The sequence below is a fragment of the Lithobates pipiens genome, unplaced genomic scaffold (assembly GCF_037356315.1).
Source record: "Lithobates pipiens isolate NorthernLeopardFrog02 unplaced genomic scaffold, aLitPip1_a1.2 Scaffold_28, whole genome shotgun sequence".
In the NCBI taxonomy this organism is placed as follows: domain Eukaryota; kingdom Metazoa; phylum Chordata; class Amphibia; order Anura; family Ranidae; genus Lithobates; species Lithobates pipiens.
In genome coordinates this window covers 204920922-204993010 of record NW_027507789.1, presented here as the reverse complement: position 1 = coordinate 204993010, position 72089 = coordinate 204920922, and the positions used below count along the sequence as shown (strand labels likewise).

The window sequence follows — 72089 nt, the reverse complement described above, 5'->3', positions numbered from 1 at the left end:
AGGGCCCTGGCATATATCAATCAGATCAGCAACAGAGCACCATCATACAGAAACCAGGAGAACATCAGAGGGCACCATCACACAACGGGGTCACCAGCATCATTCGAAAAAAGTTCATACTAAGAGCATAACCATACACCAACCCAAGAATCAGAGGACACCATCATACACCATCAAGACAGGGGGTCAGCAATATACTCCAATCTAATGACATCATCATACAGAAACTCAGAGTACCACCATACTCCAACCCAATCATCAGACACCAGCATCATACATCCTACATCAACAGAGGCTACCACCATACACCAACCCGATCAACAAGGGTCACCATCACACCCCTGAATATTCCTAAGGATGGACATGAGAACAGAATCCACACAGTACCTTGACTCCAGCAGCAGCAGCTGGTCCTGTAGGATCGACTGCCTGGATGTGACATGGACCTGTTCCACGAACTATAAAACCCCAGCCAACAGCATCACCGTTGATCTAGGGTGGTGGGAAAAAAAAAAAAAAAAAAAAAAATCTATAAAAAATACCCCCACCCATATTTAAAATTATTAAGATATATACCCGTCTATCTTGATACTTCATATAGATTAAGGAGCGAATCCATCAGCAACGTCACAGGTCTACATAAATGCCTGACAATATACAATATCCCCACCAGCTACTTACACTCAGCGTCTTCTTAATATATGGTGCTCCTGGTGCCAACAGCTCCTCCAGTGTCACTGGTTTCTTCAGCACTAAGACAGAGAACATTTACTTAAGTATATCATACAAGCATTTCATTCTGGCCAATTAGAACTGAACACATGGGTTGTCCCATTTGTTAAATTTTAATCCCGTTTGACCAGTCTTGAGCAATTAACCCCTGTCAGGCACCATACCCTCACTTTGTCGCATTGCGTTTTAAGCAGCTGGGTTACAGTGTCACCTGCCAATTGGTTATTAAAAGGGCTGTTAACATTTTTTAAGGTCATCAAGCTTCACGGGTCAAGTTTTTAGAATATGAATGGGCCATCTATAGACAAAACTCAATAAATCACATACAAAGCCGACAAGGCCTCTAGCGCAGTGATGGTGAACCTCGGCACCCCAGATGTTTTGGAATTACATTTCCCATGATGCTCATGCACTCTGTTGTGTAGATGAGCATCATGGGAAATGTAGTTCCAAAACATCTGGGGTGCCAAGGTTAGCCATCACTGCTCTAGGGTGTACCCGGGGATGCAAAGATGTTCTTCAAAAGATGACTAAAGGCACAGATCAGAGGGCAAAGCGTTGTCACCCCACAACTTGAAGGGAATAGCCTCAGCACTAGCAGGAGCGACAGTATATGTAAAGTAATATATCTGGATCGGACTCCAGTCCACTTTAAAAATCTAGTGTTGTCTTCTACCTCGCCAAAGCCTCCTTAGATAAGCCACAATTTTAAACCCATCTAATGGAGAGCTCTTCTGTTTTATATTAGGTACCCAGTGAGTGGCAAATAAATAAAAAAAATTATACACAAAACACACTATAAAACTTCAGTTCTCACCTGAAGGGAGTGACGCAACAGGTTTGGGGGGCGAATAAAGACTGTAACCGAACTCCGACCCCATAGTGCTGGGTCTTTTTGGCAGAGGTGGAGGCTCAGGCTTTGGATCACCCGCTGAGATAAAAAAAAAAAAAAAAAGTTAGCTCTATATAGCTACATAAACTGATCAGCCATAACTTTATGACCAATGGCAGGTAAAAGCGAGAGACATTGATAATCTTCTTGTTTCAATGGCATCTGAAAATTGGTGGGATATTCAGGGCTGTCTTTAATATTGATTGGACCCTGAGCAAAACTTTTCTTGGGGCCTCCCCCCCCCATGCAGTTTTGCTCTCCACCTGCTTGAGACATACAATAAATAGCAGCTAGACTCAAAATCAGTTAGCCATTGCGATTAGTTGCCAGAGGTTACAGTGTATCCTTACCACTCACTGCCTGGTTGCTAGAGTTTACGGCTCACTAATTAGTTGCTAGAGGTTACAGTACATGATTTCTGCTTGTTGATTGGTTAACAGAGATAACTGTGGATATGACCTCAGGGGGGCCTGATATACATATCAATGCCGCCGAATGCCCCTATTTACATATGAATGCCCGTAATTCACATGTAACACAGGGTCTGCAGGTGAGTCATCTTTACACAACAATAGGGCAGAGCTGGGCAGCATTAGCAGCAGCACTTCACACTGAGATATTGGGACACAGCACAGGACTAAAAAGGGATGAGTAAATTTAAACCAGGATAGTTGCAAGTATGAGGCAGCTGCTTTGGGCCCCACAACAATGACCTGGGCCCAGAGCAGCTGCCCCTTTTGCCCTGCTTTAAAAACGGCCCTGGGGATAATAGGCAACAAGGGAACATCCCTGTAGTCATGTTTGGAAGAGGAAAAAATAAATAAAAAATAAAATAAAAAGGCATTGTGGTTTGTTGTTGTGTATGGGGCTATGTAGCCACAGACTGGTCAGGATGCCCATGCTGACCCATGTCCATGGCCAAAAGTGCCTACAATGGGGATGTGAGCATCAAGACTGAACCATGGAGTAATGGAAGAAGGTGGCCTGGTCTGAGAAATCACATTTTCTTTTACATCATGTGGATGGTGGGTATGCAAGTCACTTACCAGGGGAAGAGAGGGCACCAGGATGGAGTATGGGAAGGAAGCAAGCCGGATGCAGCAGTGTGATGTTTTCGGTAATATTCTGCTGGGAAACCTTGGCTCCTGCCATTTATGTGGATGGTATTTTGACATGTACCGCCTACCTAAAAACATTGGTGACCAAGTACACCCCTTCATGGAAACAGCATTTCCTGATGGCAGTGGCCTCAGCAGGATAATGCACCTGGTCACACTGCAAGAATGGTTTGAAGAACACTGCAAGCTTGAGGTGTTGACTTTGCCTCCAAATTCTCCAGATCTCAATCCAAGTGACCATCTGAGGAATGTACTGGAAAGACAAAGTCCAACCCATGGAGACTCCACCTCACAACTTATGGCAGGTTCACACCCATGTGTGGCTGCAGGAATCACAGCAATTCCCACACCAAGAGTTAAAAACACATTGCTCCTACCCAGTTTCCCCTAAAATAAGACCTAGCGTGATTGTCGGTGTTGGCTGCAATGCAAGCCCTACCACCCAAATAAGCCCTACTCTTTCCTCAAAAATAAGCCCTACCCTGAAAAGAAGACCTACAAGGACTTTAAACTAGGGCTTATTTGGGGGGTAGGGCTTTTATTGCAGCTATCACCGACAATCACACTAGGTCTTATTTTAGGGGAAACAGGGTAAGAGACGCATTGGGGCCCTACACATCCCAGCTTGCTTGTAGGTGCGGGAACCGCAGTGAAATCGCATGGAAAATAAATATAAAATTTCCCTGCAGCCGAGTTTTAGAAAAGGTGCATGCACCTTTTTGGGGAAACGCAGGCACAGCAGCCCTGATGGGCTATAAAAATGCCAAGGTGTAAACCGAGCGTTAAAGAATATGCTACCGATGGCATGGTGCCAGATACAGCATACCTTCAGAGGTCTAGCAAGAGTCCATGCCTGGGCTGGTCAGGGCCGTTTATGGAGCAAAGAGGGCACCTACTCAATATTAGGAGGGGTGATCAAAGTTATGTTGATCAATATAACAGGTCAAAACATTAGTTTTGTTTAGGGTAGGGCTAGAACCCCAGAGGAGTTCCCCCCCCCCCCCCCCCCCCGTTGCTGTCCACCTTCTGGCTCATGACAATGGTCACCAGGAAACAAAGTCAAGTACAGTAAAACCTTTGGTTTGAGTGCGTTTTGCAAGACAAGCAAAATGTAATAAAGTTTGACTTGATAAACAAGCGATGTCTTGATATACAAGTAGCGTCATGTCACAACTGAGTGTAGCAAAGTCTTTAGCCTTGAAGGTTCTCAGACTGGAAGAGGTTAAAAAGATAGCTGACATCCTTCAATATGTGGTGCATTGTGAGGCATCGTGGGTGCAAAGGTGGTGAAAGTCATTGGGCGCCAGACTTGCTGGATGTAAAAGGGGTTTTATTTCTTTTAACAGTCCTTTTTATATTTTGAAGGGAAAGAGGGTTAGGGCCAGGACACCCATGAGTAGTTGCAAATTCATTTGGCAGACTCTGAGACTTCAATATGAGGACAGCCATACAGGGAGAAGCCCCAGCAAGGTGCTACTTCAGCATGTCCAGGATTGCCGTCTCTTATGGTAACTGTATTTAACAGTTCCTAACAAAGATCAACAGTTCTCTCAGCTTCACGATAATATCTACTTGTAGTTCTTCAGCCCCTAGTCTCACTCTGAATCCCATGAGCTCCTCAAGGCTTTTGCAGTGGCATCTCCCTCAAGCGTCCCCCACGCTTCCATGCTGGGTCCCTAGCTTGGCACTCCAGATACTCCTCAAGCTTCACCCCTGCTAACCGGCTCGGTCCCTGGCTTAACTCACAAGGCTGCTCTGCAAGCATCTCCTCCGCTGGTTGGGTCCCTGACTTGATCACCACCTGAAGTCTCCAGATTCTCCACCATGCCCAGCGAGAATACTGCTCCGGTACTTGCTTCAGTTACTCACTGTGGTCCCTGGTAAAGGCGATTGATCCCATCGTGGCGACAGCTTCCCTTCTACCTCCGACCACGACAGGCGCTCCGGCTGACAGAACCGTCACTTTTGGTTGGACTGCAAGCTGTAAACCCAACCCTGCACTGCCCTCTTAATTCTGGATAGGCCCTCACCACCAGCATCATCCCTGCCACGCTGCACTCTACGAGTGCGTCAATCGCTCTACTGCAGGGTAGTCACGATTGCAGACAGTGGCGAGAGCCGGCGGTGCAGAAGATTTATGCGGACAGCTTCACCCCAGATGCCTCCATACTTAGATGTGCCTGTATTAACCATGTGAGTTGCTAAGTGTTGTACCTTCATTAAATGTAACCATATTGCTACACTTAGAGGCGCCTCTCTTCTCTTTTTTATACTCTGTAGCTCCTGCTGGATTTTACTTCTAATCCCCTTGTGGAGTGAAAAGACACTTTATGGTTACACAACCTACCACATTGCTATAATCTTTTTACATGGACTATAAACTGAAAGACCCAATAATAAATAGCTGTGGAACGAATCTCTTGCTCATTATTTCTTATCCACTTCAATACCAGACCTATTCTGGCACTGGTATTGCACTCTCCTAAAAATCATCTTTTTTTGCTAGAAAAATTACTCAGAACCAAAACACACTTTTTTAGCAGACATCCTAGGGAATAAAGTGGCAGTCACTTCCACTTTTTATCTTGCATGATATTTGCGCAATAATTTTTCAATTGCCTTTTTTTGGGGGGGGGGGGGGGGGGAGGAATACGGTTTAATGAATTAAAAACAGTAAAGTTAGCCCATTTTTTTTTTGTAGAACATGAAAGATGTTACGCCAAGTAAATAGATACCCAACATGTCACACTTTAAAGTTGCGCACACTCATGGCGCCAGTACTTAAAAACCTCCATAAGCATCGATTTGAAAAACGTTTACAGGAGGTCTAGTGCTAGAATTGTTACACACACTAACGCATGTGGCGATACCTCACATGTGTGGTTTGAATGGCGTTTACATATGTGCGTTCGCTTCTGAAAGCGAGCTACCCTGGACAGGGGCATTTTACATTAAATTTTCTTATATTTTTACACTTTTATTCCTATTACAAGGAATGCAAACATCCCTTGTAATAGGAATCTATTGCGACAGGTCCTCTTTATGGAGAGATGCAGGGTCAATAAGACCACACCTCTCCTCCAGGCTGGAAAGCATGAGATCGTGGGGGGGAATCCACTGATCTCATGCCGACAGCCACAATTGTGGCTTTGTTTACTTCCGGGAACCCGGGCGCGACGTCACAACGTCGCGCCCAGGCCTCTGACGGTCATAGAGATAACTGGTGACTATGTGGTCAACAGAAATCACCATCGTCATCATCCTGCCCAGGCCGATTCTTTCTCCGGGCCCCCGATGGCACAGGAGAGTCCGGAGAAGCCCCTGATGGGACCGGGGAGGTCGCCTATAACGATCAAGCGGCGGAACTGCCACCATGATCGTTCTTATCATGCACAGACTCGCCGGCTGGAAAGAATGATATCTGAATGATGCCTGTAGCCACAGGCATCATTCAGATATCCCCTCACAAAGTCAAGGACGTCATGACGCCCTCTAAGGTATTGAAGGGGAAATTTGCTTTGATATACAAGTGCTTTGGATTAGAAGCAGTTTCCTGAAAGAATTATGCTCGCAATCCAAGGTTTTACTGTATAATAAAAGGTTAAATTGAGTCACCAGTACTAGTAGTAAGGGGGGGGGAAATCATCCAATGTAACATTTGTTTGGCGATTTTTGATGGGAATTTGCCCACCTTAAATGTTTTCTTCCTGTGAAGACTTGTGGACTGACATGTAGGGGTATCTCCCCTGCAGGTAACAAGCAAAAAAGTAAAATAAAATAAGGCAAGCAAGTGTAAGGAAAAAAGTAAACAAACATTTTAAAAATTAAAAATGATGGGTTTTAACCCTTCCCGACATTATACAAAGCAGCCCTAAGAGGCAGATTTGCTTTCATCATCCTCGCCTTGGTGATGGAGGTCCCATGAGATGCTGCTGGGATGGAAAGTGGAAACACTCGAGTAGGCCAACATGATCGCTTAGAGCAGCAATCAGCAACGTGTGATGGCCGAGGCCAGCTTTTTCACTCCTGAACCCTTTTTAACTTTAAGGGAGACAGGTAGATTAAAAAGAGAGTCAGCGTCTTTCTAAGCAAGGCCATTTTTAAAGCATTTAAATTCCATTGACTGTAGACTTGCCAACATCGAGATACTGAGAATAGCTAGTAGAAGCATGAAGAAACTATATGAAAAATTAAATTGGCCTCCCTAAGCCCCATGCTGCTCCATGGTCTGCAGGTGTGGGACTCAGTTTGCTATTCCAGTAATCTGATGTCCCCCTTTCTACCCCTACTTCCCATCACTCATAACCCTCTCTTCCCCCCGGGTCTGGAGGAGCCCCAGGCATTCTCCTGGTGGTCCTCACATGGCTTCCCACGAGTCCAAAATTTTCTTTCCTCACGCTTATTCCCCTCCTGGGAAAGTATCCGGGAAACGCATGAGGCGCCGGCTAATGAGCATTATCACTTTACCCAATTAAAGCACTGGATTGCAACGTTGCGCCGCATGTCCACCTGCCCCTTCCAAAAAACTTTTTTTGAACATTCATGCCAGCACGCCCCAGGGTCCCCAGGTCTTATTTCGGCCATTTATGCCTCTCTGAATGGTCGCCCGCCATCAGCACCCCTCTCTTATATGACTCAATAGGAAAAGGACCTTCAGGCCCCAGTAGACCCAGAGGACTGGAGCAGGGCCTGGAAAACGGTCGCCAAATGCTCGTTCAACACAAATACCCTAGAGGCTGCATATAAAGTAATGTTCCGATGGTATTGGGTACCTGCCCGCACAGCCCGGGCTTTCCCTGGGAGTACTGACAGATGCTTCCGCAACTGTGGACAGCGAGGTGATGTTCTGCACACATGGTGGGCTTGCCCAAGGCTGGTGGGATTCTAGTCTAGGATTTTCGGTTTGCTGCAGACACTCTTCCACCTTACGATCCGAAGGGACGCTAAGCTAGCTCTTCTACATTGCCCGGTACCTGGTTTGCGAGGCCCTCAACAAAAGCTGGCTACTTATTTATAGCGGCCAAGCAGACCATTGCCCAATCTCTCTCATTGCTAACAAATACTGCTGCCCCCCGTAGGAGGGAGTAGTGGGAGAAGGGCTTGCCCTCCGGAAACGATAAGGAACGAGTTGCTTGGTACTGGAGCCAGTCTCGATACCATTCCCTACACTTTTTCCTTCCCTTCTTGTGTTTTGATAAGTATACTGTGATGGTTTGCACTTCGGTTTCATATTCACGTTTTGTAGCCCCTGCGAGGGCGCACAAGGAGCAGATTGTAGTCTTGTTTATTCTTGTTTATTAGAAATTTTCAATAAACATATTGAAACAGAAAAATTAAATTGGGTTATGCCATACATACATACTCCAGTGGAAAAGAAAATAAAAGTTGGTACTTTGCTGCCACCTGCTGACAGAAATGAAGTACAACCAGAAGGCAGCGATTGCGTGTAGGGTACAATTCTTGTGTTCCTAATAAAAGATCGCAGGGAGAAGAGAACTGTTCTGTCCTTACCACATACAAAGCTGCCTTGAGGGAGTTCGGCCCCAAGTTTGCGCAGACAGAAGGGGCTGTCCGGGGATTCCTGCATCGGCTCCAGCCACGGATTGGACTCATTTAGGACCTCGATCAGTTTCCTGCGGCGGCGGAAATTAATACAGAACTGGTACACCCGATTGGAGTCCGAGAAGTGATAGTGACCATTCACTGAAATAATAAAGTAATAGTCAGACATTTTCTAAACAAGCAGATAAAAGCGTGGTCTTGTATTTTCAAATGTGGTCACCTTTCATTGTCTGCCCTATACCAGTGAATTATTATTATATTTTTATTTTCCACCCCCCCCCCCCCCCACAGCAACAAAAAGGTGCTCTAATGTTTGCCTGGAAGTCACCTCCTGCAGTTTATTTTAGCGGGAACCATGCGACTAACGCCTTGTCACCGATCACAAGACCAGCCACCAGAAGCAGCCCATTGCCCCCAAATGGGTACATTATACAGGATTCTTACCAATTCCATTCTAGTCTTCGCTGAAACAGTTAAAGCGATACTAAAATCTTTGCTTTAAAAATAAATATGTTAAACTCACCTGCTCTGTGTAGTGGTTTTGCAGAGGGCAGCCTAGATCCTTCTCTTCTCGGGTCCCTCTTCTGTGCTCCTGGGCCCTCCCTCTTATTGAGCACCCCCACAGCAAACAGCATGCTATGGGGGCACCGTAGCAGAGCCATTCCGACACAGCTGTGTGGCCCGGCTCCACACACTCTCTACCGATTGGCCAACTGACTGACAGCAGCGGGAGCCAATGGTGGTGCTGCTGCGTCTCAGCTAAGGGGCTACTGCACACAGGGTCCCCCCCCCCCCTTTCTTCTTCATGCACAGAATGTAGCAAGATTTAAAAATCAAACAAAAAAAAAAAAAATTAAAAAACACACAAAACACTACAAAAAACAAAACACTACAAAAAACAAAACACTACAAAAAACAAAACACTACAAAAAACAAAACACTACAAAAAACAAAACACTACAAAAAACAAAAAACACTACAAAAAACAAAACACTACAAAAAACAAAACACTACAAAAAACAAAACACTACAAAAAACAAAACACTACAAAAAACAAAACACTACAAAAAACAAAACACTACAAAAAACAAAACACTACAAAAAACAAAACACTACAGTCTGCCTTTACAATCACTTTAATCAGGCAGTACCATGCACTCGAGTGGGCAGGAAATCTAAGAGAACGTACAATTAGATTGCACCATGTATGCCCAGGTTAGAGAGCAGAAATACATTCTGGGAACGCACCAGGCTGAATAATCCCTTGTTCCAACATGCCACGGCACAGCGTTTCTCCTTCAAGTCTCCCGGTCACCAAAGCATGTTTAATTAACCAGTCCAACATCTGGGAGCCAAGAAACGTTCTCCTGTACCGCTTTGAGCCCTCCTCCCGCACCTTCAGAATGGAATCTTCCTGGCTCGTCATCCTGGGGAAAGCAGGGCAACAGTATGACAAGAGCAGGTGGTGGGGCAACCATTGTCCTACCAGTGTGGGAGCCTCAATTGCTCCCCCTAAGCACCCCCCCGGCATCCTTCCTCCCCACTGCCCCCCATAGGCACCCTTCTTACTCTCCATTGCCCTCCCCCCTACCCTTTCTCCCCATTACTCCCACCAGGCACCTTTCTGCCTCCCCATCACCCCCACATACTCTCCCTCATTCCTAGCCCCAACCCCCCAGCACCCTTCCTCCCCCATTACCCCAACCAGGCACCCTTTCCCCATCACTCCCCCCCTCATGGTGACATTTTCAATCTCAAACTTTATTTTAATGACATTGCCTGGTAGAACACAGAGGTTGAATCTCCCCTGTGAGCGCAGAACAGACAGCAATGACCCTAACAGGGGCTCTAACCCTTCCTTTCTCCAATATCAAAAGCCCAACTCTGGATTCAAGCTTCCCTTCGGAGGTTGAGAATCTTCCAACTTGAAAAACAGAGGACATCTTGTGGTAGAGGATAGGTACTGCAAGGAACAGTTCAAGAACAGCTAGGGACCCTTTTAATACTCAAAAATGGACACAAACTATAGGCAAGAAACTCTACACCAAAGGGCTTCAGCGCCTGGAGGTGATTCAGTTCGCATTGTGCGCTATACAAGTATTTCATTCATTCATTGCCTCAAGGAGCGCCGTCAATGAAGGTTGATGCATTTATTTTGGGGGGAGGGGGGGGGCACAGACACTGCTGAACCCACCAGTGAACCCAACTCCCCTCTCCCCCAGAAATTCAGTATATGAAAATAGATATCCCAGTCTTGGTTGGGTACTCACATCTCGTAGATCCGCTTGCTTCGGGTCATAAGCCGCGTCTCTGTGGTGGGCGATAAAGTGCCATCATCATTTCGGAAGCGGTACAGCAATTTGGAATCTTTAAAGGTGGAGTGCTGGTCACATACTGCAGTCAGGAAAAAGCGAAAGCGTGACATAAACCAGAAGACGACAGAGCAAAGTACAATGGCAACCAATTGGAAATTTAGATCTGATCACCAGCCAGGAAGCTCAAGCTGACTTTACACCATGCCACCTTGTTGTATCATCACATAAGCACCTGCCTTATTGGCTAGTTGGGTAGGTTCTTGTGCAACATGGATGTGGTAAATCTAAAGTTCATTTTACAAATCAAGGAAGTTTTGGTAAATCTCTCCCAACAGACACCTTTCTAGTAAAGGGAGGCATGGTCTGCACTTTCATGTCCCAGCAAAACCCACTCTACTCATTTCTTCTATGGGTGACGAGGGTGAGCTCCCCAACGGGGGCCACAAGCAGATATAAATACCAAGAAAAATATTAACCCATCTGCAATCTGTTGCAGATTAAAAAATGTACTTTGGCTGGAAGTAGGATACATGTAGCATAGACATAAAACCTTTAGTCTGACCTGGTCAACTTCTCCAGGAAGAGCTACCGTTCCATAAAGGAGTAAAAGAATCTGCTTCTCCTGAGACTAGACTGACTCCTGAATGCTGCATGGAGGGGTTAGCTAAGGATACAGCCTGTTCTGCGCTAAATATCTGAGCGCTTGCAATCAATTTCAGATTTTGCCTTCACAAACCAAAGCAGAAGACTCACCGTGATGAATGATGTTGTGTTCCATGAACTTCTGCATTATATTCACGGCAGTCTCTCTGTCTGGAGCCTCCTTGTAGTCGATCAGCCAAGTAACAACATCCTTTGCCGTAAAGGAGCTTGGGTAGGTGAACATGTTGTTGATTCGGTTTCGTATCTGCTTTGCATTGTGCAGACGCAGCCTAAAATACACAAGAGCGCCATTTATAACGTCTAGATTCCCACAAATGCATGGCCAGCGTTATGGAACTTCCACACGTCATCACCACCTAGATAGCCATATAGATCCTCCACAGACCACCACATGGGCAGCGATCTAGGACCACCACAGACCACCACATGGACAGCGATCTAGGACCTCCACATGGCCAGCGACCTAGGACCTCCACAGACCACCACATGGCCAGCGACCTAGGTCTTCCACAGACCACCACATGGCCAGCGACCTAGGACCTCCACATGGCCAGCGATCTAGGACCTCCACATGGCCAGCGATCTAGGACCTCCACAGACCACCACATGGCCAGCGACCTAGGTCTTCCACAGACCACCACATGGCCAGCGACCTAGGACCTCCACATGGCCAGCGACCTAGGACCTCCACATGGCCAGCGATCTAGGACCTCCACAGACCACCACATGGCCAGCGACCTAGGTCTTCCACAGACCACCACATGGCCAGCGATCTAGGACCTCCACATGGCCAGCGATCTAGGACCTCCACAGACCACCACATGGCCAGCGACCTAGGTCTTCCACAGACCACCACATGGCCAGCGACCTAGGACCTCCACATGGCCAGCGACCTAGGACCTCCACATGGCCAGCGACCTAGGACCTCCACATGGCCAGCGACCTAGGACCTCCACATGGCCAGCGACCTAGGACCTCCACATGGCCACCACATGGCCAGCGATCTAGGACCTCCACAGACCACCACATGGCCAGCGATCTAGGACCTCCACAGACCACCACATGGCCAGCGACCTAGGACCTCCACAGACCACCACATGGCCAGCGACCTAGGACCTCCACATGGCCAGCGATCTAGGACCTCCACATGGCCAGCGATCTAGGACCTCCACATGGACAGCGATCTAGAATCACCACCACAGCCACATGGATAGTAATATAGAACCCGTTGGCCTCCAAATCCCCACCAATACATGGACCCGGGTGTTAGAACCTCTAAAGCCCCAAATACATGGACAGTGTTAGACCCAACACCCCCCCCCCCAAATCCCCACCAGCACATGGACAGCATTATAGGACCTCCAGGTTACCCAAAGCATGGGCAGCACTATAATGATCTGCAAGCCCCCAGATCCCCACCACCGCATGGACAGTGTTACAATACCGCCACAGACCCCATCAAAGTACGTACAGTTTACCCCCCCCAACACATTATGCTTAACCCCAGTCAATCAATGCTGAACAATGGATGACCAGGCTGGATACACCAAATGACCACCAACACATCAGCCGGATCAGAATGACAAAGAATAAAAAGTTTTGATTTTAGACTTAACGGATGTGCGCTTTCACCTTACAAAGCCCACAGAGCCTTCTATAGGGTAGCCAGGATCTGATAAGGGAGGAGACCACTTGTGGAATAATGAGTCAAATCCACAATATCAGTAAATATTTAGGACATTCAGCCCATGTTCCTGCCCTCACCTGAGCTGCTCTCCAGCCAGGCTGACCTCAATCTCTTTCTGGAATTTCTCGGCTTTCTTCTCCAGACTAGCGCTAAGCAATTCCATTCTGACCCTACCTCTCACATGGGGGGCACCAGCACTCCACCTTCTTCTAGGTGCTCCTTTCACTCGTCATCCAGTCTACACCCCTCCCTAAATTAACTCACCTTCCCAGAGACCTGTGTGCACCAGGTGAGGCCGAGATCCAAACTAATCCGAATCAAGAAAATTATCTTTAACACGTTCATGTCACTTTCAGATCTGCAGCTTTCACTAAAATAATCCCTGGTGGTCCCACCATGGGGATCTTTGTTCAGGCACTTCCTGTTATAGGGTGACAACGCTCTGTCCCTGTCTTGCAATTGTGCACCTGTGTTGTCACCCCATCACATGGACTTCCCATGGAGGCTAGAGGTGGCCTTTCCATTTGTGAAAGCTTCTCACCCGGAGATCCTGCCAGTAACAGCGCTTTCTGTTTCATGCTCACAACATTTAATCAATGTCTCATAATAAGTGGAAACGTTGTCAGCCGCCCATGCCTGCTTATCAAATAGACCCATCTGATGGTATGTGCAGTGTGGCGCATTGGCCTTTATTGTGCACTGGCATGGGCAGCAGGCTCTACCGCCCTCTGAAAAGTGATCTGCAGTAGATTGCTTTTTTTTTAGAGGGGGTTTGGAGCCAATTTACAGTTTTTTTTTTTTAATCCCAACGGGGGGACTTTATATTAAAGTTCTGCAACTACATGACCAGTGTTTGCAGCAGTCGTATTGACTTCAATGGGCAGGGTTGGCAAGCCAAACACCTGATATGTCAAGTTAGAATTGCAAAGTAATGCAGCCATGTCAAATTGTAGGTGAAAAGTGTGTGTGTGTGTAAAAAGCAGGTGGTTGATTTGTGTTTTTACCGCCCATGTGAACATAAGCTGGTCATACACTGTACAAATTTAATTTGGTTTCTAAAAAAAAAAAAAAAAAAACTGATCGAAATTCACTCACTGGGTGTGATTGGGCCACTTGGGATCTCTCATAGGTTAGAAAAATATACCCTCACTTCCTGTTCTGGTGCCAGAAGGACAGGAAGTGATAGGATAGCGGGAATGTGGGGACCCAGAAGTCAGAGGTCACTGGACTTGAGAAGTCCACGTGTAGTTAAGCCAGAAGACCCATGCATCTCAAAAATACAAAGAGTTTGATTCATTCCACAAATGACAATAAGGAAATAGATCCCAACACGTTTTGGAGGACAGAAGGTCCCCCTTCATCAGGGCTGTATGTCAGGGCTGGGCTCAGCTGTCAGCTAATTGCCAGCTCCTATCTCTCCACAATTACTCAGCTGTTGATGATATCCTGCTCGTCAGTCCTGCCTACTTAAGCCACCCAGTCCAGAGGAGATCTGCCTTCGCATTGGTCAACATCACAGAGACTATCTGCTGCGATTCTGGTCAAGACTTGCTTTGCTGACATCCCTTCTGGCTCCAGATCCTGCTTGCTGTTCCACTACATTTACCCCTGACTTCTGGCTTGGCTGACTATCTGTTCCGGTTACTGAAGTTTAGCTATGTTTTGACTACGTTTGTTCTTTTTACTTTTATTATTAAACAAGTGTGATTTACCTGTACTTCTGTCTCTGTCTGATTTCATGGTTCCTGACACTGTAACAGTGCATCAAATGGACTCAGGAAGACAGTTGCTGGGAAGAGCAATCTAAGTCAGGTGTTAATTCTGTGAGTGGTCATGCCTGTGTCCATGGAAGAGTAGTTATTACTCCGAGTACATTTGACCCACAGGGGTTGATTGATGAAAACTGGAGAGTGCAAACTATGGTGCAGCTCTGCGCAGGAACCAATCAGCTTCCAGGTTTTATTGTCAAAGCTTCATTGAACAAGCTGAAGTTAGAAGCTGATTGGCTACCATGCACCAGATGTTGCACTCTCTGGTTTTAGCAAAGATCTCCCTTTATCACTGTTACAACCCTGATAAAGCGAGATCTTCTGGTGCCCGAAATGCGTTGGAATGTTATCCTATTGTCAATTTTGGAATTAATAAAATTCCTTTGAAATCCTGAGATGTTTGTTTGGAGCTCTTTCTGCGTCAAACACAAAAGCAATAAAAATCTAGACAGAGATTCTAACCCTTCAAGGCTGTGTGCAAAGCTTAGGACAGTGTTTAGCATGAAGGGATCAGTCCACCCAAATCCATGAAACCCATCATTGTAAATGTTGTGGGTCTTCTTTTCATTCTAGGCAACTGAATGGAGCAAAAGGAAGATGAGAGAGGCAACCTATAAACAGAACCTGTTGTATTGCTGTGTGGTCAAAGATTAGGCTCACTTTAAAGTAGACCTGTACAGAACTAAAACATTTGTTTAGTTTCAGATCGATTTGTTAAGTTACTCATTTTGTTTTGTTTATTCGTTTTTGACTGGATTCAATGTGAAGAATAGCTGGTTCTATTTTAAATTCAAATTTCAAAAGATGGCTAAATTCTATTTTGTTCTATTCTATTTTTTTTCAAAAATTTCCATTCTATTCCTTTATTTTATATTCTATTCCTTTTCAAATTTGAATTTCATAAGATGGCGTTAGACTTTCTATTTTATTCTACTATTTTATTATATTCTAACCTATTTTTCTATTCTTTTATTTTCTGTCCTATTATTTTCAAAATCCAATGGCTATATTCTAATTTGTCCTATTCTATTGTCTTCCTTTATTTTCTATTCTATTTTGTTCTATTCTTTTGTTTTCTATCCTATTTTTGAAATTTGAAAGATGGCTATATTCTATTTTGTTCTATTCTATCTTTTTAAAAAATTTTCCATTCTATTCCTTTATTTTATATTCTATTCCTTTTCAAATTTGAATTTAATAAGATGGCGTTAGTCTTTCTATTTTATTATATTCTGACCTATTTTTCTAGTCTTTTATTTTCTGTCCTATTATTTTCAAAATCCAATGGCTATATTCTAATTTGTCCTATTCTATTGTCTTCCTTTATTTTCTATTCTATTTTGTTTTATTCTTTCCTTTTTCGAAATTCAAAAGACGGCTATATTTTATTCTAAATTTGAATATCGGAAAATGGCTAAATTCTATTCCTAATTTGATTAAAAAGAAACCATATTCTATTTTATTCAATTCTATTCCGAAGTTCAGAAGACTGATATATTCTATTTTTTTTTCTATTCTATTCCTTTATTTTCTAATTCTATTCTTTTCAAAATTCTAATTCCAGAAGACATCTATCGTCCTTATATTTTATTCTATTCTAATCTTTTTTATTTCTATTTGATGCCTGTGTTTTCTATTCTTTTTGAAATTTGAATTTCAGAAAGCAGCTATATTTTCTATTTTATTCTAATCTATTTACATTTTTCCCAGTCTATTCTTTTGTTTTCTATCCTTTGTTTGAAATTTGAAAGATGGCTATATTCTGTTTTGTTCTATTCTATTTTTTTATGTTATTCTATTACTTTATTTGCTATTATATTTTATTCTATTCTTTTCAAAATTTGAAAGACAGCTATATTCTATTTTTTTTTTTTTTTATATCAGAAGACGGCTATATTCTTTCGCTTTTATTTTATTCAAAATTCAAAAGACAACTATATTCTTTTTATTTTATTCTATTCCAAATTAGAATTTCAGAAGATGGTTATATTCTATTTTTTCTATTCTATTAATTTATTTTCTATTCAATTTTTTGAAATTCTAAATTCCAGAAGACGGCTATATTCAAACACTAATACACACAGCCTTTGCAGGAATTCAGCAATATGTTTACATATTGAATTTGGATAATTCGTTATTTCAGATTCATTACTATTGTAATTCGTAGATTTTGGGTACATCCGAATCTGAATAATGAAAATTTCTTCCGAATTTCGAAGCGTACGTCTATTTTAAAGCACCGTAATCTGCAGCCCATTATACTCTAGTTGCCATGTTAGACTGGAACTCGTGCCAAATGACCCTTTTTTCTTCTATGGAAGGAAGTCAGCTGTGCATTGGCAAATATCTTCCTCTTTAATATCGCAACCAGTTAAAGAATTGGAAGTACAACCAAAGCTCGTTTGGCTGAACTTCTCATTTGGATCACAGTTCACTCTGCACTCCTGTGACTTGTTTTCAGCAGACAGCGGGCTGAAGCTGACATCACAGAGCCAGTCCAGGCTGGGGAAAGACCACGACCATATGGTGGGAATCCACCCAGGAGCCCGGCTTGGCACTTGGCTCAGCCTCACAGTGAGTTGCAGAGAGCCTAAGCCAGCAGTTCCCCCTCCACAGCCCAGCGCTCAAGTGAACGAGGGGGGCAGAGCAGACAGCAATGACTGACAGTCACCAGCTCTCTGCTCAGGGAGCTCTGGGAACTGAGTGATCAGCAGTGCTTGATCGTTCAGTTCTCAGTCTTAGAACCAGCAGGGGACAGATGCAGAATGGGACCGATGTTGCATCTACCTACACTATATTGGCAAATGTATTGGGACACCTGCCTTTACACGCACTTAGTGGTATCCCAGCCGTAGTCCATAGGGTTTAATGTTGGGTTGGCCCACCATTTGCAGCTATAACACCTTCAACTCTTCTGGGAAGACCGTCCACGAGGTTTAGGAGTGTGTCTATGGGAATGTTTGACCATTCTTCCAGAACCGCATTTGTGAGGTCAGGCACTGATGTTGGACAAGAAGACCTGACTCGCAGTCTCTGCTCTAATTCATCCTAAAGGTGTTCGACCAGGTTGAGGTCAGGACTCTATGCAGGCCAGTCTAGTTCCTCCACCCCAAACTTGCTCATCCATGTCTTTATGGACCTTGCTTTGGGCACTGGTCCAAATCATTTGGTGGAGGGGGGGATTATGGTGTGGGGTTGTTTTTCAGGGGTTGGGCTTGTCCTCTTAGTTCCAGTGAAGGGAATACTTAAGGCGTCAGCATACCAAGACATTTTGGACAATTTCATGCTCCCAACTTTGTTTGGGGACGGCCCCTTCCTGTTCCAACACCAGTGCACAAAGCAAGGTCTATAAAGACATGGATGAGCGAGTTGGGGGGGGATTTGACTGGCCTGCACAGAATCCTGACCTCAATCCAATAGAACACTTTTGAGATGAATTAGAGTGGAGACTGTGAGGCAGGTCTTCTCGTCCAACACCAGTGCCTGACCTCACAAATGTGCTTCTGGAAGAATGGTCAAACATTCCCATAGACACACTCCTAAACCTTGTGGATGGCCTTCCCAGAAGAGTCCATGCGGTTATAGCTGCAAAGGGTGGGCCAACTCAACATTGAACCCTACGGACTAAGATCTCATACACACTTCAGATTTACCAAAACCATGTCATACGAGGTCAAACCTTAAGAGTTTCAATTTATATGCAATCAGGGGAGTTTTGGTAAATCTAAAGAAAATCAAGCAACAAAAGTTGTATAGTGTGTATGGGGTATAAGACTGGGAGGCCATTAAAGTTCATGTGTGTGTAAAGGCAGGCGTCCCAATACATTTGGCAATATAGTGCATGCAGGTACGATTCTTAAAAAAAAAAAAAAAAAAATACCCAAACGTCTCTTTTAAAGACTTTTAAAAACCAAACTTAGGGCCGATTCACATTTGAGTGATCTGTTGCGCAGCTTATTTATTATGAACGGGCTGCCAAGGCACAATGGGTGCAAAAATGCACGGCCCTTTTTCTGCATAGCACAGTATGTGTGCTGCGGGGCCAATCACAATGGTCGGTACAGCAAAGTACCACGCACAGGGCGGGCTGATTACATGCACGGCCCCCGAAAAGCACCGGTATTAATATTCCCCGATATATAAAAGGGCTGATCTGGGCCTCCTTCAAGGGATCATCCAATATGTGCGCAATTCCATGCAGAGGAACCCCAAATCCGCCATTAGCGGTATAAATAAAAAGACAGGAGACGCAGTTGGTCATATTTCATTTATTGTTCACATAATTCTTCTTGGAAAACAGAAGCTCTGCCTATAGGGGGCAGAGCGATCACAAGGAATATGGCGATGGACACAGATATACAGTACTTCATACACACAGGTGCAGGCACCAGAGAAAGGGGGGGAGGGGATACATGTATTCAGACTCCCAGCGACCCCCCCCCCCCTATTTTACGTGCGATAACAGTAACGATGTGCGGCTCCCTTGTAGCACAAAGAGCCAATACAAAGGGGGGGCTCTACTCTCCTGACAGGTCGCCCCTTTGGAGCAATGGCCTACTCGCCCTTTATCGCTGGCTGCGATATTCCTGGGGCTCATCGCCAACCAAAAGTGGAATAAGCCCCTCCCCCACACGTTGAATGATGAGAGAGGCTTATTTAGAATGCTCAATGATTTACCTGCAAACTAAACTGTCAGAGCTCCAGAAACAAAAGCATGGAAGCTGCTGGATAAGCGAAGAACAGGAATTTTCCCAAAAAAAAAAAAAAAGATACTATAGACACTTTGGGGGCAGCTCGGAATACGAATGTCAGAAGCATTCATGGAAGTTGAACAATATGGTCCTGTATTAATGGCCATCAGCTCCATCTAGTGGCCAAGATGCGGTATAGATTTATTTTTTTGTGGAATTTCAGAAAACTATACATTTTGGCCACTAGATGGAGCTGATGACACAGCCCATTAATACAGGATCATTTTGTTCAACTTGCCTGAATACTTCTATTTTAATGGCCTGTGTCATCAGCTCCATCTAGTGGCCACGAAGCGGTATAGTTTTCTTATTGAGGAATTTCAGAAAACTATACATTTCGGCCGCTAGATGGAGCCGATGAACCAGCGCATTAATACAGGATAATTTTGTTCAAACGCATGAATGGTTCAGTTTTAATGGCCTGCGTCATCAGCGCCATCTAGTGGCCAAGATGTATAGTTTTCTTATTGTGTTTTTTCAGAAAAGTATGCATTTCGGCCACTAGATGGAGCCGATGACACAGCCCATAAATACAGGACCATTTTATTCAATGTGCATGAATGCTATTTTAATGGCCTGCGTCATCAGCTCCATCTAATGGCCATAATGTGGTTTAGTTTTCTCATTGGGGCATTTCAGAAAACTATACCACATTTCGGCCACTAGATGGAGCTGATGACACAGCCCATTAATACAGGACCATTTTGTTCAAATGCATGAATACTTCAGTTTTAAAACAGAAAACTATACCGCATTGTGGCCACTAGATGGAGCTGATGACACATGAGCTCCATCTAGTGGCCACAATGCTGTATAGTTTTCTCATTGGGGTATTTCAGAAAACTATACCACATTTCAGCCACTAGATGGAGCTGATGACACAGGCTATTAATACAGGACCATTTCGTTCAACTTGCATGAATGCTTCGGCGATTTGTATTCTGAATGTTTTATAAAATAGACCCCAAAGTGTGTTTATAGCCTATTTTTTTTTTTTAAGTGGTGAATGTATATATGAAAAGAACTGGTCAGCATTTGATACGGATTGTATCCTTGTTAAGGATTTCCTATCGATTGTGATCACCAATACAGAAAGTGAAGGGCAATGCAAAAATTTGATGTGACCAAAACAGGAAGAGAGGAAAATCTTCCAATGGGGTCACCCATTCTGGTGACACCTAAGGGCGCTTTTACACCAAATGCAACACAACACCAGGATCAAACACACCACACCGGGGCTCAAGGGAAATACAAACATGCTACATTTTATTTGTGCAACGCAACATAAGTTAAGAGATTAAAAAAAAAAAAGTTAGTATTTTGACCCTTGCTGTGACCCGTATATAAAAAAAAACGCAGTTCAACATGCAGTAAAATGATGCGTTAAAAAAGAAAACTGTCAATGCGCTTTAATGTACATGTGTTATTCAGTGTCAGTTGCGGTATGGTGAGAAAGAGCCCTTAAGGAGGATTTTCTCTTACTTCCTGTTGTGTCTACAGGACAGGAAGTGAAACCTCCCCAAGGAAACACATGGGTTTTAGCCTTCCCCAACCCAAGTTTATTTTATTTTTAATTCCATCATTTTTCTTTAAAACCCAGCGCCAGGAATTACAAAAAAAAAAAAAACCTCATACTGCAAGGGTTAAAAGCTCATGAACTGTAGGTAACTATGGTAGGCGTAGTTTTTTTTTTTTTTTGGGCAATTCCAGAGTTGGGTGCCCCATCCTGTTTCAGAACCCCCAACATGAGATTTTGATTGGCCGTTTGGGTTTTACAAGGCTCATCAGAGAATAGATAGGCAGCAACCAATAGGAGCGTGACAAAGGCTGACCACACACATTACAATCCGCTTTTATTTTCTTTTAATTTGATGATTTTTATTACAATGGAAGATAGCAGCACACACATCTCTCACCCATCAATCAAATATGGTTCTCCAGAGTAGATTTTTAAGGGGGGGGGGGGGGGGGGGCTGAAAAGTCTAGTAAAGACCCTAAAGAGTAAAATGGCAGCTGTTACAATTTTTTTATGCCACACGGCACTTGTGCAGCTTTTTTTTTTTTTTTTTGTTTAAATGCAGTTTTTGGGGAAAAAAATAAAATAAAAACTACACTTAAAGAAAAAAAAAAAAAAAAAAGGAAACATACTACAAAATACCAATATTTTTCTATAATATGAAAGATGATGTTACACTGGAGTAAATCAATCCCCAACATGTCATGCTTTAAAATTGCATGCGCTTGTGGAATGGCGCCAAACTATGGTACTTTAAAAATCTCCATAGGTGACCCTTTAAAAACTTCTACAGGTTACATGTTTAGAGTTACAGAGGGTCTAGTGCTTGAATGATTGCTCTCGCTCAGATGTTCGCGGTGATACCTCACATGTGTGGTGCAAACACTGTTCACATATGTGGGTGTGACCTACATATGCATTCACTACTCTGAGTGAGGGGGCCCTTTAAAAATAAAAAAAAATTAATAGGTTTTTGTTCATTTTATTAAATTTTTACACTGTACCCTAAAAAAAAAAAAAAAAAAATGTAATCACTTTTATTGCTATCGCAAGGGATGTTTACATTCCTTGCGATAGCAATAAAAGTGGTCAAAAACAAATTTTTTAAAGGGACAGTGTAAAAACGTACTAACATTTTTACACTGTCCCTTTAAAAAACACTTTTATTGCTATCGCAAGGAATGTAAACATCCCTTGTGATAATAGAGCACAAGTCTAAAAGACCCCAAATCTCTCCTCTACCTTTAAAAGCAAAAATTTATAATAAAGAGAGAATATATATATTTTTTTTTTTTTTGCTTTACAGGAAAAAAAAAAGAAAAAAAAAACACATTTACATGGCCTGAGAACCAGAAGGGACACATGATGCTGCTTTGGTCCTCCAAGGGCATAAAGATGAGAACTTTGCCTAATATTTATATTTCCTATGCTCATCAGCTCCATCCAGTGTCCATGATTCAGTACTTTCCTTGACTGAGGTACTTCAGGAAATACTACACCATGACCATTAGATGGAGCTAAAGAGCAGAGTGAATAATAGTAGGCAAAAGATGGGAATATAAACTGACAGCTGAGCCAAAACTTGAGCCATTCAAACACAGATTTTTTTTAAATTGTTTTAATAGACCCCTAAAGTACTTAAGTCCAAGAGCTCTACTCTGCAAGCTATAGTTTTTTAGTTCAATTCCCACCAGGAGTACTTATCAGGAATGATTATTTTCTTTAGGAGGGTCTACTTCCAATAAAACAACCCTCTGACCAAGACCACCCCATTGATAGAGCGACCACTGTAGGGAAATTAGATTGTACGTTTCGCAGCCAAATGTGCCCTTTTACTAGGGGTAGGTAGCATAGAGGATGATGCAAATGTCTTTCCTATGGTACTGACCAATACTCGTCAGCTTTTAAGGTTATTTTAATGACTAATGAAGGGATATATGAAACAGATTGGGGGAAAATTTTGATTTGTGGAAGAAAAGCGGATTTGCACACACACAGATCATACTCTACAGAGAGTGTCCCAAAGGGGTTGTCAAAGCCAGGACCCCAGCGCTACAAGAGAACCTTACGATCAGTGTTCTGTCCTGCTTGTGTATTAGCAGGTAACCTGCACTGGGATCTAAGGTGAGGCTGTCCTCCTGCTCGTGTATGAACAACAAGGTAACCTGCACTGGGATCTAAGGTGAGGCTGTCCTCCTGCTCATGTATCAGCAGCAAGGCAACCTGCACTGGGATCCAAGGTGAGGCTGTCCTCCTGCTCGTGTATGAACAGCAAGGTAACCTGCACTGGGATCTAAGGTGAGGCTGTCCTCCTGCTCGTGTATGAACAGCAAGGTAACCTGCACTGGGATCCAAGGTGAGGCTGTCCTCCTGCTCGTGTATGAACAGCAAGGTAACCTGCACTGGGATCTAAGGTGAGGCTGTCCTCCTGCTCGTGTATGAACAGCAAGGTAACCTGCACTGGGATCTAAGGTGAGGCTGTCCTCCTGCTCGTGTATGAACAGCAAGGTAACCTGCACTGGGATCTAAGGTGAGGCTGTCCTCCTGCTCGTGTATCAGCAGCAAGGCAACCTGCACTGGGATCTAAGGTGAGGCTGTCCTCCTGCTCGTGTATCAGCAGCAAGGCAACCTGCACTGGGATCTAAGTGATGCTTTATCAGCACAGGGAAAGGACTAGGTTGTTTTCAAATGATCTGCCCTTACCCTAGAGGTAGTCACATATTTCAAATCGCTAAGACTGTCTGCTGCAAAAATAAAACAAGCTTACAAAAGGCAGGGAAAAAGAAAAGATTGCGGGGTGTGTGGCTGTAGAATTTACATAAATCTAACTGCCCACTCATCAATTCCAGCAAATTTCGATTTGATTTCCAGTTCTAACATATCTTGGATTTTACAATCAGATTGTAAGGTGCGGGGGCAGCTTTAGATTTACCCATTGGTAAACGTTAACCCGTCCACTGCCAGGACAGGGAGAAGTTTTGCACAGGTAGCTTCAACAGAGAGAGGGAGGTACACATGGAGCAAACTCAAGAATGCAATCCGATCAATAACACAACATTTTACCAGAACCTCTTACTGCCGGCTCCTTATCCTGGAGTCCAATAGGCAGGCTACTGATCATGTGATCACGGTAACTGGCCATCAGTGATCACATGATCGTGAGCCTGTCCTACCAGCTCCCAATTGTAGATGACAGCTCGGTCAGAGTACTGGGGGCGCCAAGTGAGTGCACAACCCAGCACAGAACAGCATTGAACCCCACCACTGTGCCGCCACATATATACATACAGCCGGCGGCAAGGCGTTAAAGGGTATCCAATATCCTACAATTTTTTTTTTTATATATATATTTTTTTATAATTACATAACTTCTGGAATGTTCTATGCATCTTCTTTCTCCTGCTGTGACCGTTACGACTCAACTCTGCTTTAGCCTGAGCCCCTCCTACCAGATTCTCCATATATGGAAAAATGTCTCCTCGGGGGGGAGGACCTTGCCTAAGCTAAGCACGAGCTATACCAGCTCTGGTCACAAGAGGGCACTACCACGCCAGCTGCTGGCCAACCACCACTGATATATATGCTGGCTGATCTTTAATTAGCATGCTGGGAGTTGTAGTTCACCTTCAGATTTACAGCAAAATATTTTTTTGAGCTCTAAAAAACACTTAAAATATAGTACATATGTAAACAAGACATACACATATATCTGTATGGAACCCAAAGTCTTCCGATTTAGTTTCCATAGTGGTGATCCCGCCGGGAGATAAGCCGGCGATGATCAGAGATCTCTCTTGATGACAGCGACGGATCAACTGCAGTACAATCCCGCCTCTAAAACTTCTATTCCAGTCCTTCGAGACAACTGTGCAATAAAATGCACGGTTTTTCTACGGATTATGTGCAGTTTTCATGTTTCTGGTATGGGGGGGGGGGGGTCATGGAGACAGGAAGTGAAGGCAAATCTCCCCAATGGGGTCACAAACTGAAAATAACCTGACAAAGTGTTACTCTTTCCCATCCTACCGAAAAAATGTAAAATTCACTGGTTTACATTTGGTGTTAAAGGGCCGGTAGCGCTAAAACGAATGTAAACAAGCTACAGCTGAGATTTTCAGGAAACTACCCGCTGTACCAAAATATTGGACGATGCCTGCAACGTTCCGCCGTGCTGGGCTTATCCAGTTTAGAAGGGAGAGAACCCAGGCAATAGGGATAAAGGAAGTCGCCTGTGTGCCGTAAATGCTGCAAAATCAAAACGCACCATAGCAAAAAATAAAATAAAAATTATAACAAAAGAAACGTAGACAGAAAAGGTTGCTTCCCGGTATATATCACTTTTAATTTAAATGGAATTAATTCAGAAATTTTGACAGGTTGATCTATGAAGCTATTGCCGTGTGTGCAGCAGAAGATTCTAAAAGTAGTGTATTGCTCCTCCTCCGCCTGGGTAGGGCATTACCGCTACCCCCAAATTCCCGCCATTGCACCTATCCTATACACAGAGCTTGGATTACACTGCAGTTGACATTCAGAACTGTCAGGGAGAGAACACAGCAGCACAATGAGTTAAAGAGCTTGGTGACCCAGCGGATCTCCCTACAGCACTATTGAATAACTGCCCAACCACCACTGCCAGATCTTATAGAAGGTCATGTATGGGAGCTGCATTTATATAACACTGAGATGGCATTTAAAGCTCATTTACAGCCCCCGCCCCAAACTGTGGCCCGGGGGTAGATGTCGCCCTTTGCTTGCCTTTAACCAGCCCTGGGAGCATTATTTTATCCACCGATACAAACAAACAATGGAGCATAGCCCACCCCCCCCCCCCCCCCCATTGATATCAGTGAAGGAGCACAATTCCTCCTAATTACACCAATAATGGGGTCCAATTTCTCCCAATGACACCAACAATTGGGAACAATTCCTCCCACTGACACCAACAATTGGGCCCAATGATAGGGCCCAATTACTCCCACTGACACCAATAATTTGGCCCAATGATGGAGCACAATTCTTCCCAATCACACCAACAATTTGGCCCAACGATGGGGACCAATTATTCCCAATGACACCAACAACTGGGCCCAATTCCTCCCAATGACACCAAAGATGGGCTATTGCTCATTCCCACTGACATCAGGACCTTTGCTACTTCCAATAACCACAGTCCGGCCCTCCTAAAGTCCGAGGGACAGCAAACTGGCCCACCCCTGTTTAGAAAAGTTTGAAGACCCTTGATCTAGAACACAAAGCTATGAATTGTAGCCATACCCTTCATCTACTGGACTGGGCACTTGGGCCAAGCTGGCCAATCGGTGAACCATGCCCCTTACGGGGGGGGGGGGGGGTAGGGGCAAGCCTTGGTAAGGGGGTCAGTCTGGTATTTTAAGCCGCTCTTTAGACCCCTCTATTGAAGTGTAAAATGGTGGTATAGTATGTGCCCTGTGGTGTGCTCCAGGGGAGGGGGGTTAGTTGGGCATTTTACAGCTCCCTTTAGACACCTCTATTGCAGTGTATTGTGGTGGCATGGATGTGCCCTGAGGTGTGCTCAAGAACAGCACTGCACATTAGAACATGCATTTCCCCAAAAAGTGTGAAGATCTGAAGGAGGCCTTATAGCTTAATCAGTAATTGGGCAGCGGGGGAAGGTAGAGAATGTAGGTCCCCTATATACAACAAATCCCTGCCTGGATTTGATTTTTAATTATGGCTCTTAAAATGAACCTGTACCAACACAATACATTGAGGCTGGGTTCACAGCAGGGGTTCAGTGCGTCCCTGTTCACTGTTTCAGGTCCAATTTTTTGGGCTGAATTCGCACCGGAAACAGACCAAAAGACACACAGGACTCTGTGCAATCCACTCCGCAGGCGTCTGAGAGCTGTGTACACCGAATTGGATGCGGGGAAACCCTCATGTGAACCCAGCCTGAAAAAAATAAAATAAAAACCACACTGGGAAGACGCACCTAGAGGCCCCTTTCAGATGGAGCGAGACCTGTCAAGCAGATCTGCCTGCTCAGAGGGGGTCTCTCCTCGAGCAGGCGGAGGACAGGTCCGTGTCCACTCCACTATACAGAGCAGATCTCTATGGGGTGGTGGGATGGAAATGGACAGCCTGTCCGATTCCATCCGACGGTCATATGAGCAGCCAAAATGGATGGCAAAGGTATCCCCATCTGTCTGTTTTTATTGGACAGGATTGGGTGACGGCGGGTGTCAGCGGACACATATCCACTGACATCTGCAGCGTCATAGAAAAAAAAATGGGTGGTCCGATTGGGTCCGTCTGAAAAACAGACAGGCGGACCCAATCAGTCTGCTGGTGTAAAGGGGCCATAAGTTGTTAGAACATGCTGTTCCTTCCTATATGTCTTACCCATGGCCCAAGACAACATAAGACTCTCTGATAAAGGGGGGGGGGGGCTTGGTTTTGGGGGTAGGCATGCCACTGCTGACCATGCTCAGTGCTTAAAGCAGAACTAAACCATCAATTTAACGGTCCCAAAAAAAAAAAAGAGTAACATTGCCGGCATGCCAGGAATGCCAACTGTCAGCAGTTGTTTTTGCTTTCAACCAAACTGTCAAATAACTAGATTTATAACTGATCACATGTGCAGCATCATGACAGTTGCAGATCAAAACAGGGGCCAAGATGGCAGCCTCCTTGGCTGAAAAGGATAGGAAGGTTTAGTTCAGCTTTAAGCAACCTGGCAGGTCTGTAGGAAGTGCTCTCACTTTCAAAAACTCAGCATTTTAACGGGCATCAGAGCTCTAATGTGACACAAAAGGCATGCTTAGGGATGCCCCCTCCTCCAGACTGACACCCAACCATCAAGGCTACCAAGAATGATGCAAATTTTGAGTGGCTTGTATTTTTCAGAATTCTGTTCAGCGAAGAGGTCAACTGCACTGTCTGATGTTCACATCATTACAAAAATGGGATCTGTATGCGAATGTCATCATGAGAAACGTATACAGCGTCCAGGTAAACATGCAAAAAATAAAAAAATTAAAATCACAAACTGTTTCCAAAATAAACCAATGTGGGTATTTGATAAAAAAAGAAGTGAGATGTATTCTGTTTAATAGTTGCATCGGGGGAAGGAGATTTTCATGCAGCTGATCTGTCTGGGGTATTTTGGGAGGGGAGAATCAAATCCCATGAGGGCACGACCACTGAAATCATCCAAGCCACATACACACTGGAGATTAAAGCACAATGTCCACGGCACGTAGACTAGAACCCTGTTACTGGCATGGAGGGCAGGCGCCGGTCCCTGCACATGACCACACCAAGAATGAGGGGAAGGGCAGAGGAAGAGGCAGGTCTGGCCACTCGCCCCTCTTTATAAATACTATGTCTGCAGGAGATGGAGGTACAAGGTGCAACCACACACACCAAAGATGATCGGACTTGTGGAAGGAGCACTTGGAGGGGGCGCCAACCATCCTGAACAGATCCAGCCAGATATCTAGAGAAGGTCCAATTGGATGGCAGTTTTAAAACTAGGAGCAATTTAAATAACTAAAACCCTGCCAATTACCAGGGTAATTTAGGCACGAACGTATGGCAGCAGACCTGACGTCTTTAGAAATGTTGCTACCTTATCCAACCCTCCCAATCAGCCATATTATGCATAGCTTACACAGCACAGATTTCTTTGTTCCTGAATCAGACCTACCCAGCTGTGACATGTTGGGGGAAGAGGAGTGCCCACAAGGAGGCCTGAACCCTAGTCTAAACCATCAGCAGCAACGGACTCCCTTCGGCAGACAGCAGTAGCTCCTAGGGCAGTGATGGCAAACCTTGGCACCCCCAGATGTTTTCGAACTACATTTCCCATGATGCTCAACTACACTGCAGAGTGCATGAGCATCATGGGAAATGTAGTTTCAAAACATCTGGGGTGCCAAGGTTCACCATCACTGTCCTACCGTAGGGTCACTTTAAGAACAACATTTGGGAGCTCGGGCCCAACAAAGATGCTACCTTTAAAATGAATCTGTGATTTGGCCATACAACAGGTTCACTTTAACGCATACACCTTCCTAAATGGCCCAACGCCGTCACATGCTCCCTCAAACCTCAGAGCAGCCAGTAAATCCTTTGGCTAATGGTGATGATGGTGACAGTAAAGCACAGGAATGCATGTGACCTCCCAGCATGACCAATGTTCAGCCGTCAATGGCAAAAGGAGTGCCGAAGCTGCCGATAGCATTAAAAACATTTTATGAAGGTAGAGGGGTGCAACAGAAGGTCAGTTTAGACTATGGTTCAGGTTTCGAATCTCAGTTCCCACTAAGGCAGTAAGAGACATCTTTCATTATTCTAAAATAAGTTATGTGGCTACTTCAGTTATAAATACATTTTATCAGAGTTCTTTAATCCCAGAGATGCTTAGCAGGTATAAAAGACAATGACTAATACGAATGCTGCAGTAAAAGAGGTGCCATGTCTGCACCAAAAGCATCCTGGGATATCGGTATACTATATCTGGCCTGAACTGTTAAAGGTACTCAAGTTTCCCCAACTCCACCCCATCAAGTTTTCCCACCTCCGCTCTACCAGTTAGCGCTATCCCAACCGTCATCCGTAGAGGGCGCCTGGCTCTTGCCCCCTTTCTTCCCTTTCCCCTCAGCCTCCCAGTGGCTGTCCCAGTTCTCCCAGCTGTCGCTATTGCTGTTCTTGTTGTTGGAGGGGGTCCCAGAGCCCCACACCTCCCAGCTATCCGAGCTCTTCCTCTCCGCCGCGTTCTCCGGGAACGTCCAGCTGTCCGCGCTCGGCGATTTGGTCGGCTTCTTGATTTCCTCTGAGCTGCCGAATGTCTCCCAGAAGGATTTTCCTGAAGTGGCATTTTGGTAGCCGTCACTGTTGCTTTGCTGGTAGCCTTCACCAGGCATAGAACTGTGGATTACAAGAGAAGAAAAAAGAAAGCTTAAGGGTGGTGGAGTAACGCAAGAAAACAGAGTTCAACATTATCCGGGTACCCAAATCATGACAGTCGGCCACGGCAAATATGAAAGGTACAGCGAGGGAGTGGGCATAGTCTTGGCCTGACTTCCTAGTCAAGAAGGACTACGGTTACAAAGACCGCACTAAAAAGGCAAGACAGTTTCCGATCAGTTAATCTTCTATAAAAATTTCATCAACGAAGTCTCAGAGAAATTTAAAGCAGACCTAATCTGCTGTCTTAGTAGGAAGATCAAGAAATGCAAATTGTGCACCAAGCAATGTGGTTCCTTGTCCTGGACCTCACAGCTGTACATCTACAGTGCTATTTGGAGAGAGAATGGGTAATGTCACTACTGGGCTGCTCATAGTTCCCCTTGCTGGAGGGGAAGCTGTAACCCAGGAATTATGATGCTAATATCCCCCCTGTTTGTGCTTCATTCTACGAATCTGTGCAGAATTGGTGAGGTCACTACTGTAGTGCTCACAGTTCTCCTTGCTGGAGAGGAAGCTGTAACCCAGGACCTACAATGCAAAGATCCTCATGCTTGTGCTTCATTCATTCTGTGAATCTATGTAGAATTGGTGAAGTCTCTACTGTAAAGGGTCACAGTTCTCCTTGCGGAAGCTGTAACACAGAACCTACAATGCAAGGACCCCCCCCTGCTTGTGCTTCATTCTATGAATCTGTGCAGAATTGTTGATGTCACTACTGCACTGCTCATAAAATTCTCCTTTAGACAAAATAGGAAAAATTGGCTGCACACCAACATCCATCCAACAGGTTTATTGAAAAACTGCCACCAGGACTATGACAACAGACCAAGGGGTGATGACGTTTCACACATATGTTGTGCTTCTTTGAAGAAGCAAAACGTATGTGTGAAACGTCATCACCCCTTGGTCCATTGTCATAGTCCTGGTGGCAGTTTTTCAATAAACCTGTTGGACGGATGTTGGTGTGCAGCCATTTTTCCTATTTTGTCTACATGTTCACGGTTGATATCCGGAGCTAGCATCGAGCCCTTCTTGTCTGGTGGATTATCATACTCATCTGGAGCAGAGATCAATTTCACTGTTCCCATAAATATCCTTGCTGGAGAGGAAACTGTAACCCAGGACCTACAATGCAAGGATCTCCCTGCTTGTGTTTAATTCCACAACTCTGTGCAGAATTGGTGAGGTCACTACTGCACTGCTCAAAGTTTTCCTTGCTGGAGAGGAAGCTGTAACACAGGACCTACAATGCAAGGATTTAACTTGTGCTTCCTTCCTTCTGTGAATCTGTGCTCTCTTTGCGTCTCCTGCCGATTCCCTAACCAGTTATCACTGGGGCAGCTATGGCACGAGAAAGCAAAGATGGATGCCTTCTCCCAAAGTGCAGAAAGAGGCATCGGACGTCAGTATTAGGGTAAAAGATCAGCTGCAGAGAGACCACTGTCTTTTGCCCTTTGCTTGCCTTTTTTGGGCACATCTCTAACAGTACAGGTTCTCTTTAAGCAAACAAAAGCATGCAAAAGGGTCTCATCACTCACCTGTCTGGGTTGTCCTCACTCTTCCCTGAGAAAAAGCTGGTGACATCTTTCCAGCTTTTGGTCCCAACGCCCTGCACCTAGAGAAGAGACTGAAGGTTATATTCTGCTTGGTGCCATCATAAGCCTAACAAGCAGCATACCCACAACAGGGGCTGGTAACATATTCTTTCCATATAGGAAGTAACAGGTTCAATCAATTGTCACCCTTCCTTTCTACACAAGCTGATCTTCCTTTAACTCTCCCGCTGCTCTGATCAGTCTCTGGGAGCGAAGAGAAGAAGTCTTGTGGAAGCTTCAAATCATAACTTGGAGATTGCGCAGGGCTAAAGACCATCTACCTGCCTTATGTGACAACGCTGGATGTGGAAGGTGACTAGGCCACATGCTCCCCCATCCCCAAAGCACAGGGTACTTCTCCTTGGCCCTGATGGCTGAACAAGGTAGTGGGACTGCAACAGGAAGGCGAGTAGCGCTGAAAGGGGTCAGCTAAATGATCAAGTTGGCTTCAAAACTGACCTACACAATCCTACCTAACCCCACTATAAGTAGACCTATTTTTCCCAGCAGAGACTTTGATCTGGGTTCACAGATAGCAAAGTCCCAAAAGGGGTTTTAACCCTTCCCTACTATTACCAAAAAGAGCTGCGATTTAAACAGGGGGGGGGTAGCAGACCTAAATACTCCTCCAGCAACAGGTGGAGACCGATTAATGGAGACTGCTGGGAGACACAGGAACTGCAACTTCCCGCTTTGGGAAGCACAGTGCCACCAGCAGGTGATTTAGGTCCTGACAGCCTTGCAAGAGAAGAGCAATAATACTTGTCAGTCTTCTCCTACCACTCACTCTAATCCACTCCAGTGTTGCAGCCTCCATCAGACTCTTTGGAATTGGACACTTCTGGGAGTGTCAGATATCAGTGTCCTCCACCATGTTCTCTGGTTGCATTCTTTGACTCTCTATTCCTCTGTCAAGTCCTGTAGTGGCTTAGGGGGATCAAATAAAGGAAATATGGCATATGGTGAAGGAGAAAGGAATCAAGAAGATTTGAATGCCAAAGAGTATTACAGAGACTTCAGCACTGGAACAGATGAGAGGTAGGAGACATGGGCTGCCAGAGGAGTTAGTATATTGGTGTCTTCTACTGCAAGGTACTGGCAGTTTTATATCTGTAGTGAAATACCTGGTGCTTCCTAGTAAGGGGGACACACTCCTCTTTCCCATGTGACAGAATTAGGTGCCCTATGAAGTTCCCAGGACTATCACATGGGGAAGGAGCGTATAGTTCTGGATAAGTACCGACAAGTTGGTTTGGAGCCAACATAAGGCTTTCTTTCTGCAATCCAAGTGGGAGAATAGAACCACAGGGAATAAAGAAAGAAGAGTGTCTACTGAGGGGTTGGCTTCACTTTAAAGATGTGATCTCCTCCACCCACACATTCTTAAGCCCTGTACACATGAGCCGAATGCCGGGCAATACAATAAAATCCGGCTGACATTCGGCCTGTGTGTATAGCACTTCTGTTGGACGAGCATGCGGGAAAACCAGCAGCCAACGGGGTCCTGGTCAGCCAATCGGGGTGTTCTGGCGGGGGTGCCATCCCCCTTTCAGAATACAACAGCTTAGCGGGGGGAGATTGCTGTACTAACGTTGGATTGTAAGTACAGCGGCTCTGACCAGAGCGAACAGGTTTTTTTTTTTTTTCTGTTCAAGCCGGCAAAAAAACCTCACCGTTTACCAGGCATAAACCTGCCCATATACTGTTTTGAATCTCAGCCGGTTCAGCAGGGACCAGTCCAGATAAAACCCATGTATGAGCAGGCTGAATGTACCAAAGTTGATCAATCAACTTGGATACAACCAGCCCATCAGATTTTACAACTACTGCGTTTCCCCAACCTACCCTGAAAATAAGACCTTCCCTGATTTTCTAGGAGGGCTGCAGTATAAGCCCTACCCCGAAAATAAATCCTAGTTTAAAGTGGTTGTAAACCCTTACAACCAACTTTGACCTACAGGTAAGCCTAGATTAAAGGTTTACCTGTAGGTCCAAGAAATATCTCCCAAACCTATACGGTTTAGGAGATATTTGCCGAAAGACAGGCATCGCTGTCTATGGCGCATGTGCCGTAGACAGTGGCACGCGGTCAACGGCGATATGCCACGAGTAGCGGCTCCCGTGAGCATGCGCGGGAGTGACGTCATCGTTGCTTCGCCGAATGACAGTGGCGGAGCAGCAAGACCCACCGAGAAGATGGATGCGGCGGACTACAGGGGACAGCGGTGACTTCGTTGGCTCCTGTGTCAGGAAAGTGACACATAATGGACTACTATGCGATGCATGAATTAAAGAGGAAGTAAACTCATCAGGGTTTACTTCCTCTTTAAAGTGGTTGTAAACTGCTAGAATCCTCTCTATTACAGTATTCTATGTAAAAGGTGTGTGTTTCTATAATATAATTGAATAACTTCTTATACCACCGCTGGGCGCTCAGCTAACCTCCTGTTGCTTTCCTCCTCCTTCACCCAGCTTTCAGCAGGGGATTTTGCCACTCGGAGCAGGTAAGAGAGCTCAGGCGGGCCATGGAAGTGCCCCCATTGCTCTCCTCTTCTGCCAGCAGGGGATCTCAGGCTCCCCTTCCCTCTGCAGTGCTTGTGTGGGGGAAGACCGATCATTGGGGTCCCGGAAGCGCCAAGTGGCGCTATAAGAAGGTATGTGACAATTCGATTACAGAAACGCATACCTTTTACATTATATTCTACTGTATTAGCGAGGATTCTAGCAGTTTACAACCACTTTTACTCTGTTCTCACTGGGGATTAAATGGCAAGCCTTACCCCGAAAATAAAAAATAAGCCCTACTGTGTATTTGGTTGCCAAAACGAATATACGGTCCGGGATTATTTTTCTCTCTCCCCCCCCCCCCGGGAGTGGCTCCACTGGAGGGATTCGAGTGTTGATGGGGTGGAAATTTTTTTTTTTTTTTTTTTAAATCAAGCAAATTATATTATATATATATATATATATATATATATATATATATATATATTTTTTTTTTTTTTTTTTTTTTTTTATCTCCCCATCTATGGCCAGCTTTACTCGGACTTCAGCAAAGTCGATCTGCTTAGTTCTAGATAGGTGACCATCTCAATGCAGATAACGAAACCAGAGCTTGCACCTCTAGCTCCATACTGGTAACCCCTACCCATCTCCTACCTTGACAGATTCCCATTAAATACAGCACACAGGGCTTTGTAGAGCTCTGATTGATCTCTGGCAGCAATATGACTGAGGGTAGGAGTAGGACGCACACTATAGGTACCTCTATGTAGGTAATACACATAGCCAGAGGACTCACCGTCACATCCAAAAAGAAAAAGGCAGCGTAGAGAAAAACAAAACATATTTGATTAGAAGTTGACATTGCAAATACAAGATGGCATGTGAGCCATCGCCACATCCAAGGCATGCTTGGGGGAGGTGACTGTGTTATGATTGCTAACTGCCAAACTCAGCGTAGGCACTCCGCCACGTGACAAGTCACAAGGACACTGAGCAATGCATTACTGAATGACAATGCTGTAACTACAATCCAAGAATATAAGAGTGTTGTGGAAGCTTGAGGATGGAGAGTTTACAATAGCCTAACATGTTCGGTGACAGGTTTTCTTAAAGGTCTGTTTGCACATGATCACCGACAACTGCCCAAGATACCGGATGTGGCATCAAGCTGCACCATGCCATCACAGCGTCCCCTACCTTTGACGCTAGACTGGATACTGAACTGCCAACATCTTCTAAGATTCGTCCATCTTTTACCTAGAATGTGGAAGGAAAAGGGAATATACAAGGGGGGGTGAGCTCAGTGGAGGGTGGTGGTGATGTGCAGAGGGGACTCCCTTCACCACAAAGCCAATTAGGTGCTACAATGTTGTATTAGAGCATTTGGTGTTAGGTGGTGCAGAATTGGTTAGTAGATCACACCTTGCACAGGAAGAATTAGTCAGACTAAGGATACAGAAGGCAGGCTTAGCCAAAGGTGGTCCCATTAGTCCTAATCAGACTATGCAGGGCCCAGCGGAATCAATAGCAAGCTTTTGTTTTTATATAAAAAAAAAAAAAAAAAAAAAAAGGAAACAATTATAACTTAGATACTTTACTCGCTCTTACTTGCAATGGCGTCACGTCCTCCGTTTTAATAGTGGCTGCTCGCTCATTGCAAGGATAAGCGGTAAAGTGAGAACTGATTGTGGTTAGTGATCAACAACTGCTGATTTTAAAATCAATATCCAATGATTTTCACTAAAGTGTGTAAGAAGTGTTACAATTGTACAATTTGCAGGAAAAGCTTCATAGGAGTTGTTAAGATTTCTGGTCTAGAGTTGAAACCGACAAAATATCACATGACCAATGCAAGCTTAGCCAAGCGTAACAGAGACAATGTCTGCCAATGGACAAGCAACAATTATAAAGCCAATTATATAGCACACCCGAAGCTTTACAGAAATTCATATGCTGTAAAGGAGGAAGGTAGAGGAGATGGGCACAGTTCTGGTTATTTTTTTACCATAAAGGTTTCGGGGCATTTTGGTGAGAAGCCCTGCAGTTGTTCTAATATGTCCCTTCTTTCTTTATTAGCTTAGCCCTGTCTCCTGTGCCACTAAGCTCCTCTCAGGAGGTTGCTAGGGGATCCCCAAGCTTCCCATTGAGCTCCCCCCAATGTAAGGGACGCGCTTCCCTTCAGCCCACAATGTAAAGGAACATGCTTCGCTTGTTGAACCCCCAATGTAAGAGACATGCTGCTCTTTCCGCTGGTCTCCAACATAACATACAGCTTAAGGGTTGTGCCTCCCAATGGCCCACAACATAAAGGGACATGCTTCTCCTGTTGATCCCCCCATTCTTCCCGCTGGTCCCCCGCCCCCAACTCAAGGGACATTCTTCCCGCTGCCCCCCCCCACAAGGGACATTCTTCCCACTGGCCCCCCCAGACTCAAGGGACATTCTTCCCACTGGCCCCCCCAGACTCAAGGGACATTCTTCCCACTGGCCCCCCCAGACTCAAGGGACATTCTTCCCACTGGCCCCCCCAGACTCAAGGGACATTCTTCCCACTGGCCCCCCCAGACTCAAGGGACATTCTTCCCACTGGCCCCCCCAGACTCAAGGGACATTCTTCCCACTGGCCCCGCCAGACTCAAGGGACATTCTTCCCACTGGCCCCCCCAGACTCAAGGGACATTCTTCCCACTGGCCCCGCCAACTCAAGGGACATTCTTCCCGCGGGCCCCGCCAACTCAAGGGACATTCTTCCCGCGGGCCCCGCCAACTCAAGGGACATTCTTCCCGCTGGCCCCGCCAACTCAAGGGACATTCTTCCCCCTGGCCCCGCCAACGCAAGGGACATTCTTCCCCCTGGCCCCGATAAAGCAAGGGACATTCTTCCCCCTGGCCCCGATAAAGCAAGGGACATTCTTCCCCCTGGCCCCGATAAAGCAAGGGACATTCTTCCCCCTGGCCCCGATAAAGCAAGGGACATTCTTCCCCCTGGCCCCGATAAAGCAAGGGACATTCTTCCCCCTGGCCCCGATAAAGCAAGGGACATTCTTCCCCCTGGCCCCCCAACGCAAGGGACATTCTTCCCCCTGGCCCCCCAACACAAGGGACATTCTTCCCCCCTGGCCCCCCAACGCAAGGGACATTCTTCCCCCTGGCCCCCCCAACGCAAGGGACATTCTTCCCCCTGGCCCCCCCAACGCAAGGGACATTCTTCCCCCTGGCCCTCCCAACGCAAGGGACATTCTTCCCCCTGGCCCCCCAACGCAAGGGACATTCTTCCCCCTGGCCCCCCAACGCAAGGGACATTCTTCCCCCTGGCCCCCCAACGCAAGGGACATTCTTCCCCCTGGCCCCCCAACGCAAGGGACATTCTTCCCCCTGGCCCCCCAACGCAAGGGACATTCTTCCCCCTGGCCCCCCAACGCAAGGGACATTCTTCCCCCTGGCCCCCCAACGCAAGGGACATTCTTCCCCCTGGCCCCCCCCCCCCCCATTTAATTGACATTCCCTCCACTGACCCCAAATGTAAGGGACTATCTTCTCACTGGCAACCACTGTAAAGGACTTTTTCACTTCTGAAGTTTAGAGGGGTTTCCCCAAGGCCTGAAAAATATTTCCAGGTTTACTTTGCAGTAAAATGGTTGAAAACAGCTAGTCTAGAGAAACATTAGGCTAGAATGGGACTAAAGGTAGACCTGCATGTTTAACCGAGTATGGTGGAAGAAGTCCAGTGTCTTCTCCATTAGCTTCCACCTCAGAGCATTGTTAGAAAAGCTTGGTGCGTGTGAAACAGAAGAAGCCACGGTGCAGGGACACGGATAGGACCTTCACAGACATTAGACACAGATTCACATATACACCGTGCTGAGCCCCACAGCCAGCAGTGTTTATCTTTACAAGGACATCTCTGTGAAGTTACCTTCTCCTGGGCTGGTCTGACAACATTCTCATTAATGGTCTGGCCTAGCTCAGAGGCCTATCCGGGGGGGAAAAAAAAAAAAAAAAAGAAAAAAGAAAAAAAGGAGATCGGTCAGGATGGCAAGAGGGCAATGGACAGATATAGGGAGCATGCACACATTGTGGATACTTGTGAGAGAATGTTTGTGAACCCTTAGGATTCTTTTAGGATGACATTCAGATCACGCTTAATTGCAAGTCTAGAAAATCGCTAATGGTTCTCAGTCTCACAACTGTATGTGCAGTACACAAGTAAGTCATGCAAACCAGTGAGCCATACAGACCGCATGCAAGGGCACGGGAAGAAAAGACAGCCATTTAGAAGAGGGATTTAAAGGAAAAGGGATCAACATGATGGAAATTCAGTGGTGCAGCTTCAGGTATTGTGTAAGCCTGTAGATACTCTTTAACCCCTTTCCAGCTGCAACCAGTAGAGAAAGGTTGTCCTGCACAACCGTCTCATGCTGATGGTATGTTGATGGCTAGCAGCTGATATTGTGCCTGGCTGTTAGCCGTCAATGACCGTTCCCACTAACAGAGAACCAATCAGGGCAGTTCATGCAAGCTTCTTTTAAAAAAAAAAAAAAAAAAAGAAAAAAAAACCTTCAACTTAAAGATGGAAATGACTGTGTGTCTATTTACAGTGCCTTGAAAAATTATTCATACCCCTTGAAAATTGCCACATTGTCATATTACAACCAAAAAGGTAAATGTATTTTATTGGTATTTTATGTGATGGACCAACACAAAGTGGCACATAACTGTGAAGTGGAAGGAAAATGATAAATGGTTTTCAAAATGTTTTACAAACAAATACGGTAAAAGTGTAGCGTGCATTTGTATTCAGCCCCCTTTACGCCGATACCCCCCAACTAAAATCTGGTGGAACCAATTGTCTTCAGAAGTCACCTACCATATTTATCGGCGTATAACACGCACTTTTTCCCCCCCTAAAATCAGGGGTGCGCGTTATACGCCAATCCCCCGCTGTTGCTACCCGTTTCTGCCGTTCTCTGCGGCTTCCGGGTATTTTCGGCTGCAACCGTCCGTTCTCTGCTATTTTGGGCCACACTCGGCCGTTCTCAGCCGAGAATGGCCGAAAATAGCCGAGAACAGCTGAAAATACCCGAAAGCCGCCGAGATACACAGGACATCCGCTCTGTATCACGGCGGCGCCATTTTTAAACACCAAACACACTGACAAGGCTGCAAACGACTGACAAGGCTGCATTGATGGGCATTTAAACGTACGTTTTTTTCCTTAAACTTCCCTCCTAAAAGTTTTTTTCTTTTAACCACTTTCAGACCGGACCATTTTGCTGGTCAAAGACCAGACCACTTTTTGCGATTCGGCACTGCGTCGCTTTAACCGACAATTGCGCGGTCGTGCGACGTGGCTCCCAAACAAAATTTACGTCCTTTTTTTCCCACAAATAGAGCTTTCTTTTGGTGGTATTTGATCACCCCTGCGGTTTTTATTTTTTGCGCTATAAACAAAAGTAGAGCGACAATTTTGAAAAAAAACGCATTATTTTTTACTTTTTGTTATAATAAATATCCCCCAAAAATATATAAAAAAACATTTTTCCCTCAGTTTAGGCCGATACGTATTCTTCTACATATTTTTGGTAAAAAAAAAATCGCAATAAGCGATTATTGATTGGTTTGCGCAAAAGTTATAGCGTTTACAAAATAGGGATAGTTTTATAGCATTTTTATTAATAATTTTTTATTATTTTTTTTTTTACTAGTAATGGCGGCGATCAGCGATTTTTATTGTGACTGCGACATTGTGGGGGACCCATCGGACATTTTTGACACATTTTTGGGACCATTGTCATTTATACAGTAATCACTGCTATATAAATGCAGTGATTCCTGTGTAAATGACACTGGCAGTGAAGGGGTTAACCAGTGGGTGGCAGTGTAGGGGTTAAGTGTTCCTAGGGGTGTGTTACTAACTGTGGGGGGGTTGGGCTTTCATTTAGTTTACACTGATCTCTGCTCCAATCACATGGAGCAGAGATCAGCGTCACTAGTTGCTAGGCAGAATGGAAAAATGCTGTTTACACAGCATTTCCTCCATTCGGCCGCTCCGCGAGACGATCGCGGGGATGCCCGCAGCGATCGAGTCCGCGGGTCCCGCGACCGGACTCACGGGGGTCCCAACCAGCGCGGGAGCGCGCCGGCGCGCTCCCGATGGCAAGGCGGCATTGAATATTGGACGTACCTGTACGCCAATATGCCTGCCCGTGCCATGCTGTCGACGTACATCGTCGTGCGCTGGTCGGGAAGTGGTTAAAATTCCTTCCTAAACTTGGTGTGCGTGTTATACGCCAATAAATACGCTAATTAGTAAATAGAGTCCATCTGTGTGTAATTAAATCTCAGTATAAATACAGTTGAGAGGAATCTCAACATAGCGCGGTCTTACCCCGAAGGGTCCCGATGCACATAAAGATCCTGGAAAGAGAGGGCCCAGGGACCAGAAGCAGAACAGATCGGCAGAAGGGTAGAAAAAAAAAAAAAAAAAAAAAGGACTACGCAGGAAATGCCTGCGTGAAAAAGCCAAGTCTTCAATAACCTGCGGAAGAGCTGTTCTGTGAAGCCCTCAAGGGTTTGTTAGAGAACTTTAGTGAACAAACATCACAAAGGCCAAGGAACACACCAGACAGGTCAAGGATAAAGTTGTGGAGAAGTTTAAAGCAGGTTTAGGGTTATAAAAGAAAATATCTCAAGCTTTGATCATCTCACCAAGCACTGTTCAATCCATCATCCGAAAATGGAAAGAATATGGCACAACTGCAAACCTACCAAGACATGCCCGTCCACCTAAACTGACAGGCCGGGCAAGGAGAACATTCATCAGAGAAGCAGCCAAGAGGCCCATGGTAACTCTGGAGGAGCTGCAGAGATCCACAGCTCAGGTGGGAGAATCTGTCCACAGGACAACTATTAGTCGTGCTCTCCACAAATCTGCCCTTTATGGAAGAGTGGCAAGAAGAAAGGCACAAGAAGTCCTGTTTGCAATTTGTGAGAAGCCATGTGGGGGACACAGCAAACATGTGGAAGAAGGTGCTCTGATCAGATGAGACCAAAATTTTACTTTTTGGTCTAAAAGCAAAACGCTATGTGTGGTGGGAAACTAACTGCACAACACCCTGAACACACCATCTGTGAAACATGGCGGTGGCAGCATCATGTTGTGGGGGTGCTTTTCTTCAGCAGGGACAGGGAAGCTGGTCAGAGTTGATGGGAAGATGGATGGAGCCAAATACAGGGCCATCTTAGAAGAAAACCTGTTAGAGTCTGCAAAAGACTTGAGACTGGGGCGGAAGTTCACCTTCCAGCAGGACAATGACCCAAAACATACAAGCCAGAGCTACAATGGAATGGTTTAGATCAGTGGTTCTCAACCTGAGGGTCGAATGACGATTTGCCAGGAGTCACCAAATCCTGAGCTGTTCCTGAAGCCCGCACCGCTCTCCCAGCCTTTTTGAGGCAACTCAACAGGGTTGTCCCTGGAGCCCATGGCCGCCCACTCAGCCTCTTTGCAGCCGCCCATTCAGTTCACAGCATGGCTGGGGGGCAGAGACTAGAGGTCAGCTGACTGGTAAGGAATGTGAAGTGGGAGGGGCTGAAGGAGACCCCATCTCCTGATTTTGGCTAAGGTGTCACTGTTACGAGACACCACAAAGTCGGACACAGTGAATCCGGAGACACATTGAGTAACACTACCTGTGATTATAGTTGCCATTAAAAGTCCCCACTACAGTTCTCAGATCAGCAGATGACCCTGATCAAGAGCACTTAAGTTGGCTGATCAGAACTCCCCCCCCCCCCCCCGCCCCCCGCTTTGCCACCGATTCCACCCCCCACCAAGGAGTACGAGATAGAATAAAAATAGAGAATTCATGGAAGGGAGTTAAAAAGAGGGTGCGGAACAAAGAAAAAGGGAGAGAAAGAATAAGAGAAAAAAAAAAAAAACACACAAGAAAAACGACTAGAAAGAGCGGGACAGCCTAAATTGTACCATAAGGGGTTTTAATACTGTACGAGTGGAAGGGACTAAATGTCCGTGGATCAGGGGTGCAAATTACTTTTCTTGCCTTGGGTGCTGACAACCCACGCTACGAAAATAATTTTACTGTTAGGGGGTCACCACAACTTGGGGAATTTTATCAAGGGGTCAAAGCACTAGAAAAGGTTGAGAACCACTGGTTTAGATCAAAGCACATTCATTCATTCACTTTAGAATGGCCCAGTCATAGTCCAGACCTAAATCCAATTGAGAATCTGTGGCAATACTTGAAAATCGCTGTTCACAGACACTCTCCATCCAATCTGACAGAGCTTGAGCTATTTTGCAAAGAATGGGCAAAAATGTCACTCCCAAAAAGACTTGCAGTGAAAGGCGATTCTAGAAAGTATTGTTTTGGGGGCTGAATAAAACTTTCATATTTGTAAAAAAAAAAAAAAATATGTTGAAAACCATTTATCATTTTCCTTCCACTTCACAATTAAGTGCCACTTTGTGTTGGTCTATCACATAAAATACATTTCAATTCTTGATTGTAACATGACAGAAATGTGGAAAATTGAATACTTTTTCCAGGCACTGTAATACTGTAATTGTCGGATACAATTACAGTACATTTAAAAAAAACAAAACAAAAACACACACATTATATATCCAAAATGGCCTGGGAAGCTAGGCTTTCATACGCTCTCTGGTAGCATAAGGGTGTGCATTCTACCCTTCTTTAAAGTGGATGTAAACACAATTCATGAAATTTGGGCTGGGCACATAAATCTGTAGTGTTTTTTTGAATCGCTCTTCAACGTCCTATGTCCCGTAGCTTTGTCCTGCTCTGTTCTTCTGTTATCAGCCTGATATCTTTTGAAAAGCTCTCCAAGACATGGAGCCTGAACTGTGTGTCGGGGGGGAGAGGTTGCTATAAATAGATTAGCAGACTGCTAAACTATTCACAGGCATGTTATGCATGTGAGGGGAGGGGGTGTGTACCTTTCCTCCAATCAGCTGTCTCAGTGTCTAGCGATAATCCACTCCTGCAGATGAACGAGGAAGTGAAAAATCTAACATGATGTGAACTTTCTAAACAGTATATAAAGCTGAAGACAGAAGATATACATGTAAAGGAGATTTTTTTCATCCCTGTGTATCACCGGAGGCTGTTCACTTCACTGGCTATATGTGAGGGTTTACATCCACTTTAAAAAAAAAACTTAAGGGACACAAAATTCTCAATTTTTTTCCCCCTTTTAAAATAACAAGCGTATCATACTTACCTCCTCTGTGCAGTTGGCTTTGCAAAAAGTGTCCCGATCCTCCTCTTCTGGGGTACCTTCATGGCGCTCCTGGCTCCTCCGCACACTGAGTGACCCGTTGGAGAAGCGCTCCTTGGGGGTACACGTGCAGGTCCATAGACACAAACGGCAGGACTCGGCACTGCCTCCCAGCTCCCGTGTCATTGGATTTGATTGACAGCAGTGGGAGCCAATGGCTGTGCTGCTCTTAATCTATCCAATCAAGAGCCGCGACACCAACCAGAGAGGGTGTGCGCATCTCCGGCGTGGGAACCAACAGTAAAACTCTGAGCCTGTTGGTTCCCACGCCGGAGATGCGCACACCCTCTCTGGTTGGTGTCGCGGCTCTTGATTGGATAGATTGAGAGCAGCACAGCCATTGGCTCCCACTGCTGTCAATCAAATCCATAGAATGCATTGAGGTGAAAAACCGGGAGGGTTTACAACCCCTTTAGGGTTATGTTGTTCTTATAATAATCGGAACCCTAGGCATGGAGCAATCGACTACATAACTGAAAAAGATGTGAACTGCTTTATATGCCAAAGTGCTTCATCCACCCTGACCGTTTTTCCCCAGTGTGGTCTCTCCAAGCGCTCTTCCTGCTTCACAAGATTGGAGCAGCACCAGGCCAGAGTCAGAGGAAACCTATAAGAACTTTTTTTTTTCTTTTACATATTATTGTGATGCAGATTAGAACTAGGAACTCATGTTTTCGCTGCCGTGTACCAGTTGCCAAGATTTCCTTACCTGATGGATGTCAATCTGCAGGAGCGGGCGCTCTCAGACAGATGTATTTACATGCCTGCTCTAGGTGACGCCCACATGTGACGCTGATCCTCCACAATTGAAGGAGATTAAATACAAAAAAAATAAAAAATGAAAGGGGCGGGCCAGAGACTGTCGGGTTGGGGAGGCTAAAACTAGATGGATGTCAGGAAACCCAGGAAATGAGGTGGATCTACCTGATGTGCTGCAGCTTCTAATGCACATGGTGAGAAGCTCACAGTGTGCAGTGAAATTAGAGAAAGGCATTTAAGTCCAGGAGAGGAGGCGGTACAACTGTGCAAAACTGAAGGTATGGCGGGAGGTCAGCTTTAAAACAAAACTTTACTGAGATTTAATCCACCACCCACAATGCACTGAGACTACATCACTGAATAAAGAGCCAGGACAGACAGACATGAAGAGTGGAGAATGAAAAAAGCCAGGATAGAAGATAACAGCACAGGACAGAGAAGAGTGTCCGTTCATACTCTATTAAAATTCTGGTGCACAGATTTATTAGAGTGGGTCTTTTTCAGTTCTGGATGGAGTAGCGAGGGGTCAGAACCTCTGTCAGTTTTTTTTTTTTTTTTCTCTGAGACCAACCTTCTCTATTTCCCCTTGTCATTGGGACGGAAGACAATGGGAAATCCAAACTGAGTTGTCAGCAAAAACTGGAAAAAAGGAAATCTTCCAAGGGGACACTGGTTCTGGTGACAACTAAGAGGGGATTTCCCTTATGGAGAAATTTCCTTTCACTTCCTGTTGTATCTAAAAGGTGCAGGAAGTGAAAAAAAAAAAAAAAATAAAAAAAAAAAAAAAAAAAAAAAAGACACGCGTTTTAACCCTTTTTTACTCGATCAGAAATGAAAATAAATAAAAAAAACCTTGTCTTACTTTAAGTCCCTACATCGTGCAATAATGAAGTGCAAAGTGCAGTAAGAATGAATCTCCTAACGCATCAGCCCACTTGAAGAAGGTACAAAAACGGTTTCCATGCGGTCAATGGATTAACGGAAACTTGTAGTGAGGGAGTATGGAGGCAGCCATTGTTGATCTCTCTTGCGGAGTATACTGGTTTCATGGTTGTCATTTATTTGCACTGCCAAGAATGTCACAGAAGGAAAGGGAACGGCCAAAACTCCACAGCTGGTGACTACAAGGAGCCATCAGGGGCAAGGGCCTGGTAAGCTGGCCATACATTATACAATTTTCCTATTTAATTTCCTTTAGATATACCTACAATTATGTAGTGCACGGGTCTGCCTGACTGCATTCAAGTTGAAAGTGTTTCGGTTTGGTCTCATATTATATGGTTTTGAAAAATCTAAATGGAAAAATCGTATAATGTATGGTCAGCCTTGGACTCCTATATCTAAAAAAACGGTTTGTGGACACCTGACCATCACACCTATATGAGCTTGATGTACATTGCATTCCAAAACCATGGTCATCAAGATAGAGTTGTCCCATGACCACCATCCTGCAGCTATAACAGTCTCCACTCTTCTGGGAAGACTTTGAAGTATGTCTGTGGGATTTTGCGCTCATTGGGTCAGGTACTAACATTGGATGAGCAGACCTGACTCACTATCAGTGTACCACTTCATCTCAAAGGAGGGTTGGGATAACTGGACATCCTCCATGTCTTGTGCACAGGGAACAGCCATCCTAATCAAACTGCCACCACAAGAGTGGAGGTGACCATAGTCTAAAACAGGGTTTCTCACCCAGAGTTCCATGGAACCCTAGAGTTCTTCCAGGAGGTTGCCAGGTTTTATTGAACAATGGGCAATTTCTGCCTCTCAGATAAGTTCCCACTGACACCAATGTTATTTCTAGTTATCTAAAAAGGGGGTAATTCTTCCCAAATGATCACAAGTGTAAGGCCCCTTTCACACATATGGACCGTTCAGGTCCATCTGTCAGTTTTTAGGAGGACCTGAGTGGACACTTCATTCACGTTCAATGACATCCGATCTGCTAAATCCAGACGTATGGAAACCCTATTTTCCATCCGTCTGGCAGATCGGATGAAAACGGACAAGTGGTCCGTTTTCATCTGATTCCCCATACAGGAGAGCAGCGCTCTGACAGGTCCGTCCCCGCACAGTGAGCAGAGATGGACTTGTCACCCGCCGGCTCAGCGGGGATCAATGGATCACTCCCTGCTGAGCAAAGGGGAGTCCGTCAAAACGGACATATATGTGTGAAAGGGGCGTAAGGAATGTTATTCCAACTGACCATTGAATGAATACAGGGTTTCTCAACCAGGGCTCCATGGCACTCTAGGGTTCCTCCAAATGTTTGCAGGTGTTCCTTGAGCAAGGAGCCATTACTGCCTCTCAGATAAGTTCCCATTGACACCATTGATCCTTTTAGCTATCTGTAAGGGGGTAATTCTTCCCAATTACCACAAATGTAAAAGAGCATTCTTCCCACTGACCATCACACTAATGCAGGGCTCCATGGGACCCTAGGGTTCCTCCAGAGCAGCCATTCTCAACCAGGGTTCTGTGGAACCCTGAGGTTCCTCCAGAGGTTGCTAGGGGTTCCTTGAGCTGTGGCTGATGAACCACCTATTGGATGCCTATAGAGTTCGAGGTTCAGGACCACTTAGCAAAGCCAACAGCATGACACCAAATATCTTTTTAGCTGTCTTGAAGGGTGGCATTCTAAACACCACTTTAAGGGGGACATTCTTCCTATTGACCACTAATATAAAGCAGCATTGTTCCTATTGAGCCCTGATTATTTGGTCTTAGTAAGGGTTACTAGAGACATGAAAAATTATTTTTGGTGTTCCTCCAGGGTTAAAAAGTTGAGAAAGCCTGCTCCAGAGGTTGCCAGGGGTTCCTTGAGCAATCAGCAATGTCTGCCTCTCAGATAAAGTTCCCACTGACACCATTGAACTTTTTGGCTATCTGTGGGGGGGGATTCAACAGTACCCTTCACAGAAGACACCTGAACGTAATCATTTAGAAGACCTCAAACTTCAATGTAGGTGTGGTGGTAAAGGGTCCACAAACGTTTGGCCACACAGTGTATATCTACCGTGGACTGACCCTTTAATTGGAGCAACTCCAATAAACTGAAATCTCAATGGTTACTGCACTTTGTAAGTCATCTGTGCTCTTTGACTGGACAGGCCTGCAGCAGTGAACTGTTGGAGGGGGGAACAATGGGAAGAAATAGGAGAGGTCGGGGCTTCTGTACAACACAAGAAACCATCACAACAGCCATACACAGACCATGCCTACAAAGACGGCTCCATTACCGAGTCCGCTGGATGCTTGTTCCCTCCCCAAAACTGCACGCCGGCAGAAATGGAGGGGGGGAGGGGAGAAGAAGCCACTTTAGTATGGTTTCGATAACCCCACCGTTTGTACATTACAAGGATCACATTATGACATCATAAACAATAGGGAAAAGTTGTGCCGTCTGCAGCATCAAATCGAAATAGCCACTGCAAAACCAGCTACAGTCTGATTGGTTTCTGTATAACATGGGGCTGAAGTATAAAGCCGAGAAAGGAAGCTACCCCGTTTCCCCGAAAATAAGACCTAGCGTGATTGTCAGTGATGGCTGCAATATAAGCCCTACCCCCTCAAATAAGCCCTAGTTAAAGTCCTTGTAGGTCTTATTTTCGGGGAAACAGGGTAGGGCTTATATTGCAGCCATCACCGACAATCACAATAAGTCTTATTTTCTGGGAAACAGGGTAAGAAGGTTGCCAACAGCCAATCATATTTCACTATTAATTTTCTAAATAATCAATGCTGTTGGAAACCTCCCCAATATTGTCCAGCTTTTATAGATCAGTCCTTTAGCAGCTGCACAATAAAAGTATATTAATGGTACTCAAGGCTGTGCCAAAAATACTGAGCAACACTGTTTGGTCGGAGATTGAGCTGCTCGGCGCTGTACACATGGACAGGTTTTCCACCTTCATCATGAAAGTGGAAATCCTACACTGTGGAGAGGAAATTAAACCTTCACAAATAGGTCTTAAATATAACTGGGTATAGTGTATGTACAGGGAAAACACAGTATACTGATCTATTCAATTTATTTGAACCCCTCATCTCCTGCCATTTGTCCTTAAATAGCAACACTGAACGGCAGCCACTGTGCTCCATAAATAGCTGTGAACCGAGCCGTCCTCAAACAGGCTGGGTTCACAGACACCAAGTACAGAGCTGATTCAGAGCGGCTCTGTACCAAACGATCGCTGTGATCACCAATCACAGTGAACACGAGTGCAAACAGTGTAGCCCAGCCCTGTAGATAAAAAGGGGCGTTCATCATACGACGACAGGTCACATCCACATATGCAGGGACATCAGTACTGGTGAGCAGTTATAGTGACGACATTCACACAGATGAGTTGGAGAAATCGTAAAAAACATCAGCAGGTTTTCTAACTTTTCACCCCAATTGGGACCCATTCAGTTGGATCCTGGACATCTAAGACTTGTTTTCAAAGATATGGACGGACCCCCTGGGGACCTTACACTGACCAGCTAGATGCAGTCATTGTCTAATCTGTGTTCCGATGGGCCGACTGATGACTATTCACATGTCCCCGCTCTAAGAATGGACTCCTCTGTAATGGCCAGGTTCGTACTTTCTAGCTTTACACAGAGTTTGACATTTATAATAGAGAGAGGAGTCTGCTCTCTACAGTGAGGAAAATTATTATTTGATCCCCCTGAAAATTTTGTAGTTTGCCCACTTAAAAAGAAATGAAGAGTCTATAATATTTATCATAGATGTAATTTAAATGATAGAGAGACAGAATATCAACCAAAAATCCAGAGATGAGTTGCAGTTCAGTGAGTAAAATAAGTATTTGATCCCCAAGCAAAACATGACTTACCGTATATACTCGAGTATAGGCCGACCCGAATATAAGCCGAGGCCCCCAATTTACCCCCAAAAAAACTGGCAAACTTATTGACTCGTGTATAAGCCGAGGGTAAGACATGCCTGTCCATCCCTGTGTGTGTGTCCGTCCATCCCTGTGTGTCCGTCCATCCCTGTGTGTCCGTCCATCCCTGTGTGTGTGTGTGTGTGTCCATCCATCCATCCATCCCTGTGTGTGTGTGTCTCCATCCATCCATCCCTGTGTGTGTGTGTCTCCATCCATCCGTGTGTGTGTGTGTGTGTGTGTGTGTGTGTGTGTGTGTGTGTGTGTGTGTGTGTGTGTGTGTGTGTGTGTGTGTGTGTGTGTGTCCAGCCTACCTGTGTCCCGAGCCTTTGTCCCGAGCCTCCGTCCCGTGCCTTGCCTCCGTGCCTCGCCGCCGTGCCTCGCCTCCGTCCCGTCCCGTGCCGTGCCTTGCCTTGCCTTGCCTCCGTCCCGTGCCCTCTTCGTCGGCGCCTCGGCGGCCATTGTAAAATTCAAAAGCTGCGCCGCCGCCTTCGCCTGTGATAGGCGGAACACTGAATTTCCCAGCAGCCTGTGTTCCGCCTATCACAGACGTCGTATCATCCTCGTCCGTAGTACGAGGATGATACGATGTCCGTGATAGGCGGAACACAGGCTGCTGGGAAATTCAGTGTTCCGCCTATCACAGGCGAAGGTGGAGCCGGAGGCGCGGCTTTTGAATTATAGAATGGCCGCTGTCTGTCTGCTCGACGCGCTGATCGAGCGGGCAGACAGCGATGACTCGAGTATAAGCCGAGGGGGGCACTTTCAGCCTCAAAAAAGAGGCTGAAAATCTCGGCTTATACTCGAGTATATACGGTAGTACTTGGTGGAGAAACCCTTGTCGACAAGCACAGATGTCAGACGTTTCTTGTAGTTGGTGATCAGATTTGCACACATCTCAGGAGGGATTTTGGTCCACTCTTCTTTACAGATCTTCTCTAAATCCTTAAGGTTTCTTGGCTGTCACTTGGCAACTCGAAGTTTCAGCTCCTTCCAATAATTCTCTATAGGATTAAGGTCTGGAGACTGGCTAGGCCACTCCACGACCTTAATGTGCATCTTCTTGAGCCACTCCTTTGTTGCCTTGGTGGTATGTTTTGGGTCATTGTCATATTGAAAGACCTGCCCATGACCCATCTTTTATTCTGGCTGAGGGAAGATGGTTCTCATCCAAGATTTTACAATACATGCCTACATCCATTGGCCCCCCAATGTGGCAAAGTTGGCCTTTAACAGAGAAACAGCCTTAAAGCATAATGTTTCCACCTCCATGCTTGACTGTATGGATGGTGTTCTTAGGGTCATAGTCAGTATTTTCAAGAAGGCACATGCCAATGAACATCTAAATGATTCAGAGAAGGATCGGGAGATGTACACTAGACTAACTCGAAGTGATGTGGTCAGATGAGACCAAAATTAAGCTCTTTGGCATTAACTCAACGCACCGCGTTTGGAGGAAGACAAATGCTGACTATGACCCTAAGAACACCATCCCTACCATCAAGTACAGAGGTGGAAACATTATGCTTGGAAGCCATTTTTCTGATAAAGGTACAGGCCGACTTTGCTGCATTGAGGGGCCAATGGACGGGGCCATGTATTGTAAAATCTTGGATGAGACTCTTCTTCCCTCAGCCAGAACACTGAAGATGGGTCTTCCAGCATGGCAATGACCCAAAAAACATACCACCAAGGCAACAAATGAGTGCCTCAAGAAGAACATTAAGGTCATGCAGTGGCCTAGCCAGTCTCCAGACCTTAATCCTATAGAAAATTTATGGATGGAGCTGAAACTTCGAGTTGCCAAGAAACTTTAAGGATTTCGAGAAGATCTATAAAGAAGAGTGGACCAAATCCCTTCTGAGATGTGTGCAAACCTGATCACCAACTACAAGAAACGTCTCACCTCTGTGCTTGTCAACAAGGGTTTCTCCACCAAGTATTAAGTCATGTTTTGCTTGGGGATCAAATACTTATTTTACTCGCTGAACTGCAACTCATCTCTGGATTTTTGGTTGATATTCTGTCTCTATCATTTAAATTACATCTATGATAACATCTTACCTCTGTGCTTCCCAACAAGGGATTCTCCACCAAGTACCAAGTCATGTTTTGCTTGGAGGAAATACTTATTTTACTCAATGAACTGCAACATAAATTTATAACCTTTGTATCGCAAGGATTTTCTGGATTTTTGGTTTATATTCTATCTCAATTATTTAAAATACGCCTATGAAGAATAGTTCTCTACTGGCTTCAGATTCTCAAAGCTGGGAAGTACTTTATAAAAAGTGCAACGTAATAGGAAATAAATATATATTTTTAAAGCAGCAGTAAGCCCATACCACTACCTTATTTACCCCCTAAAGACAGCTTTTGTCTTAGCATCACAAGAAGTGTGACTCAGATCCCCCACTACACCAGGCTGCAGTCCTGGGTCATCTTACCTTCTGTGTGGCTTGTGTTCCCAGCTTGGTTGCCTAATACAGAGGGACAAAAAAGAAAAGAAAAAAAACAAACATACAGGCAAGGTAAGAAGCAGTTTATGAAGTCATTAAAAATAATAAAAACATATAAACACATTCTAAGTCTGGGTTTCCTCGTCCCCTGTATTTACCAGGCTACCAATCTGAAGCATTAACCACCCCCTTTTGCTTCTACAATCTGAAGCATTAACCACTTCAATACTGGCCACTTTTACCCCCTTCCTGGCCAGGCCAATTTTCTGCTTTCAGGACTGTCACACTTTGAAAGACAAATTGCGCGGTCATGCAACACTGTACCCATATTACATTTTTTGCATTTTTTTTGGAGATGGAGCTTTCCTTTGGTGGTATTTAATCACCACTGGGTTTTTTATTTTTTGCCAAGCGAATGAAAAAAAATAAAAATAAATAAATGACAAAAATATTTTGGGAAAAAACAAAACAAACAAAAAAAATCCTCTCTTTATTTCTGTTATACAATTTTCTTAAGTAATTTTTCTTCTTCATTAAAGGGCGCTGATAAGGCAGCACCGAATATCAGTGTAAATGCCCCCTGAAACGGGAACGCTGGTTATCTGCTTTCCTGATACACTGGACAGTGCCGAGGAAGGGAAATGCCAATAACCAGCATTTGTTTACATCTGATTGGACAGCTGATCACATGGTAAAGAGCCTACATCATCTGCTCTTTACCCTGATCGGTGATGCTCTGTGTCCGAGGGACAAAGCTCACCACACTGCGCATCCTAGTCCAATCAGGAAGGTAAAGACACTGCTTGGCTGTCATTTTGCTATAGGCGGGCATGAAGGTGTTAAAAAAAAAACAAAAAAAACAAAAACAAAAAACACACAGACACACAGACACACACAAAAAAAAAACCAAAGCAGTATTGCCAGACCCATCAGTTAAACCGCTTTAGGACCACCCACCCACATTGTACCCATATGTCGCTGCCCATTTATGGGTTCAGCATCCCGGCAACTCTCATTGGGATTGGACACAGCAGGATTTTGTCACCAGGTTCCAGCCAATAATTAATGGCCGGGACCTGCTAATCGGCTGTCTCCAATAACAGCCCTGGGTTGTAAATGCTATAACTTTCACGCAAATCGATATACACTTATTGGGATTTTTTTTAAATCAAAAACCATGTAGCAAAATACACATTTGCCTAAATTTATGAAGAAATTTGATTTTTTTTTTTTGCATATGTTTTATAGCAAAAAGTAAAAAAAAAATTTCAATTTTTTTTTTCATTTTTTAAATCGCAAAAAATAAAAAACCCAGCGGTGATAAAATATCAAAAGAAAGCTCTATTTTTGTGAAAAAAAATACATTTATATATATATATATATATATATATATATATATATATATATATTTTATGTAGAGTGTTTCATGACTGCACAATTGTCACTTAAAGTGCAGAATAGCAAAAAATGGCCTGGTCATGAAGGGGGGATGTGGGGAGGGGGTGGGAGTAAAATCTTCTGGGAGGTCAAGTGGTTATAGCAGACCTGTCAAGACAGATATGGAAGTTGCCTGTTCTGCTAACCCTCTGGATTGAATGCCTTCTGGACTACTACCCAACAACAAGTATGGAGCCCAGAGAAGGCAGCGACAGGCCCGCCATGGGGACACTTACACCTTCCTTGGCAGCAGACGCAAACTTGCTGGCCCCGACTGTGAAGCTGCTCCAGCCCTGCAATAACAGAAATAAAAAAAGTCTTCTTCTACCCCAGGATCAAACACCATCAGAACGTCCATAAACATAAAGGGTCACTCTTCTCATACCGAGTACAGCGAGGTCATGGCGTTGTTCAAGAAATCGTCTTCTTTCTTAGGAGGATCAACGGTATTCCCGAAACCAACGTATCGATTTTCCTGATTCCCTGCACCGCCGCCACTACAAAACAAGAAGTTATCTGATCATCTCCAGGACATGACAATATTCAATCCCCAACACCTAAATAAAAAGGTAAAATTCATAAATTAAAAGAAAAAAAACAAATAGAATAGATATATAGATAGATATATAGATATATATATATATATATATATATATATATATATATATATATATATATATAGATAGATAGATAGATATATATATATATCTATCTATCTCTTTCCCTTAGTCCCTTGCACAGCTTCTCACTTCTGCCTATTGCATGTTTTCTCTATTGTGAGGCCATGCAGCAGAATATCCCCCCCTGTGAGGCGGGTCCATGACAACCTGGGACAGAAGCCAGTGATGCAGGCTGTCAAACCCAGAAGAGGAGTGCCATCTAGCGATGGAAGAAAAAAAAAAATAATAATAATATTATTATTATTATTATTAAATCTATATATCTATATATCTATATATCTATATATCTATATATTTAAAGCCTGCGTGCTGAAAATTTTCCGTCCCTAACTACAATTGCACACTGCTCAGCGCTTCAGGATGGGATGTAATTTAAGAGAGTTTAACGCCACTAAACCCCTGGACCAATGATTATGATCCCCAAAAAATAATCCAAATAAATCAGATAAATAATAATAATAATAATAATAATAATAATAATAATAATAATAATAATAATAATAATAGCTGCTGCTTATTTAAAACACATATAAAATTATATACATAAAAAAGATCAAATCTTCAAGCAAGAGTCCACTAATTATATATATAGCAGCACTCAAATCGTACAGAATCTTGTTCAGATGTCATTCATTTGTGCTCATGAAATAGTGGTGATAGAGTCCAGCTCGTGATAAGAAGAAAGATAGAAACCACCTTCCACCTTTCGTGCTCTCAAAATACGAGCCCCCCTTGGGGGTACACTCACCAGAAAATCAAGAGTATATGAGCCTTCAATATGTCAAACAATTATATTCCTTGGTCGCTAGGTGTCACCATAATGGGGAGGTCCGATGTTTTTCATAAAGGAAACAAGATCATACCAACATAGCGTAATATTGTTTAAACACCTTTATTAGAGACCCCCCATATAAAATTATGCGTACCAAAAATAGAGTAAAAATAATCGCAATTGAGTATGTGTACTGTGCCTTATTCCTCGTGGTGAACCCCCTTAGGTAACCGCGGACGTCCGCTCTGTGCGCTAGATTCGCTTCCTGGTACCTTGGTTGTTCACGACCGAGTGTATGGAACGCACACATCACTTCCGGTGTGTGTTACGCCCTGACGCGTTTCGTCATTTCCGACTTCGTCCGAGGGCTTAACACACCACACCGGAAGACAACAAATATACACTGTGGGAACCAATGATAACGGACAGCCGCTGGGAGTGACAAGCGCGGGATCCAATACAAGTCCACTCATTGCAATCAGGATCCCCTGTCACATCGCCGCCGCCGCAAAACAATCAAAGGACCCAGTGCACAAACAAAATTTCCATAAGCCTATTATAATCTTACGAGTATACATAAACATTGTCACAAAAACATTGTATAAAAACGAAACCGTTTTGCATATACATCCACATCTTATATACTTAAAAAATACTAAAATTATCGGGATTACCCCTATTGGCATGGAAACAATCAGATAAAAACATAATACATTGTGTACATTTTCACAACATATAAAATAAAATTAAGTAAACCCAGAATTACTAAAAGCATCCAGAAATGCTCAAAAAATTATATGCCAAAAGTATATATATATATATATATATATATATATATATATATATATATATATATATATATATATATATATATATATATATATATATATATATATATATATATATATATATATATATAAACTTATTTTTGTCTCTATATCTAACTAATGGGACAATCTCATCGGTCTTATATGAATCCTATTATATATGGGGCATACTCAATTTTATGATTAAATTGTGTCTAGATGTAAATATAAAATGAAACCATAAATAAAAATAACGATGATAATAATGAAAATAAATAAACGTAAACCAAAAAAAATAATAATAAACTTACGAATGAAAAATGAAATAAAATAGAATAAAATAAAATGAATATAACTAAAAATAAAAGTAAAAATAAAATGAACAAAAATATATATATAAATAAAATAAAAATAAAGATGAAAAAATATGAAAATGTATGAAAAAATCAAAACCAAAAATACATGATAAATATGAATGTAAATGTTAAGAGATCACTCAATAATAAAAAAAGCTAAGTTTCACTAATAAAGCAATTTATATCGAGTTCGATATTCAAGCCCTTTGGATTTAGAACGTCTGTTAAGTATATCCACTGGGTTTCCCGCTTTGAGAGTTCGCGGACAAGGTTAATGTCCCTCCAATGGGGCCTAACCTGCTCAATCCTCCAAAAACGCAATCCGGATGGATCTTTATCATGTTGAAGTTTAAAATGAAGTGATACGTTCTGATCTTTATAACCTATTTTAATGTTATGTATGTGCTCTGCTATCCTGACCCTAAATTTCCTCTTTGTTCTTCCGATGTACATTAGGCCGCACGTAAGGGCATACACAACATGGGTGCTGTTACATGTAATAAATTGCTTCAGGGCAAATTCCCTTTTATTCGAAGCTGAGATGAATTTATCAAGATTCCTGATGGGGTTCTTAATTTCTCGACAAGCTTTGCATTTACGACAGGCAAAGAAACCATTCCTGTCCCAAAATGTGAGAGGATGGGCAGGTGGATCTATGACTTATTTTATAATTTTATCCCCAAAACTAGGCGCCTTCCTGTAAATAAATTGTGGTCGAGTGGGTAACACTGAATTAAATTTCTTATCTAACAGAAGGATAGGCCAATGTTTTTAAAAAATATTTTCCACTTCTTTATATTGCATGTGGAAATTAGAAATGAAGCCCCATTCTTTATTATTCATAGGACCTTTTTCCTTATTATCTACTATCGATGGCATCACTAAATTGTGTTCTAGTAAACACTGTTCTTGGGACCTTACCCACGTCATCAATAACTTTTTGTAGATCATGAGGGTTATAGCCTCTGGCAATAAATTTATTACCAAGAACGGTGGCCTGGGATATATAATTGTTAAAATCTGTAAAATTCCTGCGGACCCTCATTATTTGACCTTTGGAAATATTTCGCAACCAATTCGGATGGTGTCCACTGGATATGGGCAAATAACTGTTCCGATCCGTTTTCTTAAAGAACACTTTTGTTTCAAGTTTGTCCCCTTTACGATATACCGTTACATCAAGGAAATTGACGGAAATTAACGGTATATCGTAAAGGGGACAAACTTGAAACAAAAGTGTTCTTTAACCACTTCCCACCCGGCCGATGCATATATACGGCCGGGTGGGAGCCGTCTACTCCTGATATGACGTTCAGGAACGTCATTCAGGAGTAGCGGGATCGCGCGCGCAGCGGCGCGATCCCGATGTGCTCGTGTCACCCGGACACGGCACATCTCAGATCGGCAGGAGGGCTCTGTGATTGGCCCTCCTGATCACATGACGGCCGTGTCCAATCACGGCCGTCATGTGATGTAAACAAACAGCCGGTTGCTAGGCAATCGGCTCTCCTCTCCTCACACGGAAGTCACCGCTGAGGAGAGGAGAGCAGAACGCTGCAGCCGGCTGATGATCAGTGAGTATGGGCTGCTTTTTACAGCTTTTTACTCACTGATTATCAGTGTAGTGTAAACACACAACACACCACACAGTACAAACACAGTCCCCACATATGTCCCCAAAACACACATGTCCCCAAAACATACATGTCCCCAAATAATAAAAACACATGTCCCTAATAATAAAAACATGTCCCCCACATATGTCCCACTAAAATCACATGTCCCAATGATTATCTGCACACATATGTACGTGATCACCTGCACACATATGTACATGATCATTTGCGTACATATGTCCGTGATCACACAAACCAATTATTATACACTTAACGGAATTTTTTTTACCAAAAACATGTAGCAGAATACATTTTGGCTTAAATTTATGACAAAATTTGATTTTATTGGATTTCTTTTCAAATAGAAAAAAGAAAATATTTTTTTTTCCAAATTTCCGCTATTTTTGCGCTTATATCGCAAAAAAAAAAAAAAAACGGAGTCGTGAATAAATAACACCAAAATAAAGCTCTATTTGTGCGAACAAAATGATAACAATTTCATTTGGGTACAGTGTAGCACGACCGCGCAATTGTCACTGAAAGCGCTGAAAGCTGAAAATTGGGCTGGGAAGGAAGGGGGTGAAAGTGCCCTGTATTGTAGTGGTTAAGAAAACGGATCGGAAATTAAGGGTCAGGATAGCAGAGCACATACATAACATTAAAATAGGTTATAAAGATCATAACGTATCACTTCATTTTAAACTTCAACACGATAAAGATCCATCCGGATTGCGTTTTTGGAGGATTGAGCAGGTTAGGCCCCATTGGAGGGGCATTAACCTTGTCCGCGAACTCTCAAAGCGGGAAACCCAGTGGATATACTTAACAGACGTTCTAAATCCAAAGGGCTTGAATATCGAACTCGATATAAATTGCTTTATTAGTGAAACTTAGCTTTTATTATTGAGTGATCTCTTAACATTTACATTCATATTTAATCATGTATTTTTGGTTTTGATTTTTTCATACATTTTCATCTTTTTTCATTTTTATTTTTAATTTTATTTTTATTTCTATTTTCATTTTTATTTTATTTATATATATTTTTGTTCATTTTATTTTTACTTTTATTTTATTTTATTTTTAGTTATATTCATTTTATTTTATTCCATTTTATTTCATTTTTCATTCGTAAGTTTATTATTATTATTTTTTTGGTTTACATTTATATATTTATTTTCATTATTATCATCGTTATTTTTATTTATGGTTTCATTTTATATTTACATCTAGACACAATTTAATCATAAAGTTGAGTATGCCCCATATATAATAAGATACATATAAGACCGATGAGATTGTCCCATTAGTTGGATATAGAGACAAAAATAAGTTATATATATATATATATATATATTATATATTATATATATATTCTTTTGGCATATAATTTTTTGAGCATTTCTGGATGCTTTTAGTAATTCTGGGTTTACTTAATTTTATTTTATATGTTGTGAAAATGTACACAATGTATTATGTTTTTATCTGATTGTTTCCATGGCAATAGGGGTAATCCCGATAATTTTTTAACCAAGTATATAAGATGTGGATGTATATGCAAAACGGTTTTTGTTTTTATACAATGTTTTTATGACAATGTTTATGTATACTCGTAAGATTATAATAGGCTTATGGAAAAAAAAATTTGTGCACTGGGTCCTTTGATTGTTTTGTGGCGGCGGCGATGTGACAGGGGATCCTGATTGCAATGAGTGGACTTGTATTGGATCCCGCGCTTGTCACTCCCAGCGGCTGTCCGTTATCATTGGTTCCCACAGTGTATATTTGTTGTCTTCCGGTGTGGTGTGTTATGCCTTCGGACAAAGTCGGAAATGACGAAATGCGTCAAGGCGTAACACACACCGGAAGTGATGTGTGCGTTCCATACACTCGGTCGTGAACAACCAAGGTACCAGGAAGCGACTCTAGCGCACAGAGCGGACGTCCGCGGTTACTTAAGGGGGTTCACCACGAGGAATAAGGCACAGTACACATACTCAATTGCGATTGTTTTTACTATATTTGGTACGCATAATTTTATATGGGGGGTCTCTAATAAAGGTGTTTAAACAATATTACGCTATGTTGGTATGATCTTGTTTCCTTTATGAAAAACATCGGACCTCCCCATTATGGTGACACCTAGCGACCAAGGAATATAATTGTTTGACATATTGAAGGCTCATATACTCTTGATTTTCTGGTGAGTGTACCCCCAAGGGGGGCTCGTATTTTGAGAGCACGAAAGGTGGAACGTGAGGTAAAAGGTGGTTTCTATCTTTCTTCTTATCACGAGCTGGACTCTATCACCACTATTTCATGAGCACAAATGAATGACATCTGAACAAGATTCTGTACGATTTGAGCGCTGCTATATTATATATATATATATATATATATATATATATATATATATATATATATATATATATATATATATATATATATATATATATATATATATATATATATATATATATATATATAATCTGCAGGGGACAGCTCCCCACTAGGGAGGCAGGTCCATGACAACCTGGGCTGGCAGGAAGCCAATGATGCAGGCTGTCATTTAACCTAGAAGAGGGGCGCCATCTAGAGATGGAAAGGACTATCTGCAGGGGACAGCTCCCCCTATGGGGGGGGAAGATCCATGACAACCAGGGCTGACAGGAAGCCAATGATGCAGGCTGTAATTTAACCTAGAAGAGGGGCGCCATCTAGTGACAGAGAGGACTATCTGCAGGAGACCGCTCTAGATTATAGGTTTTGCTATGAAAAGGGTGAGCCTTACCTCTGATAGGAACTGATGTCATCATTCAACCATTCCTCAAACGCCTTGTCTCCAGAGCTCCCTCCGGTGTTGCCGCTGCCAACATTTGAGCTGGGTATGGAGGAACAGGACACAGATTGGTCTCATTACCAATTAGAATCCCACAGGACCAAATGCGTCACATGACTAAGAGGAGGAGACCCAGAAATGTCTTACCGATGAGACGGGCCGCCCATCACCTTCGGTTGCGGAGGAGTCCAGTTTCGGGCTGAAGATGTCTCCTCTGACCACTCGCGGCCTTCAGCCAACGTGGCAACCTGAGAAGTGCGAAAGTACATATCACATAACGTTCTTACAGCGTTCCTCAGATAGTTAACGTAGACTTCAACCCTAACTGCATGACATTTAGATTGCTGTTGCACAGTGTAAGAAATAATTGCTTTTGTTTTCATAAAATGCTGTTTTAACCTGAATTGCACCTTTGCAACTCAGTGCAGTTATTTCTCAGGGAACATGGCATTAAATGCTCTCGCTAATTGTAAGACTGTGACCAGCTGGTAACCACAGATCATCTGAGCACAGGGATGGTGGGAACCCTTCATAATGGGCACAGCAGGTGTACAGACCCGGGAACTCAGCACAGGGATGGTGGGAACCCTTCATAATGGGCACAGCAGGTGCACAGACCCGGGAACTCAGCACAGGGATGGTGGGAACCCTTCATAATGGACACAGCAGGTGCACAGACCCGGGAACTCAGCACAGGGATGGTGGGAACCCCTCATAATGGGCACAGCAGGTGTACAGACCCAGGAACTCAGCACAGGGATGGTGGGAACCCCTCAATGGGCACAGCAGGTGTACAGACCCAGGAACTCAGCACAGGGATGGTGGGAACCCCTCATAATGGGCACAGTAGGTATGCAATCCCAGAAACCCAGCACAGGGATGGTGGGAACCCCTCATAATGGGCACAGCAGGTGTACAGACCCAGGACCTCAGCACAGGGATGGTGGGAACCCCTCATAATGGGCACAGCAGGTGTACAGACCCAGGACCTCAGTACAGGGATGGTGGGAACCCCTCATAATGGGCACAGCAGGTGTACAGACCCGGGAACTCAGCACAGGGATGGTGGGAACCCCTCATAATGGGCACAGCAGGTGTACAGACCCAGGAACTCAGCACAGGGATGGTGGGAACCCCTCATAATGGGCACAGTAGGTATGCAATCTCAGAAACCCAGCACAGGGATGGTGGGAACCCCTCATAATGGGCACAGCAGGTGTACAGACCCGGAAACTCAGCATAGAGATCTCACCAATCGAGTCTCCATGAAATAAAGTTAACTCTGCTTGGGTGGCCTGACCCTCTAATAGAAGTGCATTATGTCCGAGTTTGATTTGAAGAAATATAATATAAGTCACAGCGGCGTCATCAGCCACCCTTGGACGGGGAGTCTCACCTTGTCGCGGTAGAGAGCTGCCGCTCGGCTGTTGTACTTCTCCTGCAGGCTCCAGCAGGGGTCGTATTCATCCTGCGTTTCCAGGAACTGGCGGAATTTGCCGTTCCCACCGGCCTTCATCTTTTCCAGCTCTACATCCTTCCACTTGTCCATAGTGACCGAACGGACAAAGCTGGGAGGAAGCAAACACGTCACCATTAGCTGCATTAACTATATCCATGGTACTTCTCTGTATGGGGGGGTTTAAACTTTGGGCCCACACACACACACACACAATACTGACAAGCGGTCTGAAGATTTTCAGATCATTAGTACGGTAAGTTCGACAGACGATTTCACTTTTTCGTCAGACAAAAGCTGGATGTGGAAACTATAAAATGTGTCGCCTGTAAGCTCAACGTTCGATTTTCGTTTCATTGGTAAGAAAGAAAAAAATCTTAAGTGTAAGACTACAAAAAATAAATAAATAATGGTAAGCAGAAGACTACGCATGCTCAGAAATGAAAAAAAAAAAAATACATACCAAACTATTTAAACACAGTACGTCACCTCTGAAGTTGCATTCTGTCGTATGAGAATTTACGCATGAGGAGTAACCCCTTAACTTTCTACATGAGACTAGCATGCAAAAAAAAACAAAAAACGGTCGTCCAAAAATCTAAGCGTGTGTACAAGGCTTTCTTCCAATGATGCAGTGGGGTCTATCATCAGGCCTAAGCACCTTATGTCGGGGTAGGTGGGGATCCTTAGCTTTGGAGTCCTTCACCTAGTGAAGTCAGGTCAACCATTGATGATAGAGGATGTAGGTTGTAAACCTCAGACATGAAATAGGAACAAAGCATGTGCCTCTTTAGTGTGTACGTGTGTCAATTCAGAGCACTAAATGTAATTTCTGTCTGCTGTCTCGTTCCTCTGCTATCAGCATGAATCACTTCTAACGTGTTTTCCTGACACCAAGAGAAAAATGATGACAGAAGGAGGAGCTCCAGATGACTGATAACCTCAGCTCTATTTTGGTGTGCTGTGTGGAAAGGGGGGGGGGGTAGATGTGTCCCTTCTCTCCAATCAGCTTACAGAGTTCTCCTCACTGAGCTCCGAGTTGAGCAACTTCAGCTATTCACCCCCTTTTTTCTGAACTCTGACAAACTACAAATTCAGCACTTTGAACAGATGTAGAGAAGATAAACTAGTACAACTTAGATAGGAGTATTTGTTTCATCTCTGTTCATCACCTGGGGCCAGTCACTTCTCTGGGTATACGTCATTTAAAAACTAATAGCCATTATGTAGTGTATGTAATTTCCAATGATGAATGTAAAGCTCCCAATCTTGGCAGGACTACACAGCTTTTAAGAAATGGTTTGAGTGATCTTTCGTATGACCTTGCTATGAACAATCCCAAAAACGTTTCAAGGCATTTTAATAACTGGGGGGGGGGGGGGGGGGGAGGGCGGGGAGACTTTACCAATAAGCGATCAATTTATAAAATATTTGTTGGATAAAAGTCACACACATTCATGCAGAATGGACAAATCATTCCCTGTATATCCTGTAATACAGGGGTAGGCAACCTGGCGCCTGCCGGCTGTTGCAGAACTACAAGTCCCATCACGCCTCTGAGAGTAATTGTAACTGCCAGCCTTGCAATGCTTCATGGGAAATGTAGTTCCACAACAGCTGGAAGGCCCCAGCTTGTCTACTCCTGCTGTAATAGATTAATTCCGATGACCGCCAGCGCCATCTAGTGGCCAAAATGTGGTAGAATTTACCTGAAAAACCTCAATGAGGAAATATATAATAAATCAGCCTCTCAGCCTTCTTAACAGTGAGGAACCCTTAAAATAACTTTTTGGCTTCAGGTAACCCCTGCTAATAACGATTATATTTACACGTCATGGGAGATTAGTGGGAAGAAAGCATATCCCTCTATAGTGTGTACTTGTCTCAATCCAGAGTGCCAAGTGCCAATTCTGTCTGCTGCTTCCTTACCTTGCTATCTTCATAAATCACTTCAGACAAGATTTCCTGACACCAAGAGCAAAAAGGTGACAGAGGAGGGACCTCCAGCACACAGCCTGCACTTGACAGTCTCAGCTCGGTTGCTGTGGGGGGGGGGGGGGGGTTGTCCTTTCCCTCCAATCAGCTCTCTGAGCTCGCCTCACTGAACTCTGCAGAGTGTAACATCTTTTCTGACATTTCAGACGAGGAGCTAAATAAAGTCTGGACTCTGAATAGATGAAGAGAAGACTGCAGATAAACCTTAGGTAGGAGGATGCGTTTCATCTGTGTGTATCACCTGGGGCCAGTCCCTTCATTGGGTAGACTGTTTAATCCTGTATATATTCACATACTGATAACACCTCTAGGATTATTGTGTGTTGTGTTTTATAGGGTTACATAGGAATTGCTAAAACTGGAGAGTGCAGAATCTGGTGCAGCTCTGCAAAGAAACCAATCAGCTTCCAGGATTTATTGTCAAAGCTTAACCACTTACCGACTGTGCTATAGCCGAATGATGGCTTCGGCACGGACGGCCTCCTGCGATTGTGCCCACTGCGGTCGGCATGCTCTGTGATCAGTGTCTGGAGAACATTGCTGATGACAGGGGTAAAGAGCCAATCAGCGTCTCTTTATCACATGATCAGCTGTGTCCAATCACAGTGGATCACAAATGTAAATAGAAGCCGGTTATCGGCACTGTTTTACTTGCTCTAAACATAAATTGACACCCTAAGAATGCATTAAAGATGGTGCAGCTATCAAACAGAACACAGCGCACACAGCGCACGATGAGAATGGGGTACACATCGCCCAATGATGGGGTTCACAGCGCACACCTCGCTCGATGATAATGGGGTACACATCGCCCAATGATGGGGTACACAGTGCACACGTCACCCAATAATGGGGTACACATCGCCCAATGATGGTGTACACAGCGCACACGTCACCCGATGATAATGGGGTACACATTGCCCGATGATGGGGTACACAGCGCATACGTCACCCGATGATAATGGGGTACACATTGCCCGATGATGGGGTACACAGCGCACACATCGCCCGATGAGAATGGGGTACGTTGAAGCAATAGTGGGCTTAAAGCGGTGTTAAAAAATTTAAAGTCAGCAGCTACAAATACTGCAGCTGCTGACTTTTAATAATCGGACACTTACCTGTCCCAGGGTCCAGTGATGCGGGGGGGGGGGGGAATCTAAGCCCCGCTCGTCTCCCCTTCCACTTGGCGGTGCCGGCATCTTAACGGTGGGCGTCCCAGCTGTGGCTTCACAACCGGGCACCCACTGTGTATGCGCGAGCCGCGCCATGTGACTGGCTGCGCAATAATCTGGGACCGGTCTCGTGTCCCAGATGATCGCCTAGAGGAAGAGGCGACCCTCCCTTCCTGTGCCCAGGGAAGTGACGTCAGGAGCCCAGACTACGAGGGACCCCCTAGCAACAGGCATTTAGAGGCGAGTTTAATAAAAAAAATTCTCCAAATTTTTTTTTTTAAGCACATGAGTCATTTTCCCCATATTTTATGCTCAGGCGTTTTAAATAGCCTTGTAGGATTTAAATGTCATTTTAGTATGTGTGCGCTGTAATCTTTTCCCAACAACGAGAGCATGAGGATCGGAGAAGAGAGACGAAGACTGACTTCTCTACAAAAGGACATCTAAACTGATAATTAGGGCAGTCCCAAGTGTCCACCAGTGCTGCCAACAAGCACCCATCAGTGTCGCCCGCCAGCGCCCATCAGTGTCCCCATCTGTGCCACCTACCAGTGCCACCTACCAGTGCCGCCCGCCACTGTCTCCTCAGTGTGCCCTATCAGTGCTGCCTACCAGTGCCTCCTCATCAGTGTCCCTACCAGTGCTTCCTCAGTGTGCCCTATCAGTGTCCCTATCAGCGCCGCCTACCAGTGCCCAACAGCACCCATCAGTGACGCCCACCAGTGCCTCTTCAGTGTGCCCTATCAGTGCTGCCTACCAGTGCCTTCTCAGTGTGCCCCATCAGTGCTGTCTACCAGTGCCTCCTCATCAGTTCCCACCACTGCCTCAGTATCATCTACCAGTGCCCATCAGTGCCGCCTACCAGTGCCTCCTCAATGTGCCCTATCAGTGTCACCTACCAGTACCACATACCAGTGGCCCATCAGCAATGCTCACCAATGACCATCAGTGCCTCCTTAGTGTGCCCCATCAGTGCTGCCTACCAGTGCCTCCTCATCAGTGTCCCTACCAGTGTTAATTTTGTTGACTAAAACATTTTAGTTGACGAAATGAATACTATTTTAGTCGACTAAAATACGACAAACTAAAATGCAATTTTAGTCAAGACTAAAACTAAATTGAAATTTGACTTAGAAATTAACACTGGTCTGTAGTGCATTTTCATACCTCAATACCATAAATAACAGATTTTTCACTCCAGCAGTATATAACGAGTTCAGAAATTGTAGAGAAATGTTAACTAATGGATTACAATTTAATTACACCCATTCGATTTTAGATTACTAAAATGTCCTGGAGATTTTTTGTTTACTAAATACGACTAAAACAATTGCAGAAGACTAAAATGGGTCAAAAACTAAAGTGCCATTTTAGTCCTAAGACTAAAACTAAATTGAAATTTGCTGCCAAAATGAACACTGGTCCCTACCAGTGCCTCCTCAGTGTGCCCTATCAGGAGGAGGAAAATGACCTGTTTGAAAAATTGTATAAACTATGAAAAAGTTGGGGTTTTTTTTTCAAAAATTTTCGGTCTTTATTCATTTAGCAAAAAATAAAAAACCCAGTGGTGATTAACCACTTGCTTACTGGGCACTTAAACCCCCCTCAGTCCCAGACCAATTTTCAGCTTTCAGCGCTGATGCACTTTGAGTGACAATTACGCGGTCATACAACACTGTACCCAAATGAAATTTTTATCATTTTTTTCCCACAAATAGAGCTTTCTTTTGGTGGTATTTAGTTACAGCTCGGAGTTTTATTTTTTGCTAAACAAACAAAAAAAGATGCAAAAAAAAAAAAAAAATCATGTTTTAATAGTTTGTTATAAAATTTTGCAAACGGGTCATTTTTCTCCTTCATTGAAATGCGCTGATTAGGCGGCACTGATGGGCTGCATTGGTGGGCACTGATGGGCTGCATTGGTGGGCACTGATGGGCTGCATTGGTGGGCACTGATGGGTTGCACTGGTGGGCACTGATAGGCATAGTTAAGGCGGCACTAATAGGCACAGATAAGGCGGCACAGATAAGGCGGCACTGATGGGCACAGATGGGCACAGATAAGATGGCACGGATGGGTGGCACGGATAAGTGGCACGGATGGGTGGCACGGATGGGCACTGATAGGTACCACAGATAGATGGGACTGATGGGCACTGATAGGTGGCTCTGATAGGTGGCACTGCTGGGCACTGATGGGCGGCACTGCTGGGCACTGATGGGCGGCACTGCTGGGCACTGATGGGCGGCACTGGGGTGCAGCACCTTTGAGGCAGATTTTGGGTGGCACTGTGGGTGGCACTGTGGGTGGCACTGTGGGCACTGCTGGGTGGCACTGGGCACTGCTGGGTGGCACTGTGGGCACTATGGGCACTGCTGGGTGGCACTGACAGGGGGGCACTTACTTTATTTCAGGATGGCACTGCGGGTGGCAGGTGGGCACTGGCAGGGGGCAGGTGTCCGCTTGAATTGCTGGCCGTGATCGGGACTGATGTCCCGAACACGGCCGCCGGCGATCGGCTTTTTTTTTTTCTCCTCGCGCTATCAGCGCGAGGAGGAATACTAGCCGATTACCGGCTCCGTTTTATCACATGATCAGCTGTCATTGGCTGACAGCTGATCACGTGATAAGGGGTCGGGATCGACCCCTTACACGGATCGGTGATCAGGCGAGTCTCACGGACTCGCCGATCACAGGGCGCGCAGGCCGCTCGTATCCGGGACGACGTCAATAGACGTAGTCCCGGCAATCTAGGTCCGCGCTAATGCCGTCATTCGGCAATAGCGCGGATCCCAAGTAGTTAAATACTACCAAATGAAAGTTCTATTTGTGTGAAATAAATAAGTGAGAAAAATTGAATTTGGGTACAGTATTACATCGCCACGCAATTGTCAAAGTGTGGCAAGTGGTTAACTGAACAAGCTAAAGCTTGAAGCCGATTGGCTACCATGCAGAGCTGCACCAGAATTTGCACTCTACAGTTTAAGTAAATCAACCCCATAGGGCTTCTTATTTGTAGAGATCCAGTCATTTCATGGTGGACATCGAATGGTTCTAGGAGACTCACGAGAGATAAGGGTTGACCTTAGAACAGTCCTGCTTGGATGGCCGGGTTCCAATTATGTACTGAGGGTGCCATTGCTTTTCAGGGATGATCACAGCTTCCAGGAACCATGGGTGGAAAGTTTGGTTGTAGCAAGGCTGAGGACCACCTCCCTATTCTACGTATTAGTGCTGGACCAATCACCATCACATGGAGAAAGTCACATGCTCCTCCAATCCCAGAATTTGTGGTTATTTTCTTGGCTCCCATTTGGAAGAACGGGACAGATGGTAGACTCTCACCTGAGATGGACTCCGAGGCCCCGATGTTTTCCGGAACATTCTAGACATATCCAGATACCATAAGTCACACTGACCCATTGAGGGTTAAACGCCCCGCACTCAAAGCAGGTCTAGAAGAGAGCGAGAGAAAGGACACATGTTCATAGCTACCGAGATGATCCCTTAAACAGTCAATCAGATTCCACTGTGCAATGCAACAGTCCTCCAAAGAAATAGACGTAGCCTGGCCTCGCCTTTTCCACCTTCTGAGCCCAACTACTGACCACACGGCCTATCAAAGTGACCACCTAACAGTTCGCTACGGAAGGGAAGACAAGGAGCCAGGCTCTTGACAAGGACAGCTGGTCACAATCTACATACCAGACCACCCCCAGCAGAGTCCCCAAAAGATGGAGGGACATCTGGAAAGCTGTAGAGGTCTACTAAAGCTCATCACTGGCACATTAGTATCTGTTGCCACTGGTAACTTGAAAGCTGAACTCCATTAAAAAATGTGATACGTGCCTAAGAGGTTCTAAACCCTTCCACATTCTATCCAAATATAAATAAAAAAATAAAAAATAAATAAAAAGTTTGACTTTAGATATAAAACCAGCCAGGAAGTGACATCAATCGCCAAGATAAATAGAGGTTGACTTACGTTATTCTCATCCTGAACTCGAACCTCCTTCAAGACCTTCCTTGTCCGAGGACTGGCCATTTCTCTGCAAGACATAAAACACGGAGTTATGACCTCCTTACAGCTCCGTCCCCATTAGGAGACAGGCTAGGATAGTGGGGGAGAGGGCTGAAGATTGTGGAAATCACAGAGCGCCCCGTGATTGGGCCAGGTCACTCATTTCTTGCCCAACGTCTATGTTCTATAAGGAAGCCCATGTTCATTTCCTGGCAAGACTGTGAAAGCGCAGTGCGCCATGTCCATCATTTCCTACCCAAATTATAAAACCAGTGTCCCATGCTCCTCATACCCAGCCAAGATTAAGAAACTACAGTGTCCTAGGGTTGGTTCATCTCCCACCCAACTCTTGAAACCACAGCGCTCCATGGTTGTCCATGGTCCCTCATCTCCCACCCAACTCTTGAAACCACAGCGCTCCATGGTTGTCCATGGTCCCTCATCTTCCAACCAACTCTTGAAACCACAGTGCTCCATGGTTGTCCGATGTCCCTCATCTTCCCACCCAGCTCTTCAAACCACAGTGCTCCAAAATTGTGGCCATGTCCTCCATCTCCTACCCAGCTTTTGAAACCAAAATGCTTCATGGTTGACCCATGTCCCTCATCTCCTACCTATGAATAGTCACCATGCATTAAATCACCTATACGTGTACGGCCACCATGCATTGATCCCCAATACGTGTTCGGCCACCATGCATTGATCCCCAATACGTGTTCGGCCACCATGCATTGATCCCCAATACGTGTTCGACCACCATGCATTGATCACCAATACGTGTTCGGCCACCATGCATTGATCACCAATACGTGTTCGGCCACCATGCATTGATCACCAATACGTGTACGGCCACCATGCATTGATCACCAATACATTTAAGGCCACCATGCATTGATCACCAATACATTTAAGGCCACCATGCATTGATCACCAATACATTTAAGGCCACCATGCATTGATCCCCAATACGTGTTCGGCCACCATGCATTGATCCCCAATACGTGTTCGGCCACCATGCATTGATCACCAATACCTGTACGGCCACCATGCATTGATCACCAATACCTGTACGGCCACCATGCATTGATCACCAATACATTTAAGGCCACCATGCATTGATCCCCAATACGTGTTCGGCCACCATGCATTGATCCCCAATACGTGTTCGGCCACCATGCATTGATCCCCAATACGTGTTCGGCCACCATGCATTGATCCCCAATACGTGTTCGGCCACCATGCATTGATCCCCAATACGTGTTCGGCCACCATGCATTGATCCCCAATACGTGTACGGCCACCATGCATTGATCCCCAATATGTGTACGGCCACCATGCATTGATCACCAATACATTTAAGGCCACCATGCATTGATCCCCAATATGTGTTCGGCCACCATGCATTGATCCCCAATACATGTACAGCCACCATGCATTGATCCCCAATACGTGTTCGGCCACCATGCATTGATCCCCAATACGTGTTCGGCCACCATGCATTGATCCCCAATACGTGTTCGGCCACCATGCATTGATCCCCAATACGTGTTCGGCCACTATGCATTGATCCCCAATACGTGTTCGGCCACCATGCATTGATCACCAATACGTGTTCGGCCACCATGCATTGATCACCAATACGTGTTCGGCCACCATGCATTGATCACCAATATGTGTAAGGCCACCATGCATTGATCACCAATATGTGTAAGGCCACCATGCATTGATCACCAATATGTGTAAGGCCACCATGCATTGATCACCAATATGTGTAGGGCCACCATGCATTGATCACCTATATGTGTAGGGCCACCATGCATTGATCACCAATACGTGTTCGGCCACCATGCATTGATCCCCAATACGTGTTCGGCCACCATGCATTGATCACCAATACGTGTTCGGCCACCATGCATTGATCACCAATACGTGTTCGGCCACCATGCATTGATCACCAATATGTGTAAGGCCACCATGCATTGATCCCCAATACGTGTTCGGCCACCATGCATTGATCCCCAATACGTGTTCGGCCACCATGCATTGATCACCAATACGTGTTCGGCCACCATGCATTGATCACCAATATGTGTAGGGCCACCATGCATTGATCACCTATATGTGTAGGGCCACCATGCATTGATCACCTATATGTGTAGGGCCACCATGCATTGATCACCAATATGTGTAGGGCCACCATGCATTAATCACCAATATGTGTAGGGCCACCATGCATTAATCACCAATATGTGTAGGGCCACCATGCATTGATCACCTATATGTGTTGGGTCATGTATAGAGTTGCACTGCCCCAAACCAATGACAACGATATGTCACCATCATCCCTCCTCCAGCCAATCAGCGCCAGCCTCCTCTGACCGGACTGACCAGCGCCAATGAATGCAGAATTCTGCAGCTTCTCATAAACCCCCCATCCCCGGCTCATCGGACGTTATTCTCCTACGCCGGCCGCCGTACACGGGTCACTTTCCTGGGACACCATGTCACCCATCCCCCCCAATGGATCTGATCTCCAGACCACCAAACAGACATCCCATACACAGCGCAATCTCATTGTTACCCATAGCAACGGCTAAGGCGCAAAATAATCAAAGCGCCCTAGACACCACCGATCGGATTTCTTCAGCGATGTGATCACCCAGAGCAGGAATAAACCAAAGGATGGGGATTGGTGATCGATCACCGATCAATCGTATTTATGAATCAGTTCTATCGGTCCATGAACCGATCTGATCGGTGACAGAAGATCCTCCATTCATTGGTCATCCGATCTCAGAGAAGGACGGGGAGGGCACACCGACACAGCCCCGGAGAGCCGGATGGGGGAGAAGTTTCACCTGCGGGCGGCGGGTCACTTGATCCGGTGCTCGGTACGGTCGGTCGGTCGGTGGTGATCGGTGATGTCAGTGTCTCTCCGCCGCCATCTTCCGGCTACGTTGCAGCCGCGCGGAGGATTGTGGGAGAGGCCGGCATTAACCCCTCCTCCGCCGGAGGACCAAACCCCGCCCCCTCCCCTCTGTACCGATATATACGTGGAATACAGGGTCCACATACTCACATAGGCAATAAGGCGCCACATGGTGGAATACAGGGGCCATGCGGGTACCTTTGGAGGTAGAAAAGTATTACAGGGGCCACACGGGTACCTTTGGAGCTAGAAAAGTATTATAGGGGGCCACACAGGTGATGCAGGGGCAACATATGTAGTACAGGGGCCACACAGGCATAATATATGAGCTGCAAAGGTAATATAAGGTTCTACACAGGTGATATGAGGGCCACACAGGTACAGTAGTACAGGGGCCACACAGATAATATAGGAACTACACAGGTAATATAGAAAGGGGCCACACAGGTAATATAAGGGCTAGACATGTAATTTGGGGACTACATAGGCAACATAGGGGCCACACAGGTCAT

The 72089-nt window shown here is 44.6% G+C and overlaps 2 protein-coding genes across 6 annotated transcripts in view; both read right to left on the bottom strand.

Moving 5' to 3' along the window:
• The window catches only part of LOC143936047 (DEP domain-containing mTOR-interacting protein-like), a 15284-nt gene extending 2107 nt beyond the window's left edge, over positions 1–13177 (bottom strand). The window contains exons 1-8 of the mRNA XM_077460349.1: positions 13047–13177; positions 11373–11551; positions 10575–10698; positions 9553–9731; positions 8254–8445; positions 1550–1663; positions 682–752; positions 388–492 (exon numbers count right to left, since the gene is read on the bottom strand). Coding sequence (XP_077316475.1) covers positions 388–492; positions 682–752; positions 1550–1663; positions 8254–8445; positions 9553–9731; positions 10575–10698; positions 11373–11551; positions 13047–13132 — 1050 coding nt within the window. The 5' untranslated portion in view covers positions 13133–13177. The remainder of the gene's footprint in view (positions 1–387; positions 493–681; positions 753–1549; positions 1664–8253; positions 8446–9552; positions 9732–10574; positions 10699–11372; positions 11552–13046) is intronic.
• A 16199-nt stretch (positions 13178–29376) lies between these two features.
• ARFGAP1 (ARF GTPase activating protein 1) lies at positions 29377–71647 on the bottom strand. 5 transcript variants are annotated; one of them, XM_077460344.1, is made up of 13 exons: positions 71507–71647; positions 68613–68676; positions 67973–68082; positions 61397–61568; positions 60148–60248; positions 59953–60042; positions 53317–53428; positions 53168–53224; positions 51483–51515; positions 37977–38033; positions 35258–35317; positions 31499–31575; positions 29377–29918 (listed from the first exon to the last, which is right to left on the bottom strand). In XM_077460344.1, the coding sequence occupies exons 2-13, from the start codon at positions 68670–68672 to the stop codon at positions 29576–29578; spliced, it is 1272 nt and encodes a 423-aa protein (XP_077316470.1). In that variant the 5' UTR covers positions 68673–68676; positions 71507–71647; the 3' UTR covers positions 29377–29575. The 5 variants fall into 5 exon arrangements, with proteins under 5 accessions (XP_077316470.1, XP_077316473.1, XP_077316472.1 ...); XM_077460347.1 differs by lacking the exons at positions 35258–35317; positions 37977–38033 and adding an exon at positions 47383–47415 and having other exon boundaries at positions 31499–31569; XM_077460346.1 differs by lacking the exon at positions 35258–35317 and having other exon boundaries at positions 31499–31569.
• Between the last annotated feature and the right edge of the window lie 442 nt (positions 71648–72089).

What these genes read in the sequence shown, in the direction of transcription:
- ARFGAP1 (XM_077460344.1), bottom strand. Translation starts at nt 68,672, where the DNA reads ATGGCCAGTCCTCGGACAAGGAAGGTCTTGAAGGAGGTTCGAGTTCAG. An exon ending in GGCCTCGGAGTCCATCTCAG is followed by an intron (nt 61,569 to 67,972) that starts GTGAGAGTCTAC and finishes GCTTCCTCCCAG; the next exon opens with CTTTGTCCGTTCGGTCACTA. An exon ending in ATGGGCGGCCCGTCTCATCG is followed by an intron (nt 60,043 to 60,147) that starts GTAAGACATTTC and finishes CTCCATACCCAG; the next exon opens with CTCAAATGTTGGCAGCGGCA.